This window comes from Zingiber officinale, chromosome 8A (genome assembly GCF_018446385.1).
Source record: "Zingiber officinale cultivar Zhangliang chromosome 8A, Zo_v1.1, whole genome shotgun sequence".
In the NCBI taxonomy this organism is placed as follows: domain Eukaryota; kingdom Viridiplantae; phylum Streptophyta; class Magnoliopsida; order Zingiberales; family Zingiberaceae; genus Zingiber; species Zingiber officinale.
In genome coordinates, this window is record NC_056000.1 from 51,884,272 (window position 1) to 51,956,360 (window position 72,089).

A 72,089-nucleotide genomic window follows, 5' to 3' on the forward strand; every position below is an offset into this window, starting at 1 on the left:
TCTGCCGTTCAACCGTCTGCCCGAGCTACTACACATGCTCGCGGCAAGGCGCCAAAAATCTAGGCTATTTCATCTGATCGGACGCCTTCGGAATGGGACGAGCCGGAGGCTCCTATTGAAGCTATTCGGTCAGCACCCTTCCGCCCGCTCGTCAACCGGTCAAGCGCTCAACCATTCATTCTCAGTTTTCGGCGCCGGCTTCTGATCCAATTCCGACCGCCGGTCGGACGACCCCTTGCCATGGCCGCACTGTACGAGTCTCTCTTCATCTCCCGACTGAAGAGCTGCTGCTAGAGGCCGATCGCCCAACTGTGCCCGAGCACACCATCACCTTGAAGGGGCCCCTAGCCGAGATGTGGGCTGACGCTCGGGCGCGCGTCGCGTTGATCCCCCTTCGAAATTTGGCCAATAGCCATATGCAGGAGGCCACGGGGGTAAGTTAAAACAGTGTTTGGTATGCCTTATCTCCGTTCGGCGACTAACAACTTATAATTCTCTCGCCAGAGATGGGTGGAAGAGATAGCTGTCTCCAATCGCCTGGCGATGGTGGACGAGGAATTAAGACAACTGAAGGCAGTTAGCGGCCCGTCCGGCTCTCACGGCCCCTCGTATGCCGAGCTGCAAAAGGAGCTGAAGAAAGCTCAAGATTTGTTGGCGACCGAGCAGAAAAAGACGGCCGATCAAGCCCATGCCTTGGCCGAGTCCGAGCGATAAGTCAAGTCGCTTGACACAAAAATAACCTTGGCCACCACTCGGAAAAACACGGCCATTTCCGATTTGGAGAAGAAGAACGTGGAGGCTCGAGGCCTGGAGCTGAAGGTAAGGAGCTGACGGAGCAGCTTGATAGAGAGAAGGCGGGCCGCTCGGCCGACGCGGAGAAACTTCAGAATCTGCAGGATTCCCTTACTGCCTCCCAGGCGGCCCTCAAAGAATATCAAGAGGCTGAGCCGAGTCGGGTCGCTTCCCTAAGACAGAGCTACATCCGCTCGCCTGAATTCTCTGAAAAAATCTACGAGCGGATGTACACAGCCTTCGACTTGGCTATGACTGCCACCACCACTTATCTGAAGTCTAAGGGTCTTCTTCCGGAGTCCACTACTATTCCGGCCGGCGATCAAGTGGCACTCCTGGACAACATCCCCAAAGACCTTTATGATTACATTGAGTAGACGTCTGTATACGTAGTTAGGCCGCTAGGCCAAAAAATGATCCTTTTTTGTACTTAGGCCGCTCGGCCTAAAGTTTTAATTTTAATGCAACATTTCCCTTTCGCGTACTTTGTCCTTTTGCTAGTTAATGTGTGTTGTCCGCTCGCCTATTATCACATCTCTGGTATTCGAAAAGACATTTGGTGTTGCCCTTCCGCTCGGCTAAATATGTAATATTTCCAATATGCAACATTCCGCTTCGATAGCAGAGATCGCTCGCTAGACACCAATGAAGTACCTTTGGGTACTGGGCCGAGCGGAACGTAGAGACGATCGAACGATATTGACGGCGAGTTTCTTGGACAATTGCATCCTTTTTATTGGCCTCATCCGCTCGGATGATTTATAGACGCCGTCTCGTCTCTCGATATTTATCGTCGGAGCTCGACGGTCTTCCGCTCGGATGATTTATAGACGTCGGCTCGTCTCTCGATATTTAACGTCGGAGCTCGACAGTCTTCCGCTCGGATGATTTATAGACGCCGGCTCGTCTCTCGATTTTTAACGTCGGAGCTCGACGGTCTTCCGCTCGGGAGTTTATAGACGCCGGCTCGTCTCTCGATATTTAACGTCGGAGCTTGATGGTCTTCCGCTCGGATGATTTATAGACGCCGGCTCATCTCTCAATATTTAACGTCGGAGCTCGACGGTCTTCCGCTCGGATGATTTATAGGCGTCGGCTGCGTCTCTCGATTTTAACGCTCGGAGCTCGGACGGTCTTCCGCTAGGGAGTTTATAGACGCCGGCTCGTCTCTCAATTGCATCCCATGGGCTCTTCCGCCGGATGATTTATAGACGCTCGCTCTCGATATTTAACGTCGGAGTTCGACGGTCTTCCGCCGGATGATTTATAGACGCCACTCGTCTCTCGATTTTAACGTCGGAGCTCGGCGGTCTTCCGCCCGGAGTTTATAGCCGGTCTCTCGATATTTAACGCCGGAGCTCGACGGTCTTCCGCTCGGATGATTTATAGACGCCAGCTCGTCTCTCGATATTTAACGTCGGAGCTCGACGGTCTTCCGCTCGGATGATTTATAGACGCCGGCTCGTCTCTCGATATTTAACGTCGGAGCTCGACGGTCTTCCGCTCGGATGATTTATAAACGTCGGCTCGTCTCTCGATATTTAACGTCGGAGCTCGACGGTCTTCCGCTCGGATGATTTATAGACGCCAGCTCGTCTCTCAATATTTAACGTCGGAGCTCGACGGTCTTCCGCTCGGATGATTTATAGACGCCGGCTCGTCTCTCGATTTTTAATGTCGAAGCTCGACGGCCTTACAGGCTAATCTTTAACACAGCCGCTCGGCGGACACACTAGCCATCCTTTAATTCATTTTTGCTTCCTGCATTACAAGGACATGGGCGACTAGAATATACACAAAAATGAGTTACACCAGTGCACCTTTCACCCAGCTCGATAAGGCTGGAGATGATTTGCGCTCCAAGGTCGGTCCAGCTGCCGCACGTCTTCATCCTCCAAATAGTAAGCGCCTGAGCGGAGCTTTTCGATGATTTTGAAGGGGCCCGCCCAAGGAGCTTCTAACTTGCCGACGTCGCCGACCGGCTTCACTTTCTTCCAGACAAGATCGCCGACCTGGAATGATCTGGGGATTACGTGCCGGTTGTAATTCTGCTTCATTCTTTACCGATACGCCATCAGCCGGACGGATGCCTTGGCTCTTTCTTCTTCAACCAAATCCAGCTCCATGTTCCTCCGCTTGGCGTTGTCCTCATCATAATTTTGGATCCGAGCGGACTCAACTCCAACTTCGACAGGAATAACCGCTTCGCCGCCATACACCCGATGGAAGGGCGTGACGCCAGTTCCTTCCTTCGGGGTCGTTCGGATGGCCCATAAGACGCCTGACACTTCATCCACCCAGCTTCCTCCCATATGGTCGAGCCGAGCCCGCAAGATGCGAAGAATCTCCCGATTGGCTACTTCGGCTTGACCATTACTTTGGGGATATGCCACGGACGTGAAGTGTTGTTCGATGTCGTAGCTTTTACACCAATCTTCGAGCAATCTTCCTGTGAATTGCCGCCCGTTGTCGGAAATAAGTCGACGGGGGATGCCGAACCGACAGATGATGTTCTGCCAAATAAATTTCTTGACCATCTGCTCGGTGATCTTGGCTAGCGGCTCGGCCTCCACCCACTTGGAAAAATAATCAACCGCCACCAATAAAAATTTTCGCTGTCCGATCGCCATAGGAAACGGGCCCACAATATCCATTCCCCATTGGTCGAACGGACACGACACAGTAGCGGCCTTCATTTCTTCCGCCGGCCGGTGAGAGAAATTATGATACCTTTGACAAGAAAGGCACGTTGTGACGATCCGAGCGGCGTCTGCTTGTAAAGTTGGCCAGAAGTATCCGGCCAGCAGTATCTTTTTAGCTAGTGATCGCCCGCCCGGATGTCCCCCGCACGATCCTTGATGCACTTCTTGGAGGATGTATGAAGCATCTTCTGAACTCACGCATTTCAGAAGCGGGCGGGAGAAAGCCTTCTTGTATAGTTGATCTCCAATGAGCGTGAACCGACCGGCTCTCCTCCTTAGTAGCTGGGCTTCATCCCGATCGGACGGTGTAGCACCCGAGCGGAGAAACTCCATGATGGGTGTCCTCCAGTCGCTCGGAAACGTGAGACCCTCCATACGGTCGACGTGCGCCACCAACAATACTTGTTCAATCGGCTGCTGAATGGCGATCGGCGTTATCGAGCTCGCGAGTTTGGCTAACTCATCGGCCGCTTGATTTTCCGCTCTGGGTATCTTCTGGACAATGACTTCTCTAAAATTGGCTTTAAGCTTCTCAAAGGCTTCAGCGTAGAGCTTGAGCCGAGCGCTGTTGATTTCAAAGGTGCCAGAGAGCTGCTGAGCGGCCAACTGAGAATCTGAATGTATAGTCACCCGTCCGGCTCCCAGATGCCGAGCTGCCTGCAAGCCGGCTATGAGGGCTTCATACTCAGTTTCATTGTTTGTAGCTTTATAATCCAGCCGGACGGATAAGTGCATCTTTTCTTCTTGAGGGGAGAGCGACAGTATTCCAATCCCGCTTCCAAGGCGAGTGGATGATCCGTCCACAAATATTTTCCACATAGCTTCCGGCTCTGAATTCTGCACCTCAGTCACAAAATCTGCCAAGGATTGCACTTTGATTGCCGAGCGGGGCTGGTATTGGATGTCAAATTCACTTAACTCCGTCGTCCATTTGATGAGCCGCCCAGACGCTTCTGGATTCAGTAATACACGCCCGAGCGGGCTATTGGTTTTGACAATGATGGTATGCGCCAGGAAGTATGGACGAAGGCGCCGAGCAGCGAGGACCAGAGCGAAAGCCAGCTTCTCGAGCCCAGTGTAGCGAGATTCAGCATCTTTTAAAATATGACTAAGAAAATACACAGGCTCTTCTCCGCTTGCCCTCACCAGTGCCGAGCTGATTGCTTGTTCGGTTGAAGACAAGTAGATACAAAGTGGCTCACCCGCAGCCGGCTTGGCTAATACCGGGAGAGAGTTCAGATATGCCTTCAAATCTTCGAACGCCCGATCGCATTCTTCGTCCCAGTGAAACTTAGTGGCCTTGCGCAAGATTTTGAAAAAAGGAAGGCTCCGGTCGGCGGTTTTGGATATGAATCTAGACAAAGCAGTTATCCGACTGGTCAAACGCTGCACTTCCCTCGTATTTCGCGGAGGCGGCATGTCTTGTAGAGCTTTCACCTTGCTGGGATTTGCTTCGATACCCCGCTCGGTCACTATGTAACCTAAGAAACGCCCTCCTTTTGCTCCGAACAGGCACTTCTGGGGATTTAGCTTGACTCCATATTTTCGCAGCGTTCAGAAGGTTTCCTCCATGTCTTTGAAGAGATCGGCCGCTCGGACGGACTTGATAAGAATGTCGTCCACATAAACTTCCAAATTCTGCCCGATCTGCTCCTTGAACACTTTGTTCATCAAGCGTTGATAAGTGGCTCCCGCGTTCTTCAATCCGAACGACATCACATTATAGCAGTAGGTGTCGTCGGCCGTCACGAAGCTAACTTTTTCTTGATCTTCCCGGGCGAGCGGCACTTGATGATATCCCTGATAGGCGTTGAGCATGCATATCAACTCACAGCCGGCCGTAGAATCCACCAGTTAAAAGTCCTTTGGGCACACCCTGTTAAGGTCCCAGAAATCGATGCACACTCTCCACTTGTTGCCGGGCTTGGAAACTAGCACCACATTCGCCAGCCAGCTCGGGAACTGGACCTCGCGTATATGGCCGGCCTCCAAGAGTTTCTCCACCTCCGCTCGGATGATGGCATTCTGCTCGGCGCTGAAGTCCCTTTTTCTTTGCTTTACTGGCCGAGCGTCCGGTCGGACGTGGAGCTCATGCTGCGCTATACTTGGTGAAATTCCGGGCAGCTCATGGGTCGCCCAGACGAAGACATCATGGTTTCTCCGGAGGCATAGGATCACCTCCTCTTTCTGATTCGCCTCCAGATCGGACGCGATGAATGTCGTGGCCTCCGATCAGGTTGAGTGTATCTGCACTTCCTCTTTTTCTTCATAAATTAAAGAGGGAGGCTTTTCAGTTATAGCATTCACCTCGATCCGTGGCGACTTCCGAGCGGAATTTGCTTCTGCTCGGACCATTTCCACGTAGCATCGCCGAGCTGCCATTTGATCTCCCCGTACTTCTCCCACTTTGTTTTCGACGGGGAACTTGATCTTCTGGTGGAAAGTAGAGACGGCCGCCCGGAACTCGCTGAGCGCCAGTCGTCCCAAAATGATGTTGTATGATGAGGGAGAGTCCACCACCACGAAGTTTGCTGTCCGCGTCCTCCTGAGCGGCTCTTCTCCCAGTGAGATAGCCAGTCGTATTTGTCCGACCGGCTGGACTTCATTGCCCGTGAACCCGTAGAGTGGGGTTGTCATGGGCAACAGCTCGGCTCGGTCAATTTGTAGTTGATCGAATGCTTTTTTGAATATGATGTTGACCGAGCTTCCTGTGTCAATAAAAACGCGGTGAATAGTGTAGTTGGCTATTACCGCTTTGATGAGCAGAGCGTCGTCGTGGGGCACTTCAACTCCTTCCAAGTCCCCGGGCCCGAAACTGATTTCGGGTCCACTCGCCCGTTCTCGACTGCAGCCAACTGCATGGATCTGGAGCTGCTGGACGCTCGCCTTTCTTGCTCGGTTAGAGTCTCCTCCGGTCGGCCCACCAGCTATGATGTTGATCTCGCCTCAGGAAGTATTGCTTCTATTTTCTTCTTCTCGAGCGGACAGTCGGGGACGTTCCCTGGACATCCGAAGATTCTCCCGCCTCGGAGAGCGATGCCGCTCGGGAGTCTGTTGTTGTCGTCTGTCGGCTACCGTCCGATCGGCTTCACTAGGCTTCTGTCGTCTGTCGGATGATGGCGACCGACGACCGCCACCTCTAGGAACGGGCTGGGCGATTAGTGGAAGACTACGGCAATCCCTGGTGTTATGTGTGTCCGTCCGGTGGAAGGAGCAGAACATCGGGGTCCATCTCTTCTTTGGCCTGGGCCGCGCGGCAGCTACCTCTTGCACGTGGGACCTAGAATGGGGGGAGCGGATTGCTTCGGCCCTTGGTCCTCTGGGTGGCTGATGACCAGCGTGCGACTTCCGTTCGGCATGAGGAGCCCGCTCGGCTGGAGTTTCTTTTTTCCGGGCCGCTTGCGCTTCTTCCACGTTGATATATTCGTTGGCCCGGTGTAGCATGTGGTCGTAGTCTCGGGCCGGCTTCCGAATGAGTGACCGGAAGAAATCCCCATCCACGAGGCCTTGTGTGAAGGCATTCATCATGGTCTCCGAGGTGGCCGTTGGAATGTCCATGGCCACTCTGTTGAACCGCTGGATGTAAGCTCGGAGCGATTCGCGGGCTTCCTGTTTGATGGCAAACAGACTAACGCTGGTTTTTTGATAGCGCCGACTGCTTGTAAAATGATGGAGGAAGGCCATTCGGAAGTCCTTGAAGCTTGTGATAGATCCGTCCGGCAGCCTCCGAAACCATCGTTGAGCCGATCCGAAAAGGGCGGTGAGGAAAACTCGACACTTCACCCCATCTGTGTATTGATGCAGAGTTGTAGTGTTATCAAATTTACCTAAATGATCATCCGGGTCGCTGGTTCCATTGTACTCGCCGATCGTCGGAGGCACATAGTGCTTGGGCAGAGGGTCTCTTAGAATAGCCTCTGAAAATTGGCGGTTGATCCGCTCGGGCGATGCGTCCGCTCGGGGGGCTTTTCCTTTTCTGCTATCTCGTCTTGGCATTTCATCCGAAGATGATCCCCGATCTCAATTAGTTGCTGCGGCTTCAGGGGTGCGGAATAGAGCTCGATGGAATGGAACCGTGGCCGGTGGTGCTTCCGCTCGGCCACCTGAGGCCGATGTGGCTTGCTGCTCAGGCCGCTTGGCTAGTGCCTTCTGTTTTTGTTCCACAAGCTTGGCGGCCCTCAACTCGATCAGAGCTTCAAGTTCTTCCGTGGAAAGCGTCACCGTGTGCTGTCGTCCAGCCTCGTCCATTGTTTCCGTTCGGATGCAGGAGCGTTCCCACAGACGACGCCAAATTGATCCTGTCCAAAAGCTGAATCAACGGACGCTGGGCACGTGGCGCTCTCCGAGTCGCTGGCGTGGATCTCAGGCCGGTCGGACGACGCTCCGGCGAACCTGCAAGGAAGTTGGGCCGGGAAGGGGTTCCCGGCGACGACCCTCCGACGCTCAAGTCAGGCAAAGATCAGCAAGAAAGTGGCTCCGAAAGTTGTAGAACGCGTACCTCCGGCGAAGGATGAGGGCCTTTATATAGGGCTGGGGAGAAGCGGATGCACACATACCGAGGTATACACGTGTCCTTAGCCCATACCCTAGTAAGGGCCTGTCAGTGAGCTCACCTGATCCCATACTGCTACAGTTCAAGCATGTCTTCGACGGGACAGCGGAATCCCCTGTCATAAGATTTAGAGTATGGCCTAAACGTGGAACATGGCCGCTGTCAGGAAAAGATGTCCCTTGTCCTTTTCCCCTTTGCTTCTGGTCGGTCGTCCGGCCGGCCGGCCTGCGCTCCGGGCGTCCGGCCGGCTTGCTGCCTTACGTCCGGCCGGGTGCATATAGTGGTCTACTTGGAAGATTCTCGGTGATGTGCTTTGTGGAGACTGTTAGCAGTATGTTTCCTCATTTTTCGACCGAGCGTGTCCTATGCTCGGCCCTACGATCCTGTAACATGAGCGTCGGGGCCCAGCTTCCTGCTGGGGCGCCCTTTGCCATCAGTTAGACCCCGGTCAGCCGGCCGGGCGTTCGACCCACCCATCTCCGGTCGGCCACCTGGCCCTTTGACTTCCATGTGGCGTTGACTCCCTAGAGCGGGGGTCCCCTGTTCTTACCGCCGGATCATTAATCATGAATTAAATTTATTAATTAATGTCTTGAATCATTAATTAATCATGGATTATTTAGTTATTTTGAATTTAGAAATATAATTTTAGATTGAGTTGTATTTAATTAAAGTCTAATATTATTTTCATATTGACTCATCTATTAATTTTAGAGTTATAGATTAGATGTTAATGTATTAAATTAAGACTAAGTTAATAGGTAAATTTATGATTAACTTATTAATTAGAATTAACTATAGTTTAATATAATTTAATCTTAATTTGAATTAATAAATAAGTTATAATTATTTTTGGATTAATAGTAAATATTGAATTGAAAGTAATTAAGTTGAATAATTTATAATAGTGATTAAGTTTGATTAATTGATCAAAATGATTAAAATTCATATTATTGAATGAATTATTAAATTAGGATTACCTAAATAAAATTTGAGTTAATTGATTATTAGTTAATAGATTTTGAATTAACTAAGATGGATAATTATTAAATTCCAAATACAATTTATGTTTAAATTTAAATTAAGATTTAAGTTTAAATTAAGTAAGAAAAAGTTTTAAAGATTTTTTTAATTATAAAAATAAGTTTTAAAGAATTTTTAAAAGAATTTTTTAAAAGAATTTTTAAATGATTTTTTAAAAAAAAAGATTTTTAAAAGAATTTTTTAAAAAGATTTTGAAAATAATTTTTAAATGATTCTTAAAAGAATTAACCTAAGTTTAATTTAATTTTGACTTTAGTGTTTAATTAATTTAATATTTGTTTTGATGTAATGAAATTTAATTTAATTTAATTTTTTTTTAATTTAATGTTATTTAATTTAATTTCAAAGTTAAAAGCTTAGTCATCTCATCCGATATATGTTTTTAATCAGGAAATTATATAATTTTATGAGATGAGTTAAATGAAATTTTTAGGGTTGGGCTTAACTCTGTGTTAGATTCAAGTTTAGCTTTGGGCTCAACAAATAGATATTTTTTGGATAAACTTCTGGGCTGTGGTGAGTCACCTGGACATCATTAGAGTAACTATGCCCTTAAGGATTTTCAAATAGTTCTAACCACTGAACTTAATACAAAACTTTGGTCTAACTTGTTATGATTTGTAAGAGGTAGTTTCAGTTAGTTCCACTAAGCCAAATGCACCAGGTCGAAGCTATATCTTCCTAGACATGCATAGACAAAGTTTTCCTAATTTGCTATCATTCAAAACTTCACCAGTACCGTAGTTCAAGTTAAACTTTTGTCCCTTTTTAGACTAGTCCTAATTATCCATCCAAGTAAACTAATATTTTGGAGGTGTCAACTAATTTAGAGTCTCCCCCTGAATTATTAAGTTTTTATATTTTAGATTTATGTCATTTATTTTTATAGTTATAATAAATTTGACGGTAATTATTTGATTTATTTGAGTTTAACTTGTTAGACTTTATTTTATTATTTGATTTTAGTTGATTCTTTAGTTTTGAGTTAATAGGTTTAGTTGGATTTGGTTTTAGATGGTGGATTTCATTTTTTGGCACATAAAATTGGTTGAGTCCTACTTGCGTGGTTAGACACGCTTTTGGAACCCAAGCTTTAATTTGATTTTTATTTTGGTTTACTAAGGATATAAATGTTTTGTTATTTGAGCTGGACTTGTATTCGAGTTTGGACTTGTTGTCAATTTCTCTAGTAATTGTTTTAGTTCAACTATTTCACTTTTTAATCTGAAATTGTCCTCCTCAAGTTTTGCAACTTGAGTTGGGATTTCAGGTTGAATCAGCTCAGTCGCTCAGTTTGATTTCAATTGTTCATTAAGTATTTTATTTTCTTTTGTTAATTCATTTATTTTATTTTTAGAGTTAGTTAATTTCCTATTTAAGCATGCAATGATCTTAAAAATCTTTCTTCTTAAATTAAAATGTACCTCATCGGAACATTCGAAAATGAGTGCAGACTCGTGGCTCGACTCGGGTTCGAACCCGTCCTCCTATTCGCTCTCCGATTATGGTCCGTAGGCTATTAACGTGAGATAGTTGGTGTGCTTTGGTTCTTCACAATCTAATTCCTCCGCGGATGATTCATCCCAAGTCGCCTTAAGGGCTTTCTTCTTCTTCAGACTCGGCAGTTGTTCTTGTAGTGCCCCTTCTTATTGTATCCAAAGCATGTCACATTCTTGTTGTTAGAGTTAGATGTGGAGTTGATCTTCTGCAAGTCCTTATTGGTAAAGTTCTTCTTTCTCCTGGTGAATATTTTTCTTACCAAGTTTACTAGGTATTCTTCATCATCTGAGTCTGGATCAAACTCGACTTCTGGTTCCAGCTTAGTTCTGGATGTTCCTTTTGACGTCCCTGCAACATGAGCAATACCTTTCTCGATTTTGGTGTTAGTCTACTCATGTAGTCTTAATTTACAGAAAAGTTCGTCCAATTTCAATTTAGATAAATTCCATGAAATTTTATAAGCATCCACGATGGATGCCCACAATGCATTTCGAGGAAAGTCATTTAAGGCATACATGATCAAGTCTCGATTTTCTATCTAATGGTCGATTGTGTGAAGCTTGTTGAGGATATCCTTTATTCTCGCATGTAGCTAACTGACAGTCTCACCTTATTGTATTTTAATATTAAATAATTTATTTAAAAACAAATCCCTCTTCGTTACCTTTGCGTCGTTAGTTCCCTCGTGTAGTTTTATGAGCTTGTCCCATAGTTCTTTTGCATTTTCGTGTGAGCCGACGATTCAGCTCCTCCTTCATTAGCTCGTACTAGATTGTGTTGAGGGCTTTGAAGTCGATCTGGGCCTTATTCTTCATTTTCGAATTCTAATTTTCTGGGTCTATTGGAATTCCGGAGTTGTCGAAGGGTGCCTTGTATCCTTTGGTGAAACTGAACCATTGGTCGAAATCGGTCTTCAAGTACACCTCCATACGCGTCTTCCAATATGGGAAGTCGTTCCCATTGAAGAGTAGGGATGAACAATGTTGTATACTTCATTTTGTGCCATTTTAGAGCTGTAAAATAAGATTAAAAAGAGGTACCAAGACTTGGTCTTGGATTAACAGATTTTAAAAAAAAATATTCCGAAGTACTTGATTGGTGTTGCACCAATTTCAAGTTAAAACAGAATGAGAAAATATTATCTGAGAAAAAAAACAAAAATTTGAAAAAATAACAAACCCCCTGGCTTGATTGGTGGTAGCACTAATTCAGAGCCGAACCGACTCTGATACTATTTGTTGGATCGGGTTGCACGTGAGAGGGGGTGAATCACGTGGTTTTCGAAAACTAGTTCTTTTTCATTTTAAAAACAAAGTATATGAAGTAGAAAATTAAAAAGAATAACACAAGAAAACTCCAGCAGTTTTACTTGGTTCGGAGCCTTTGGCGACTTCTACTCCAAGACCCAAGTCCCGCGGACCTATCGATGAGTACTCCACTAAAATACCTTTTCTGATACTTCTGAAAAAGGGGATCGAGTACATAAAAAGACGGAACAAGTGTAACACCCTGCACTTGTCCTATTGCAAATAGTTAAATACACAAATTATAGCTCGTTACCCAACACCTTTAAAGATTGTCAGCTTAGGTTCAGTGTCGGTCAGTTCCTTGATAGTAGTTAGGTGCAACAATATCGTAGTAGAGTCACAACAGTAGGCCAGAGTAGTCGGAACCTCAATTGGATGTGTAGAAGCTTCTATGTGAGTTGTTATTGAAACTTTGGGTGAGCAGGCTTATAAAAAGCATGGAAGGCGCCTTCCATAGGCATTGAAGGCGCCTTCCATAGGCATTGAAGGTGCCTCTAATGGGATAAAGTTTATCCCATAAACGTTGTGCCTTGTATGCTTCAATCGACAAACTTCATCCTTTGGAAGGTGTCTTCCATAGTTATGGAAGGCGCCTTTCATGAACAGTATGAAGACACCTTCATTTGCTTGAAGGCGCCTTCGGACACTGTTCATCTGAAGGCAAATTTGCTCCTTTGTCCAGCAAAATAATGTTAGTCCAATAAACCAAATAATGACCTGTAAGACAAGTGTTAGCACAATAATAAGTAGTAATAATTAGTTTTTATCCACCCAAGACTCGGAACTAGTCAAGGTCTCAGATTAGGGATCCGATATGGACTTACTAGATCGACGCCTACTGTCCCCTAAATCGGGATGTGTCCTCATTTAGTCACTCTCCTCCAGTGACTTACCTTTACTTACCAGTTTGCTAGATATCTGGTCAGCCCGTCGACCTATCTGGACTTCTTGTCAGATATCCAGTCAGTCGGTCGACCTATCTAGATTTCCTACCAGATATCCGATTGGCTCGTCGACCTATCTAGACTTTTTACTAGATATTCAGTCGGCCCGTCGACCTATCTGGACTTCCTGCCAAATATCTAGTCGATCCATCGACCTATCTGGACTTCTTGCCAGATATTCGATTGGCCCGTTGACCAATCTGGACTTCACACCAGATATCCGATCGACCCATTAACCTATCTGGTTAACTCCTGCACACTTGGTAAAGTAGTTAGATCACAATTATATCTAACTTAACTTATTTATCATTCATCAAAACTTGAGTTAGACCCTTAGTGCAAACTGTAACAACATATGCCACCAGTAAAACCTGCTCGATCGGCTTATCTATGACGATAGGAGATAAATAACTTACTAACTTGGCCAGCTCATCAGCATACTGGTTGTCTAACTGGGGGATCTTCTGTATAATTATTTCTTGGAAACTTACCTTTAATTTCTTGAAAGCTTCAGCATATAGCTTGAGTTGGATATTATTTATCTCGAATGTTCCCGATAATTGCTGAGCTATCAGTTGAGAATCTGAATGAATGAGGACTTTTGTGGCTCCCACATGTCGGGCTGCTTGCAAGCCAGCTATCAAGGCCTCAAATTATACTTCATTATTTAAAAGGGTAGACTGGTACATAAAGTTCCTGTCATGTGGGGTCCCGGAGAAGGATCCATTGTGCGCAATTTCACCCTAGTTTTTGCAAGAGACTATTTCTAGGATTTGAACCCACAACCTTTTGGTCATATAGCAACAACTTTATCGTTACGCCAAGGCTGTCCTTCTTTCTGCCTCATTATTTCTGGCGTGATAATCCAGCTACATAGACAACTGCATCCTATCCTTATGTGGCGATATTAATAGGATGCCTATTCTAGTGTCTTGCCGAGTGGATGAGCTGTCGACATATATCTTCCAAGTTGCGTTTGGGTCGACGTTTTGTACCTTGGTGACAAAATCATCCAAGGCTTGGGCCTTGATTGTTGTTTAAGGTTGATATTGTATGTCAAACTCACATAGCTCGGTGGCCCATTTGATCAGCCGTTTGAATGCCTCCGGGTTGAGGAGGACTCTTCCCAGCACGCTGTTAGTCAGCACCACAATGGGATGTGAGAGGAAGTATGAACGAAGCCTCCAAACTGTGAGTACTAGCTCGAACGCCAACTTTTCGAGACAAGTGTAGCGAGACTCTTTATCTTTCAATATATGGCTTAGGAAATACAGCAGATATTGTTTACAGCCGTTTTGCCACATTAACGCTAAGCTAACTACATTATCTGTGGATGACAAATATATCCAAAGCGGCTCACCGGCAATGGGCTTTGCCAATACAGGTAGGGAGATAAGGTATTTCTTAAGTTCTTCTAGTGCCTTGTCGCATTCCGTATCCCACTGGAATTTTGTCGTGCGATGCAGGATCTTGAAGAATGGCTGACTCTGATCGGATAATTTAGAGATGAATCTTAACAATGCGGTGATTAGTCCGATCAGCCGTTGGACCTCCTTTAAGTTGCAGGATGGGAGGGGGGGCATGTTGGACCCCGTGGTAGTTTTGATGTGATCAATCATGTTAAGTTAGGTCATGTTATGTTTGATCCTTATGTCTAAGTGTGCATGAGCTTAGAAATACAAGAAGTCGAGCGGAAGATGCAGCTAGTAAGAAGGATGGCACGGGAAGGGAGCCGACGGGCCCAGTGCATCCGAGGGATGAGGTGCTGTAGAAGAGTACACCGGTGGGCGAGAAGGACGTGCGCGACGTTTGAGGGACGAGAAACCAGAGTAGAAGCCTGTTCGAGGAAGAAGGCCGGAAATTGAGTTCGGGTGAACCCTATTTCGGTTGGTTGAAATCACCCAGACGATCGGAGCAGCGGAAGAGCTAAAATAGAGTTATGGAGCTGTTGGAGGCACCTTCAACAAGAGTGGAAGGCGCCTTTGTGACCTTCAGGCTGAAGGCTCCTTCAACCAACCATGGAAGGGACTTCCAACCCCATGAAAGGCGCCTTCGACTAGGAATTTAGCCATTGGCAGTGGATAAACGTTTATCCACTGCTGCCTCGCTGGAGGCGCCTTCCACCCTATTGAAGGAACCTTCCAGTCACGGATAACTTTTCCCAGGGGGTATAAAAAGACCCCTGGACCTAGGAAATAATCAATCAACTCTTGTTTTAATTTCCTAGTAACTTTCTAAGCTTTCAACGAGTGTAAGAGGCTTCTCCGCCTTCAACGAAGGAGATTTTCTTTAAGTTCTTTCATTAGTCTTGGATTAATAACCACTTATGTTGTAACTAAGTAAACTTGGTGCCTCTTCTTTCTAGTTGTTATTTTAATTTATTATTATAGTTGCTTTTAATTAGACTTGAAAGAACGGGAAAGATATTTCTTTTTCAGGCAATTACCTCCTCTTGCCGACCCTGCTGCGCCAACAGACATGTCCTGCAAAGCCTTCACTTTACTTGGATTTGCCTTGATTCCCCGCTCGATCATGATGTAATCAAGTAAGCAATCACTCTTTGCCCTAAACAGGAACTTACTCGGGTTCAGTTTAATTTTGTACGTCCTTATGGTTCGTCATGTTTTTTCGATATCTGCCCAAAGGTCAGTGGCTTGGAGTGATTTTATTAATATATCGTCGACATATACCTCCATATTCCGACCGATCTGCCGTCGGTACACCTTGTTCATCAATTTTTTGTAAGTGGTGCTAGCGTTCTTTAGTCCGAACGACATGACGTTGTAGCAATAGGTTCCGTCGGCCATAATGAAGCTAATATTCTCTTGATCTTCCTTAGTGAGAGGCACTTGATGGCAGCCCTAGTATGCATCACGCATGCAGATTAGCTCACAACCTGCCGTGGAGTACACCATCTAATCGATACATGGCAGGGGATAGAAATTCTTCAGGCAAGCCTTGTTCAAGTCGCGGAAGTTTCTGCAGATCCGCCACTTGTTGCCCGGCTTGGAGACCAGTACAACGCTGCCAGGCAGCTCGGAAATTGAACCTCGCAGATGTGACTGACCTCCATCCATTTTCTATTTCCGCTCGGATGATCTGATTTTGCTCCGAGATGAAATCCCTCTTCATCTGTTACACTGGTCGTGCATCTGGTCAGATGTGAAGCTTGTGCTATGCCACGCACGGCGAGATGCCCGGGAGTTCATGAGTTGACCAGGCAAATACATCATGGGGTTGCCTAAGGTAGGCGACCAACTCTGCCTTCCTCTTATCTGCTAGGTCGGTGGCGACAAATGTTGTGGCTTCCGATCGGTTAGGATGAATCTGAACCTCCTCTTTTTCATTATAAACTAGCGTAGGAGGTTTCTCCATGATTGTGTTCACCTCAAAACGCTGGGTTTTTCGAGCGACCTTTGTCTCAGATTTAACCATCTCGACATAGCATCGCTGAGCGGCCAGTTGGTCGCCTTTGACTTCACCCACTGAATTGTCCACTGGAAACTTGATCTTCTGGCAGAAGCTGGACACTACGATTCGGAACTCGTTCAGGGCCGGTCGACCCAATATTATATTGTAGGCTGACTGTGTATCTACCATGATGAAGTCCGTGGTCCTTATCCTCTTGAGAGGCTCCTCTCCAAGTGATATGGCTAGCCGAGTCTGGCCAGTCGACAATACTTCATTGCTCGTGAACCTATACTGTGGGGTCATCATGGGATGTAAATTGCTCCAGTCGATTTGTAGCTAGTCGAACGCCTTCTTGAAGATGGTGTAATTAGCTATTATCGCTTGGATGATCAAGCCATCGTCGTAAGGGATCTCCATTCCCTCTAAGTCTTGAAGGTCAAAACTGATCTCTGGTCCCTCGACCTTCTCCTTGCTGCATCCTATATCATGTATCTCTAATCATTGGGCATGCGGCGTCCTCGTTCTGTTGGAATCGCCATCGGTCGGTCCTCCGACTATCATTCCGATTTCTCCCCGAGCCACATTGCTTCAGTTTTCCTCCTCTCGAGCTGAAGGTTGAGCCCACTCAGCCAAAGCCAAGGCAGAACTTGCATTACCTCTTCGTTGAGGCTGGCGTTGACACTGCTCGGCTGCCGATCTTTCTTCTTCTCGTCACTCGTTTGATCGACGTCGATGATGCTGATCAGGAGAGGGTGAACAACTGTGATATCCTGGAGGAGTCAGTCGGCTTGAAACTGACCTCAAGCCGTAGCAGTCCTGGATATTATGTGTTACTAAACGATGGTAGGAGCAAAACAATGATGCCCATGGCTTACCTTTCACAGCCTTCGGCTGCTCTGCTTCCACATGCTGCACAGCATGGGCTCGGGGCTCTTGGTGTGGTTGCATTGCTCTCACTCGGGGGCCCTTTGGTGGTTGATGGCTACTGATAAACCATGGTTCAGGGGCGGTAGTATATTTAATGGGCACTTCCTTTCTTTGTGTCGTTTGGGTCTCGTCCACGTTGATATATTCGTTGGTACACCTGAGCAGGGAGTCGAAGTTTTTTGGCGACTTTCGGATGAGTGAGCGAAAAAATTCGCCTTCTGTAAGCCCTTGTGAGAAGACACTTATTAGTATCTTTGGGGTGACCAATGGGATATCCATGGTCACTTGGTTGAATCTCTTGATGTAGTCCCTTAATGTCTCCTTGGGCCTTTGCTTTACAACGAACAAGTTAACGTTCATTTTCTAGTAACGACGATTGCTGGAAAAATAATACAGAAATGCCACCCGGTAGTTCTTGAAGCTATGGATTGATCTGATCGATAGGCGTCTAAACCACTTCTATGCTGATCCAGAAAGGGTGGTGAGGAAAACTCAGAACTTCACTCTATCGGTGTATTGATGGAGCATGGCTGTGTTGTCAAACTTAATCAGATGGTCCTGGGTTAGTTGTCTCATTGTACTCCCCGATTGTTAATGACGTGTAATGTCGTGGTAGCGGGTTGTCTAGGATCCCTTGAGAGAATTGTCTGTTGATCCGTTCGGGGGAATGATCAATCCTTGGTGTCTTTCCCTTCGGTCCGTCCCGAATAGGCGCATCGTCTAAGGAAGATCCTTGCTCTCTATCCGCTCGACCTTGTTCCTTTGAAGGGGTGTGGAACAACGCTCGGTGAAAGGAGATACACGCATTTGGTGCATCCCTATATATGTCGGTAGGCTTCTTGTTTGGTCCCCGTGCAGATATATTTTCCGCTCAGTCTCTGTAGTTGGCCTATTGTCCCGCTACTAACGCTGAGGGTTCATTTGCTTGGCGCTCGATCATCGCCTGCTATTGCTGCTCCACCATCTTGGCCGCTCAGACTAGTATCAACATGTCCAACTCCTCCTTTGTCAGTGTCACGGTCGTGAGTCATCCAGTGTCCTCCATCTCCACATTTCGGATATAGATTAAATTTCCACAGACGATGCCAATAGGATCCTGTTTGAAAATGGTGAAGATAATTGGCTGAGGATGTGACTCAACAGTTGTCCTCGTGAAGACTCCGCTCTGCTATGCAAAATCAAGAGCGTCAGTGTCGGGCTAGGGAAGAGATCTCCGACATTGGCTCTCTGACGCTCAAGTCAGTCAATGGAATAGTAGAAAGACGGCAAAGAACTGTAGCAACGACAGGAGCTCAAGCACAAATAACGCATACCTCCGTCGGTGCATGGACCCCCCTTTATATAGTGCTCTAGTAGCAGACGTGCAAATTTCTCAAGATGCGTGCACATTTTTCCAACTGTCATATGAAAAGAAATGTCACGAAAGTGTCTTTGACACTATTCCTTAATAGAGCGTGCAAATCTCTGACATAATAGTAGAAGCTTCCATTGTACGATTTGCTTGTTGACCATACCTCCTGTCAGTGACACTGATTCTCAGAAGGATATGATGAGCTACGCAAGGGGTCTTATTGCTTGGCCGAGCAAGGGAGCCACTCTACCAGGATTTCCAACCCAATTGCTCAAGGTTGTTTTTCTCCATGGGCGCTCGGCTTAGTAGTTTGTTCCTCTCCCGGTCGGACAGGTCCGGTTGGACTAACTTTCATTTAGTCATAGTTGTGAGCATCTGATGCCCTCTTTATAGTCGCCCTGGCCGGACAAGCGATCTGTTCAGTTGAGCCTCGGGGTCGATAGGGCCCTTCATGCTCGCTCGGCTCGTTGCCATCCGTTGGGCCAACTTTGGTGAGCCGACGATTTTTTATCTTTGACCTCTATGTCGACTACTGTTCCTACTTTTGATTTATACTTGGTGGACTCCTTTTACCCCCACATTCATATTATAATAATAATAATAATAATAATAATAATAATAATTCATCAATTCAATAAAAATTGTCAAAATTTTATCCATTTTATTTTATTTTATTCAAATTCAATATCAATATTTATGCTGGAACCGTTTCATCCACTACTTCTACGATTCCATGAATGCGCTTCCCCATTAAGCATTCTTCTCCAGCTTGCTTTGCAGAAAGGGCGATCGATCGAGCGGACGAGGAAGAAGAAGGAAGAAAGACGAGGAACAAACAAATAAATTCCATTTTCTTCTTCTTCACGAATCTTTCCTACTTTTTAGGGTTCTTAAATTGCTAGATCTCTTTATTCGATCGATTTCGGTATTTTCTAGGGTCCGATCGCTCACTTTGCTTGCTGGACACGGTTCTAGGGTTTCTAGATTTGAATCGATGAACGATCCGACGCAGATGATGATGAATCGTGGCTTCGGGATCTGGCCCCCTCCGGCGCCGGAGGATCCGATGGGGTTTTCCAACCCCTCCCGGATCCCTCCGCCCTTCGCCGCCCCAGGAGGAGCCATGCCCGGTCGCATCATGAACTGGAAGGCTAAGACGGCGGCGGATCACCGCAAGAAGAAGGCGGCCGCCGCTGCGGGAGGCGTGCCACTAGGTGGCGGTGGCGTGGCTGGCGTATACAATCCGCCCGCGCTCCAAGAGCTCCAGTACGAGAATCGTGTAAAGGCGCGCCGGTTCTACCCCAAGAAGAAGTTCGTTCGTTCCGCCCCTTTCGCCCCCCGGAATACGACCTCCTTCCTCATCCGCGCCAAGAAGTCCGGAGGCATCGCCCCGCTGGTCTCGCCATGCCCCGTCACGCCGGCGGTCCTCCCGACTCCCAAGCTCTCCCCGACGCGCGAGGACCTCGCCGACATGGTCAAGGAGGAGTGGGGCGTCGACGGATACGGCTCCATGAAGGGCCTGATCCGTCTCCGGTCTCCGAGCGGCCACGAGATCCGGCCCGGCGAGGAGGAAGACGACAACGACGAGGAGACGTCGAACGAGAGCGACGTGGAGGAACACTTGGAGGTCGAGCGCCGGCTGGACCACGACGTGAGCCGGTTTGAGATGGTGTACCCCGGTGAGGAGCACGGGCCGGCCTCCGAGCTCCTGGAGAGCAGGGTGAACGGCCAGGATGTGCACATCGCGCAGCTCGAGGAGGAGAACATGACGCTAAAGGAGCGGCTTTTCCTGATGGAGAGAGAGGTCGCCGATCTGAAGAAGCGGGTGCTGCTGCTGGAATCCATCAACGGCGTCAGGGAAGAAGACGACGACGACAAGAACAATAACCACGACGGCAACGACGCCGCCGAGGAGGAGGACGGCGAGGAGTGCTCGGAAGGTAGCAGCATCGGGGCTGCCATGGCGGAGTGAGTCCACACCTCCTCAGTGGTTCCTTCTTCCATCTCTTCTTCTCCTTCTTCAGTAGATAATCCATGTGCCGGAATTCTTGCTTAGATATCAAATTGTATCTTTTGAATAGTAATCTTGTAGAAGATCTGCCTTCTTATGGTTTGCCTTCGTATCGTATGTTAATTCTGTGAATTTACTTCTTAAATTTGTGTAATCTTGAACAATTTGATTTCTATTTTCCTTTTGCACTGATTGAACTTGCAAGATCCTCTCGATGCAATTGATTTCTATTTTATCATTCTAATGCGTGTCTGTGTTCCTATGTGCTCTTCTATGCCTATATCAAGTTAGTGGGCAAGAGTGAGGAGCAAACAAGAAGGAAGAAGATGCAAGAACATGATTTTAGAATTTCAATCAAGCGTTGGGTTCCTACGAGCAAAATGGAGATCAAGTACAACAATCACTGACGGGTAAATTTATTTAGTTTTTTTTTTGGTAATTTTGGTGTTTGAGTTATGAGTCGTAGATTATACAATATAGTACTTAATAGTGTTAATAGAAATTTTTAGCTACTGTAAGATCGACTTTTATAATTGTTTAATCGTCTGTAATATACAGAGCATGTATGAAGTGTAGTATACAGTAAAAATAATTGTGGAACGGCCGCATTAACTTATCTCACGTGGTAAAAAAAAAAATACTTTCATTCCTGTGCTTCATAATTAATACAGAAAAGATAAATTATGATAAAATAAATCATATCCATAATCAATACAGATAAATTATAATGATTAAAAAAGTAAATGATAGATAGGATGAGTTTACATGAATTATAAGAATCTATGCTCTGCTAATTTCAAGATTCAATCTCAATCCATCACTTACCAACTCGGCTAAGCGTGTGAAAGCCCATTAACTGATCTCATGATCACCTAGAAGAGATAAATTAGGAATACATGTGGTGAGGTCTTAGGCAAAGGATGACTCATGAACCTTTGTTTATTATTGACAAAATATTACTGTGTTGGCTATCTGTACCATGAGTAGGGATCCTCTGGTCTACTATATTAATTGGAAGGATTTAATAGTCGTCATTTGTTAAATAGGTGGGGATCATTGAATCTCTCTAATCAATGTTCCTGATCTAGGAGCGGACTAGGACAGACGGGATCAGAAGATCCCGTTTGTTATATCACACTACGAGAAAAAAAATATTAGAGATGTCATAATAAATATAATCCTTTATTAGATACAATAACATCAAAAATAAAAATATTTTAATGTAATATCAAAAATAAAAATATTTTTAAAATAAAAATGGGTTAAGGTGGAATAGAATATTATTTTGATAATAAATAAAAAGGAAGGATTAATTTATCTGTGATATTACTTGTTTATATGTATATAATCCTCTAGATACACCAACATCAAAAATAAAAATATTTTTTCTAAACTTTTTGATTTCTCTCTCATAGTTTCTGCTGAAGTTTTGTTTTTTTTTCTTTCTTCCTGTTTTTACTGTTTTCCTCCTTTCCGGCGAAGCTTATTTTTCTTTTTCCTTATCTCACCGTCGAAGCTTTTTTCCCTACTAAAGCTTTTTTTCTCCTTCTTTCCGTCGAACATTTTTCTCCTCTCCGGGTTTCTTCTTTCTCCCCTATTCTCCTTCTTTTTTTTTTTCTCTATCCAGAGGCATAGCTAACTTGGATCGGGAGGGTGCGATCACCCCCCTTTCAAATCTGGAGAAAAAAAATTAATACAGATAAAAAAAATAAAAAAGATTTACTTATAAATCTAAAAGTATTTGGACTTTTATGAAAAAAAAATTTCATCTTATTTTTTCCTAATTTTATTTTTGTCTTCAAAATCCTCCGTCGCACATTGCTTCCATTGTCATCTATATTGTTGTCGGCTTGTTGTCGCACGTCGTTACCATTGCCGCTATCGTTTGCTTGGAGTCATTTATCTCGGTTTTGCCGGTCGAGATTCGAACCCCAGACTTCAAGATGACAATACTTCATGTGCTAGCCACCAGACTCATCTGAAAGAACTAGTCAAGTATGTTAAATGTTTATACATATTGAGGTGATCAAATACACTTGATGTTTGATTTGTTATAGGAAGATGATCAATTTATTGACGATCATTCAAAAATTTAATTAATCAATTGAATTATATCATTTATTACATGGATAGATTGATCGTATAATTTATACTAATATTTTATAATAACCATATGTATATAAAATGAATCATTTTATGATAAGAATTAAAATTGGATAGTTATATACTAGAATAGTATATTTTTATAATATAAATATTTGACTTTATATATCTATCAATATGTGTGAAAAATAAAGGATAATTAACTCTTAAATTAGTTTATCAATTTTTGTTTATTATTTGTTTTTTGAATATGAATTATTGAAAAAAATAATCATTAAATTAGATGATTATGTTTATAAAATATTATGTTGATGATAAATTAGGTGAAATAGTAATGTTGAGGTATTTTAAGAAAATATGAGATGAACCTATTTCAAACAAGTCATCTCCCTCTACACCACCTCCTTCTCCTCTGCCTCCTCCACTAGCTCCTCTTAATGCTAAATCAAATAAGTATCCTAGTAATCCTAGGCTAAGAAAGCACAAATTCTTAAGTATAATGTTAATAAAAGAGAGATTGTTCAATGTTACTATTTACAAAAAGGTCCTTTTTAGCCTAAGAACCATGAATTTCTTGGCGTTCTTGTCCAAAAGAGAAACGAAGATTTTAAGCTATATGATTTAGTCTTCATCCTAATTGACTAGAATACAACATTACAAAAGATGCAGCTTTCTATCTTTATTGTTATTTTATTCAAAGCGGATCATGGTAGTCAAAGTGGTGGTGATTCTTTTGTTACGGAGGGATTTAAAAATTAGAGAAAGAAAGAAAAATTTCTTGAATATGTTGGAATCAGAGCATCATTCACAATAGGTGTATGATGACAACTTATGACTTAATGAATCAAAAATAACATATTAAAACTTGTTTGTTCAATCAGTCTAGTCAGGTAGCTGCCAATTATCATGTTCGTTTGACAGTATCAATTGATTACATAAGATTTCTTGTGCATCAAAAATTGACATTTCATGGTCATGATTAATCAACAAATTCACTCAATCATGATAATTTTCTTAAACTATTAAGATTTATTGCTGACCATAATGAGGATATCAATAGAGTTGCACTAGACAATACTCTCTCAAATCTCAAATCTCAAATTGGCATCGTTTGATATTCAACAAGATATTATCAGATCCATTGTCTATTTAACCACTAATTCTATTCTTGGAGATCTTGGTGATGAATTATTTGCTATATTGGTTGATGAGGCTTGTGATATATCTGTTAAAGAACAAATGACAGTTGCTTTACAGTTTGTAGATGAAAGGGGAAATATTGTTGAACACTTTCTAGGCATTGTACATGTAAGCGACACTACTACCTTATCACTTAAAACTACTATTGATTCTTTGTTGTGCCAAATGGATTATCTATATCTAATTTGCGGTGTTAAGGATACGATGGAGCTAGCAATATGAGAGGAGAATTTAGTGGATTAAAAAGCTTAATTATGATGGAGAATAAGTCTGCTTATTATGTTCATTGTTTTGCTCATCAACTGTAACTTACACTTGTAGCTGTTGCTGAAAATCACATGAGAATTTCTATTTTTTTTTATATGTGGTTGCACAATCGAGCAATATTATTGGAGCGTCATGCAAGCGAAGAGACATACTTCATGAAAAATAATTTGAAAAAAGTTATTAAAGGAATTTGCAATAGTGATATCTTCACTGGACAAGGTATGAATCAAGAAAAGACATTCAAAAGAACCGGTAACACACATTGGGGTTCACATTACAATACATTGTTAAGTTTGATATGCTTGTATCATTCAGTTATTAATGTCCTTTTATTTGTTGAAGAGGAGGGAAAAGATCACATGCAAAGGGTGCAAGCAAATAATTTGTTGAAATTGATTGGAAAATATGAATTTATATTTCAGATGCACTTAATGAAAAATATCTTGGGAATCACGAATGATTTATCGCAAGCTTTATAAAGAAAAGATCAAGACATTATAAATGCCATGATTCTTATAAAATCAAGTAAACATAAACTGCAAACTATGAGAGCTGATGGTTGAGATTTGTTACTAATGAAGTTTCTTTATTTTGTATTAAATATGAGGTAGTCACCCTACACATGGAAGACTTGTTCGTCTTTCATGGGAGATCATGATGAAATATTGAAGGAAGGATAAAACTTTAATATTATCGCGTCGGAATATCTTATAAAGTGATAGATTTATAACTTCAAGAGTTGAACAGTCATTTTAATGAGATGAACACGGAGTTGTTGTTGTGTATGAGTTGTCGTAATCCATCAAATTCATTCTCTGCTTACGATAAGAGAAAATTACTTCAGTTTGCTCAGTTTTATCCATTTGATTTTTTTCCGATGGAGTTAATTCATCTTGAGCTCCAACTTGATAATTTTATTTTTGATATGTGGAATACCAATCAATTATCTAAGGTTATGGGGATTAGTCAGCTTGCTAAAAGGATGGTTCAATTGAAAAAACATTGTCTGTATCTTTTGGTATATTTACTTTTAAAGTTAGCATTGCTATTACCTGTTGCAACTACAATTATAGAGAGAGTGTTTTCAGTGATGAAATTAATGAAAACCTCACTTTGCAATCGATTGGGAGATGATATGATAAATAATTATTTGATACTATATATTAAAGGAGATGTATTTAATATCATTGATAATGAAGTTATTATTCAGTATTTTCAAAACATGAAATTATGAAGAATGATATTGTAAAAACATATGAAAGTAATATATGACTTTTATTATAATTTTCTATGTTGTATTATTTTTTTAAGTTATTAAATTCACCCCACAATTGAACATATGTATTTATTTATTTATTTATTTATTATTGAACAGAATTGGAATCCCTAGTCTGACATCTTACAGCAATATGGAAAAATCCTCAAACCGGGAGACGCCATAAACACTTTGTCAAATTTGGCCCTCAGAAATGGAAATAATAAATCTACCTTCTGCTGCATTCCTCCTCTTCGTCTACTCGGCCGCCGCTCCCTCGATCCCCTTTCTCCGGACCCGTCCCAGATCTCGGCGTCTGGATCCCGATGGACGAGCAGCCGGCAGCTCCTCGAGATCTGACGAGGGCGGAGACCGGCCCCAGGTTTCCTCCCCCGCGGAGCTCGTCGTTTAGCCACCGGACGCCAGACCAGAGGCCCTCGTCCGGGGACTATGGCCTCGATGCCGGTGATCGGAGGTTTGCCTTCTCGCGGCAGTCGTCCTTCCGCCAACCCGATCCCCGCTCGCCGTTTCCGCCGCAGAGGAGCCATTCGTTTCGGGCGCATCTCTCTCGGAGTGATTCTTTCATCAGTATACCTACCTCAGATAGCGAAGAGCGCAGCAAAGCACCTGGTGCGCCCACTTTTATGGTCCGCGGAGATGACCGAAAGCCCACGTTACTTCACTTGTTGATGGCGGTGGTTGAAGGCGTAAGCTCAGGGAATCGGTCGATGAAGCGGCTAGCTTTGCTTATATCACTCAATGTGACCTATTCTACGTCGGAATTGTTGATTGGAATATTCACCGGCCGCGTAGGTCAGAGAATTTCTTGGGTTGTCGTCGCACTTCTTCTTCTTCGATCGTTTCATTGATATGGTCATTAACTTTCAAGAGATTGGCAACTAATGAACTTAGTCTGACATCTTCTTTGTTTAATAACGTACTCTTTTATGCTGATATTGCAAGTTCACTTAGGTTCTCCATGGTTTGTGATTGTACTTTGGAACTTTGACAATTGACATAATGTTTTCTAAGGATGCCAATAAACCTGAAGAGGGAGACTTTAGCTTCACTAAAGATAGGGACATTATGCTCTTAATGTCACCCCACCCTCTGAGAGCATCACAAGAACTCTAACAAAATTTAAATTACAGTAATTAATAAATAGTACTTTCTTGCTGTGGTGACTTAGGCATGGAAAATGAATAAACATGTTCTTAATGTGTTATTCACATTTGAGAAATATACCAACTGAATGAGGTTTGTATTTGGAGTACATCAAACGTGTTGTGTTTGTAGGTTGATGTTTCATCCAAAAATTTCTTTCACACCCATAATGTCCTCTGTGTGATCTTATTATTTTGGTTGGATCAGGTTCTGCACTCCAATGAGTATTTTAAGACTTGTTTGGTTGATAAAATAATACTTCATCTTGTCACCTGGTTCTCCTCTGTCGTTTTCCTTAGGCGATAATTCAAAATTATGAGATTGTACGGACTTTCAGATTCACTCATTTTTATTGTTAATCATTGTTTGATATGATGCAAACCATATCATGGGATTTACCTGGTTAGAAATTGCAAATAATAATTAAAGGGCTGCAACATTTTGATCGAGTTTTATGTTGTATTTCCATGCTTGTTGAAGTGTACTATGAGACATGAAAATGATAAATAAAAGAATACAAAAACCTTGACTAATATACAAAATTTTCTCTTTGGTTTAGTTTATTTTGGAATTTTTCATGTTTCTGATAATTTTTGTGAGTGCCTGCAGCCAAAACTAGGCTGACTTATGATTAGTATGCTGAATTACTGGTGTAGTAGTCCTATTAGAGCTGTTGGAAATTAAGTATTTGCATTTATGCATGCATGTCACTATTAGTGTTTGCTATGATACAGATAGATATTTCTCTGTGTAGTTTTATTTTTGGTTGGTCGAGTCGCCATTCATTTTTTTTCTTGCTATGAGATGTTATTTTCTTCAGCCAAGGCGAGTTTATATTGTTAGAAGACTTGTTTGCTTGATTTAACACATTTCAATTCTGAAATTCTTGCCAAACACTGTCATGCTCTTCTGTTGTTGAATATGATTTTTTTGTATCTTTTTGATGATCTTGTTAGTAGTCAAATTACTGCAATGAGAAACTTAAATAGTAATCTACTAGACATTTGATTTCATTGGTAATAACAGCCATATTAAACATTAGAATATTGATGTATATTTGTTCAGCTAAATTCCTGGTGCCCTTTCTTTTAGGGTTGATATCAGATGCATTTCATCTTACCTTTGGATGTGGCCTTTTAACCTTTTCATTGTTTGCCATGGCTGCTTCCCGCAAGAAGCCTGATGAAATATACACCTATGGGTTAGTTTCTCTGTCCATAGTACCTCCAATTTTATCTTGTACTAAGAATTAGCTATAGTCATTTTCTCTTTCATATTGCTTTTTTTTTTTCTTTTTCCTCATTTGTGCATACTTTTATTTCTTTTCTCTAGTTTTCTAATGTAGACTGTCCACTATATTGTAGTACGTGTTGGACTAATTTTAGGAACAAGGATTTATCATTTTATACTTTCCTATATTATTTAGGTACAAAAGGCTGGAAGTGCTGGCTGCTTTTACGAATGCTGTAAGTTTCTTATCAGATCTTTATGAATAATGTACATCATTACAAAATTATAAATTTCCCCTTCACTTCACTAATATCCGTTTCACTTTTTATTTGATGGGTTAAACTATTCTCCATGCTTGCTAGTAGGCTATGCTACTCATACTCGAGTACAAGTATTTGACATGTGTGAATCAAAGTGATTGACATTGCTATTCCTAAAATATTTTATACGTGATCAACAGAAATTGAGTGTCTACTGGGAGTTTCTGTGTGTCAATATTCCACATGAGTGCGGACGGGGCTGATGTAGTGTTAAGAGTATCTGAAATAATACATAGTGACATGAGTTTGAATAACTCTCTAGCGGTATGAGTTTGAACAACTCTCTACTAGTAGTAGATATTGGTTTGGTCATGACCTAATAGTTGAAAGATCCTTTCTGAAGATGTATATACCCAATTGATGGGTTAAAATATAATTTCATACTAGCTACTAGGTAGTGGATAGGGCCCCAAATTACTTTTTGCAGGTGGTAAATACTGATTTAGCCATGACCTAATAGTCGAAGCATCGTTTCCGAAGATGTATATTGTCCAATTGATGGGTTAAAATATAGTTTCATACTAGCTACTAGGTACTGGTTAGGGGCCCACGTAACTTTTTACATGCGGTAAATACTGATTTTGCCATGGCCTGATAGTTGGAGTTTCCTTTGTCGAGTTATGCCAGATTGAGATACCAAGTGACACAAGGCCTATATTCTGTACTCCAAACCATCTACTACCATCCTGTATCACCTTATCCACACATCATTTTCTATGGATAAATTCTAACAATATATCCGTAGGTGCCAAAATTGATATCTATATCATGATAGGAAGGTTAGACCCAAAACTAGAAGCATGCCAAAATCTTTAGTGTTCCGTTTGGCACTTGAGCAAAGTAGAAGATGATTATGTGTATTTTTGTATGAACATTCCTTGTCAAAAAAACCATCAGACAAGAAAGGCGCAACAGCTCTTTTCCAGCATTAGCATCGACCAAAAATCAACTTGTACGAGCCAACATTCACAATATAGCCATTGGAGATCTCAACATTTAATTTGTGTAATATTGGTTGATGCTAACCAATTTTCATTTACATCAACCATTTTTGGTTGACACATGATACCTGAATAAAAAGTGTGTTCACTAAAAAACACTTTTGGCCGACATTGACCGGTTTTGCTCGACCCAAACTTGGGTCCAAGGGAAATTTAAGTTCTGCTTCATTTGTCGACTCTTTAATAGCTAATCATCTGAAGACAGCCTATTAAACACCTTCTAAGGCCTATGATAAAGCTCCTAAGAATATAAAAATTCAAACAACATTGAATCTTTGGGTCCATCTTCAAGCGTGATGACCATCACTGAGTTCGAAGCTACTCACAGCTCCACACTCTATAAAGTTCATCATCCAAGCTTGACTACTCAAATGTCTAATTCTCATGATAAGCCTTACACCCTCAAACAACTATTTGAATACAATGTCTTACTTAAATCGTGCCGCTAAATCATCAAAGCACCTTGGGTAAGCCTAACCACGGAGTGGAGCGTTTTTTGGACTAATGTTCTATAAGTTCTCTTCCATGTTGATCTTTATTGGCTTGAACACTTTGCTCATATTTCTTAGCAGTTATAATAAATTCTAAGTTGATGAATTGTGCTCGTTGAATAGACAACAATCCATAATATCAAAAGTATTCTATTTCAGTTAACTAATTAAGAAATCCATGAGGATCCACTCTTGGGTCAATAATAGGAGCTTTTTTCATAATATTTTTGGACCTATATTAATTATTATTTTTAGGAATGCAAAATTTTCCCTAGACATAGTATAATGTGATTCTTGGTCTACGTTTTTACAATCCATGGAGTTATATATATGAAGGGTAATGCTCCTTAAAGTTATTTGGATGATCCACCCTAGTTCTCATGATTCTAATCTCGTCTTGTATTTTGATTTTTGGACATTTGCTACTTGCATCTATATCTCTTATTTCTCTTGCAATAGTAATGTTGGTTTTATGTAAAATGTTGATCTAAGAATTTTAATAAGTAATGAGCTTAGAAAATAAAATTATAATGCACTAGGGTGAAACATTGTTTTTTCTTTTTCTTTTTTGAATGTTGGATGATAACTAAACTAAATATGATTACCTGGATTTTATAATTAGTATTTTTATGGAAGATGACGGATAAAGTAGGATAAGAGATAATGATGGTGTTTTTGTGTTTTGAATAATATATGATATTATACAAAAATTATTTTTAGAAATTAATTAAATGTAAGTAATGAAGGGGAGCCTTGGCGCAATGGTAAAGTTGTTACTTTGTGACCAAAAGGTCACGGGTTTGAATCCTAGAAACATCCTCTTGCAAAAAGCAGGATAAGACTACGTACAATGGATCCTTCCTCGAGACCCCGCATGGCGGGAGCTTCATGCACGGGTTGCCCTTTTTTTAATTAAATGTAAGTAATTTAAATTACAAACTAAATAAATAAGAGTAATTTTCAGAAAATGGAGGTAGAAATTTTTACTGAGATAATGTGAGTCAACTAGTCCAATCAAATAGTGAGATGGTAACTCTTTTCCTCTTGCATTTTCTAATTGCAACTAAACTTGGACCAGATCGTATCCCTCTCACAGATCTCAAAATAACTTGCATCTAATGTGAGTATTGTAATTTCATGAATTGAATCAAAAGTTGGATCAGGTCCTACTTGGTAAAAGTCAATACTGTAGCAAATTTTTTTTAAAAAAAATGGATTTAATCAAATCTAAGTTATTTTGGACCTAGAAGCTACAGGAGACCAGATCTTCGCTTCATTCTCACAGCTTTGATGAGAAGATGTAAGTGTTCAAGGGAGAGGCATTCGGTCGCTTTGATCCATGGTGCAACAGCAAGGGAGGTACCAACGCTTGTGAGAGGTAGTGGTGGGATGTTGCAAGGAGGTTGGTTGCACGAGAGTAGATTGCGGAGCAGCAGATCACCTCAAAGGGGTTAGGTTATGGTGGCAGCCGATGGTGGAGTTGACAGTCACCAGGTGAGAACCACAGTGGCAGTTTTCTTAAGGAAGGATTGACCTGGTATGTGGGAAGGATCCGCGTATTGCGTGGAAGAGGGCCTTAATCAACTGTAGCTGGATGATCGACCTGTGTGTAGCCTCACATTTATGGACCAGCAATGAGAGTAATTCTTTGTAAAACTATGACTTGTGACTATCTAAAGAACTCCCCAAACTTTTTTTAAAAATCTTAATAATCTCTAAAATTCTCTTTCTAAAAATATAACAAACTACAATATTTAAACCTGTTTAGATAACTTAATAATTTAAAATAGGATTTAACTTTAGTTCGTATCTTGGGTTTGTATGCATTGCTAAATTTATTTTGGATTCCTCTGTAAGGTTCATACTGCGCAGCTTCAAATATAGTATTGTATCATTCTTGTTTTTGACTTATTATTGCTTATAACCCCTTCCTCAAGAAATTGATGTTCGAGGTGCATCTAGGCACATAATTTTCTTCAATATGTCATGCTTACATCATGCAAACTCTCATGAACTTATTGGGAGGAGTGATTATGTTAACAATATTATTTATGAATTTGTGCTCTAAGGTCAAAACCATGATATGGAAAGATTCAGAAGGGTGACAATGAAAATCAGATTATTTTAGATTTGTAGCAATTTCCACCAATTATTACTTCTTGCTAAATTTGTAATTATAGTATATGGGCAGGAGCATCACACTACATCTGCCCCATATCTCATCAGCTAATGTAAAGATTGCATACTATTCTTTGTGCTAATATATTAGATTGTTTCTGTGGTGCCTGTGTAGACAGCTGTTTCTGTTGTTTTTGTCGTTCTCCTTAGCCGTGGAAGCGCTACATGCATTTATGCAAGATGAATCTGAGCACAAGTAAGCCACTACTTTTAAGGAAACTTGTTTCCAGTCTTTGCAGCTTGTATGAATATTGCCTATCTTGCAATGTTCTGGGGTTATGAATCATGCCACATTGTTAAATCTTTATGTATACAAATTAAGAGTATATAGCTATGAGCTCTATTCAATGCTATTCTTGGAATAATTGATCATTTAGATTGTTTAAGTATATCAAGCACAATTTTCTCTTGACTATCTATATCCCTCATATTTCTAACTCTAATTGATTCAATTTCTCCCTCATATTTCTGATTCTAATTGATTAAATCACTTAGTTATTAGTCACATTCGTTGTTCTTAACTTGTTTATTCACATTTTGTTTGTCAAGGCTACATCTAACTTATAGTAAATATTTGGTCATTTAAATTAACTATATTAAGCACCCCCTATATCCCTTACACTTCTAACTCTAATTGATCAATTGCTTAATTATTAGTCTCATACCACGTTCTTAACTTATTTATTCACATTTATCATTTATTAAGACTAAATCTAACTTCTTGTAATAGATACCCTTTTTTAAAAAAAAAAAAAATAGTGTACTAAACCCAAATGTTCTTCTCAATATTTGCATATCTTTTACATTATTATTTTTGTATACTATACCTTAACTTCCAGATACTAACCATTAAAGCATGGTTGTTGACATTTTTCTCTTGATTTAAAGGGCACATGGCATGCTATCTAAACTTTCAGGAGCACATCCTTATTCGATTGCAACTATGCAAATGTCCTGTTTCAGATGTAAATGTGAAAAAAAAAAATTGAAAATCAAAATTATATACATTTGGAAGAACACTCCAACCTGGTTTGGGTAGCATCAGTAGTCTCTTGACAGTTATACCTGGATTTATATTCGTATAACACTTTATTTGATCTCTGTTGCATTAAGTGAATTTCTCACATTCATATAAATTAGTGATCAATGCAAAACATATTGGCTTGAATAAGGATGTTGAGTGATCTGACCAACACAAAAGGGGATTTTATATCCTCGAGGAAAAGGGTTTCAATAAGCGAGTTTTGGTGAGCATCATGTTTGCAATCTTAATCAGGCATTTATTTAGGTTTCTTGATTAACCATGTCAATTCCTAGGTTGCAATGGAGCGAGCTTTTATTGGGATGTTCCTATTCCATTGTAGTAGTGAGCAATTTACTATGATTATATGCATTTTGTTTTATTTAATCATTTTTTTTATTTTTATGGTAATAACATGTTAAGCCAACTATTTGGGTTAGGCTGTGATCTTTTTATTTTTATTTTATTTTTAAATCTGGGCTTCTGTGTGTATCATATCTACAAGTCATTCCCTGACTATGATATCATTAAATTCAAATGCTTAACTCATTGAAAGTAATTCAAGCATTCGTTGTCTGCTCCAATCCCTTATAACCATCAAAGTCTTAATTTGGAAATCCTTTTATTTTGATTGATGATTATGATTCCTCTATCAATGTCCTTTATTGCTAGTGATGTTTCTGCTAGACTAAAATGAACTTTTAGTATGATATTGGAGATTTTTGTATAGGTTAGTACTGCAAATTCATTCTGAAAGATGGTGTTAAAATTTGCATAATCACATATTCAATTCCCAAACTTGCAACTAGCAAATTATTCATGGACTATGTTATAACTTTCTAGGTCTATTGGGACTTGGTGTTGTTACTTTTTTTTTGTTTCTTTTGTTGTAGGCATTACCTAATTGTTTCAGCAGTCACCAATCTTTTGGTGAACTTAATTGGAGTTTGGTTCTTTCGAAGCTATGCACGTGTCAATATAGGTATGCTGCATTCTCGCCGTGGTTTTCACGTCTGTCTTAATTCCAGTGTTGATCTAACTTTTAAAACTTTTTATTGTGATTCTGCAACTTCTATGTAGTTTACAGGAATGCTGAAGACATGAATTATCATTCAGTCTTCCTACATGTTCTTGCGGACTCTATTAGAAGGTATAGGTCTTGCTGAACAATGTTTCTGTTTTGAAGCTTCTGAGGATAAAAAGCCTCTCCATATATGTGTGCATGCATATTATAATCCCTATTCCTTCAAACGTGTTCTAATGTGGCTTCTTTTTTTTTACTTTCTGCAGTGCAGGTTTGATTTTGGCATCGTGGTTTCTTTCTTTGGGGTAATAATTGTGTATCAATCTATTTGGTTGCCATCATTGCTGATTTCTTGTTATCTATGGATACACTAATTTGCTCAAAATAAGAGGATAAGTCCATTGTTTCGGTTCCTATTTCCAGGGTTGAGAATGCAGAAGTTTTGTGTTTGGGCCTTGTTTCAATTGCAGTATTCATGGTTGTTATGCCACTTTTTAGAGCGGCAGGCAGTATTTTACTCCAGATGGCTCCTACAAGTGTACCTTCTTCTGCCCTTAACAAATGCCGGAGACAAGTACGTGGAAATTCCTCAATTCATCTTCTTATCCAGTTTTTTCATAATCCCCATGTATTTTCATGTTGAAATATTTGTTAGGTAACTTCTCTTGAGGATGTTTCTGAAGTCTCCGATGCTCGATTTTGGGAGCTTGTACCTGGGCATGCCATTGGCACTCTTTGTGTTCAGGTTTGAAATTCTACAAAAGAACTTGCAAACTTGATAAAATATACAATTAATTTGCATTCTTAACTAGAATGTAACTCTAGTTTCCATTGTTTAAAACCTCCAAGTTGGAAAATGAACTCTAAAAAGGAATGGGTGGCGTACTTCCCTTCCAATATTTAGTTGTAGAAAGGGCCTCACTATGGTGTATTCGTCTATGCCCAACACTACTGATAACTCTCATATAGAATATTAGAACTGAAAGTTCCATTATATAATGAACTCTTGCTTCTCTACAAGAGGTGGAATACAATAACCTGTTCCAAGAGTAATGATGATGTCTCTAATGCATTGTATATCTCATAATATTTCTCTCTTACCCTTTCCCAGAAGTCAACTATTTTATAGCTATTACCTTGAGGCAAAGAAGAGTTCAACCAAATGTTTTACTTCTATCAAAATTATGAATTGACATTGTAGTACATTGATTGTTACTATAATTATTGCATATTTGATACCATCTGAAAATCTATTTTCTTTATAAATCCAATGCCATAATATGTTACGTATAAACAATGAGATTCCATTGATAAGTTAGCACTTAGAATTTAGTTGGTACCATTCTACTGAATATGATTCAATTGTCTACTCATTCAATGGATAAAGAGCAAAATCTTCAAGTTAAGCTAATTCCTCCTTTTCCCCAAAAGAAATATGAAGTATAGGAATCACGAGTCTAATTTCTTGCCATTATTTATAGAAATGGAACCCGGACTTATTTATGATTCAAGATATATATATTTTTTCTCATCCACTATTGCTTTTTCCTTAGATATTTGATTTCCATCTGTCAAATATATTGAAGTCCGATTTTAGGAAACACAGTTTAATTCACCAAAATAATAGCTTTGGGTGGTGATGGGGTTATATGAGTTCATGCACTTCGTTAATAGCTTAAACTTATAGATACCTAAAGCTGCAGTATCCATCTTTGCCCATATGTTATTATGAAAAATTCTGTAATGTATCTTGGTATCTTATCCAGGTTAAGAGAGGAGCGGAGGTTCTTCCAATTCTGCACTATGTGCATGGATTGTACCATGAGCTGGGTATACAAGACTTAACTGTTCATATCGAGCATTCATGATTTAGCTCCCGATGGAATATTTATTCTTTCCTCGTTAACTGGGGATTCAAACCATAATGTTGGATGCGTTATAGTCGTGTTTTTGAATAGGTTTGCATCCTTACCACGCAAAGAGTTTTTGTGAATTGACACATCTATCGTACCCAATAAGTTATATATGAATCATTCAAGAGTAGGAATCCTCTTTTAAGCTGTTTAACTCGTGTCTTCTATTGCAAACAAGTGGACATCAATTAGAGTAAGTATGTTTTAGCCGCAACTTTTATGGTGTTTAATTGCTCCATACTCTAGACACAAACAACACGAGTACATACTCATTTAACCATTTCATTGCGTTTGTGCAATAAAAATCGAATTAGGGGAAGCAATTATTCACTCCCCCTCTGCAGACTCCCTCTAGTCAGGGTTAAACTAAGTCTCCATGTCTTAGTTTTATAATTGTAAAAATATCAAGACCAAATAGTAAGTGTCATCAAAGTATAAACACACATAATGTAGTTATTAATTTTTTTAGTTGATACCAAGTATTCATCGTACTTTGATTAATCTTGGGGATAATCGGTTCTATTTTATGGAAATTTCTTATCAATTATCAAAGTAATTAGGAAGTGTTTACGGCGGACGATTCATTAATTTAGTATTCTTAGATCAACCATCTATTAAGAAAAATATATTTACTAATTCGTTGAAATTAAAACTTGATTTTTAAATGTCTAAGAAATTAATTTCAACTTGATTTTTAAATGTCTAAGAAATTAAGATGTTTGCCTTGGCATTATTTAGCTGGGGGCAAATCTCAATGTTGTATTTATTGGTTATCGATTTTAGAACCAAATGACAATAATTTCATGAGACTGCTTATATACTTATTACATATAGGGACTTAACAAGTTTAATAATCACTTTTGTCATTATATGGATAAATATATCAATAAATTTTGTTGGCTATAATATGACTAATTAAAAATTTCTATCTTTCAATTATAATGTATGCATGTATATACATGTAATTAATATATCCATATGATATTTCTAAAATATCCATGTATATGCATGCATGTATTTTGGTTGGTCAAATTCTGAGCATTTAGCACTATTTTAAACATATTCATTAGAAAACAATTTTAAATTCTATTTGGTATTTTCTACTTACAAATGAATGTCAATACTATAGACACTTGAAGATTCCTACTGACTAGTAATCGAGCTTGGAGACTAAACTTGAATTTTTACAATAACACGAACAATCTAATCGATCATTGTTGTATGGTTTGGTGCCTATTTTGCATCCACTCATTTGCTAGCTTGTGATTAAGCAATAACAAGGGTCTTGACTCTTACATTCACAGCCCATTGTACCATTCTATCGAAATAGAGTCTTATTGAATTAGAAATAAATATCAGTTCCAATTCCATTTGATTCAATCAATTATACTTTGATATCCATACAGTATGTTCATGCGTTTCATCTTTTGATATGATGGCTATGCAAACTATCTTTCTATTAAAAAAATAAAATTTAATAATGTTAATAATTAAGAATAAAATTAATAATTACTTTAAGTATTTATCATCTTTTTTTTTTTTTCCATATTTAAATAGTTCTCTAATTGTAAAAGGAAATTAAATTAACTGGCCGTTCAAAGTGACAGAAGCCACTAACCGTTTCTTGCCTGTCCCTTTCTCCTAACAGCTTCAATGTTCAAACCTAGTCCCCTCCAAAAAGCTTGCATTCCACTATCGTTGCAGAGAATAAAATTGATGTGAAGAGATACCCTTTCTTTCTTTCTTTTTTTTTTTTTTTTCTTTTTTCTTTTTGTTTGGAGACCCCTTTTATAATTATAGATCGAGATCAATTTCATTCAGATTCAATATCTGTAGGAAGGTCCCTCACAGTGGTTTTATTCAGTTGCCAAAAACTCTGATGTGTGTCGAGACAATTTGGGATTTCTCATTTGCACATGAACACCTGAGAAATCCAGTGCTTGATGATTACTGAACCAATTATGAACTACTCCTGTGGATCAAGAGGAAGGACGAGGGTCTGAGAATGAGAGAATGGCCAGATCCGTTCGCAATAACAAGAAAATCCTTTGTTTCTGCAAGTGATCCGTGATCTGTGATCTTCCTTTTGCTGTATGTACAAGGGCGCCGCGCACATCTTTGCCGACGGATTTGTAAAAATTTCATCGAACGCAGATCTGATGCGCGGTTTTCGAGGTACTGGCGCCGCCGCTCTCGGTGGGCTTGGCGGAAGCTGCTGCTCCGGCGGATTCTCCGCCGCACTTCTGGCACCGCGGCGGCGGCGCGGGGACCACCAGGACCCGGCGGCAGGATGGGCACGAGGCGTTGGAACCCAGCCAGGTGTCGACGCACGCGGCGTGGAAGCCGTGCCCGCACTGCGGCAGGACGCGGACCCTGTCGCCGTCGGCGAACTCGGCGAGGCAGATCGCGCAGTCGACGAGCTCGACGCCGCCTGGAGCGGCGGCGGCGGCGTCGGAGGAGGAGACGAAGGAGACCGTGGGGAGGGCTCGGAGGGTCTTCTTCTTGATCCCCCTTCTGGGGATCCGCAGCAGGGGCAGGGGAAGGGGCCGATCGTAGGAGGAGTCGGAGGCGTTGAAGGAGCGGCGGAGCCAGGCGCAGCGGGCGACGAGGCCGAGGCCGAGGACGCAGATGAACGCGCAGAGGAGGACGGCGAGGGTGAGGATGACATCGGAGTGGAAAACCAAGGCAGCGTCCATCCGTTCCGCCTCCTGGGCCGGCTGGGAGGAGAGCAAAAACCTCGCCGGAGAGCGCATTGCTTCGATCCGTAAGCGGAAGAAAGATCGGAATTGGGGGAGGATCAGTGAGGCACCGGCAGCTGGGCTCTTATAGAGGGCGCGTTTTGCTTTAAGATGCGTGTTTCTCGTAATCGCACTGGAGAAACCGACAGCTGCACGATTACGCTCTGGCCACGCGTCACGCTTCCCTTGCTAGCTTTTACCATCTAGTCGGGTAGCCACGTGCTGAGCAACCGCAATTGTCCGCTTTGAGCTTGCCGGCCAGTACTTTCCTTAATTGCTCAGCCAATACTTTTCTGATTAGTGTGGCAATTATTACCGGTCACGTGCCAATAGAACCTCAAAGGGCAATAGATCGAATCAATCTCCTTGATTTTTGTCTCTGATATTCCCTTCCTCTCGTACTTATTTTTATTATTGAATTACGCATCAACAACTTTTTTTTTTCTTTCTAGAATTAAACTAGCGAATGAAAAAATAAAATAAAATAATTATTATGTGATCTTGAAATACTTTATAAAATATAAAGTGACACCGCGTACCATACAATCGAACTCATATCATGCAATCTTTTTCCAAACACCGCGTGTTTTTTGAGCCCGTGAATGATACTTTAACAAAAACAAAAAGTCATGAGACTTTCTAATGATTGTGCTCCATTGATACCATTGCGGTCGTGTCTCTACTCTATGAATTCAATCTCGACGCATGCTAACCGAATATAGTGGCGGTGGCGGTAGTGGTGGTGGTGTGGCCCAAAGCGAACTGCGAACCCTTATCTTCTCGTAGCGACACATGAATGGATGCAATGCACCTTTGCAAATACCACATTATACATTTCACATTTGCCATCTTCTTTTAACCCAACCCCCTAAAGCCGGAGAAAAGCACGGTGCTTGTTAGGAAATATTGAAGCATTCAATAATTGGGCATGCTTTATGCGTTTCCATGTGTCAGCCACATATATATTACAATTCCGGATGAGAATAGAAATCTGAGTCCTTGCAAATCCGGGTCAAACTGAATGCTAGTTAGTGGCATTAAGATGGTGCTGGCCAAGATATGAAAATGAAAAACATAGAGGGATTAAGAAGGGCAATTATGAAGCATTATAGAGAGTAAGATCTGCAGCTCACATGCGAAATGTTGGAGGATTTTTTTTTTTTAAAAAAAAACAGAGTGTGAGTAGGCTTTTGACTTTAGGAAGGAAAGTGAAAGAAGGGACAGAGTAAGTGGTGGTGCCAGTTTCTTTTAGATGAATGACATCTCTTTTTTATTACTCATCGAAATAGTACAGTCATGTTCGATCATCAATTCAACGTTGAATTTATATATAAAAATGATTCATTAAAATTTTAAATATTTAAATTTTAATCTATCAAATAGGAAATGAACCTTTATGGGCAGAGGCTTAAATAATTTCTATTTTAACGAGGGGCTAAAATTTAAAAAAATATCAGAAGGATAGTCCTAATACCCCGAAGCACAAGGTTTGTTGATTTGTTAAATGAGCTGATTTTGAATCATCACCTATTCTCTTTTATTCAAAAGAGTACCTAAGCGAACTTTAAGGGGGAAAAAATACGATTTAAGTTATCATGATTAATTATATGATTATCAGATTATAAGAAATAAAATATAATTAGTTGGTTTAATATTTGGAATACTCAGTTTTGGGATTTTTTTTTAAAAAAAAAATTAAAACTTTTTAAGTTAATTTCAAAATGATGAAAAACTTCACACTTTCAAAATAATCATATTTCGAATTATATCCCTCATCTATTGACATAACGAATATACTTCATTACTTGAGAATCATTGTATTTTCGGAGTGATGTGATGATTAAAACATAAGATATTACCATATGAGATTTTAAAATCAAAACTCAACGTGTCCGAACATACCTCTTCCCATGCCTTACCACCTGCATTAATGATTAATAACCACCCGTAATTTACTTCATCCATATTGACCTAAAGACGAATTGACGGAAACGTTGAGGACGAGCGAATCATCTTTTATCACATACTTGAGAATTATTCATTACTTAAATCAAATAAGATTAAATAACATAATCTTAGATAGATAAGTAAGATTATTAATAATAATCTTCAACAAAGCATGCTTAAGAAAATCGTGTTGATCCGAAAGATCAAACCACACAATTTCAAAAGGTAAAAGATATTATGTATTCAAATATATTTTGCACTTTACCATTCATTCGGTCTAAGGTTCATGTGTTATTTATAGCAAAAGGATAATTATGTTCTTGTTTTAACACACCATCCTATTATTGTTATTCAAGTCACTCCTCCATACTCAGACAGTTCGAATGTACACAAATTAAATCATCTGTATTTAACAAGTATGATACATAACTACTACGGCGTACTATGATACCATAGCTCTTGGAATTATGATAAATATTTAGATTATGATTCAGATATCATGATTTGATTTCCAATTATAACATATTTATAAATTCTTTTCTTCCAAATAGAACACACAACCAATATACTAAACTTCTGGGTATCAATTTTTTTTCTTGTTTTTTTTACCAAGGCATACTATCAACCAACATCTATTCGTATATATTATAACAATTATGCATCATATATACTAGAACATGATTTAAAAAGATACCATTCAAATAATAATAAATATATTATTTTGATAATTAATCTAAAAAAACTTTTGACAAATTAATAAAAAAGACGCTCATTTAATTTTTACCCATGATATAATGATATCTATCAATTTTCTGTTTTTATGGCCTATCCTTTTAAAATGGGAACAACCCATGCGCATAAAGGGTGCAGCCTCGATCATCTTTATGGTCAATTTTATCCAAGTTGGATTAGATGCTTTCACTACACAGGATAAGATTTCAAGGCTAAAAAGATTAATTAAGAACAGCGTGCATGCTAAGTGTGGGTGTGTGGTGTGGATATCTTAATTGGAGGGGATAAAACGTTAAAAAAAATTAGAATAAAAAATATTAGTTCATTACTTTTAGGCCACTGTATTCCTCTACAAACAGGATTTTAATGGTGTTTAGTAGACCTTTCCCTTTGCCCCAAATTGTGAGAAACAAAGTTTTCATCCTCACAAAAAAGGCACACTAGGAGGGGTCAGCTAGTCTGCGTATTGCTCATGGCAATCGTGAGCTGACAGCCTAGCTGAGAATTGCGGACGCGAGCTCATGGCCAGGCTATGAATTGCTTGCGGTCTGGCCGCAATTCACGGCCGCAAGCTCGTGCCATGGCTGCAAATTGCAGCCGCAGCTGCCACGAACTCCAACCTGGCCACAAATTGTGGTCTAGCCACAACGAGCTCACGGTCTGGCCATGAGTCGGCCGTTGGAGGTGGTGGTCCTTTCCTTTCTCCCTTTGCTTCTTCGCTCACACCTTTCTCTTACCTTTCCACTCCACTGAGAAAGTTTTTTCCCCACGGTCGACTCCTTTCCAACTGCATCCGTGGTAGCGGATAACCAGAACATTAGTGACGTCTGAGAACACTATCAGCCGTCATGCAACTGTAATGCAGCACCTCTTTTATGGTAAGGTCAGTGAAGTTAAATAAGCAGTTCATAACTGCCACAGCATAAAATACTTGTGCCAAAAAGGTGTCATGGTCAAAAGAGCTCAACATGCAATGGAATGGAATGGAATGGGCAAAAGATTATATGAAATCTCAGATGTAGCATGTGAAATTGTTAGTATTGTGAACGGAATCGCGACATCTGGTATAAGCTAACCGTCTCATCAACTAAACAAACAAAAAAAAAATGGTCACATCAATTCAATTGCTATGAATTTCGTCACAATATTGAGAATGAAAGGATGGTGCAAACCTGATTTCGCCATCAATGAAATGTGAGAGAAATGGCAGCAAAGTCAAATTGACTTCTGGAGATTGAAGCGATAGAAACACTCTATACTGACATTGAGGATAAAAGTAACCATACATCATCAAATAGTTATAAGTTCTATCAAATGGTCAGCCGAGGCAGATGGAGTAATCAGACTATGCAGATTAATCAAGTTGGGCAAACCGATTAGGCTAACTAATCGAGCTGAGCAGACCAATCGAGCCACCTAAGTGATAAAGTTAAGTTGCATGGATAAATTAAGCCAATCAAGTCAATCAAATTGATTAGATCAAACATATCAGGTAAATCAAATGAGAACATATTGAATGAACCGAGGGAGGCGAGCATATTGTGTGTAGATTACTGAAACCACCAACTATGAAATAGATTGATGAACCATGCATGTAAAATTGGTCAAAAGAATCAGACAAACAATAAAAGACATAAATTAAAACATTTCCCTGTTATACTACTCTATTATTATAACTTAACAAAGAAATAAAATATAGATCATTTTTTCTTTTCATTTCATTTCATTACTAGTCTTGTTTTAATTTCATTTTATTCCATCCATTCATACTAAAGGTATCCTAAATTCTCTGCCTGCCTTAATTATTTCCTTTCTCAATAAAGAGAGAGGGCATGAAGCTATATGACCATCTATATTTCAGCTACATTAATCCATTGCAGATTTTATAAGCACTATCATCATGATGTTTCACTTATTCGAACTTGATAAACAACAATAATCGAGATAGATCACTAACCCTCAAGTAACAACCATTTGCTCTTTGAACTTTGTAAGGACAGGCGAAAAACAAAAACCACTTTTGAAAGAACTAACCAAAAATAAATAATGATAACATAGCATCTGCTGGAACTTGTCTTCAACTTCGCCAGGCAGAAGACAGCTCCAAATCAATGTCCTCTTCCCACCAGGTTGCATTCTGCATAACAAAGCAAAATGTGAATCATAACGAACCTTGATCTAATTGATATATACCTTATATCATTCTTCATATTTCAAACATCTATGATCCGAACTGCTTGTATTAAACTAAAGATTTAGATATTTTGATAAAAAAATAGGTCACATTATATCCAAAACCTTGAAGCCCCTTCTCAGAAATTCCAATGAGCTCCCTTGTTCCTCTTGTAGACCAAGAACCCTCAGAAGTTCTTCCTTAGTCTAAACATGAAAACATAAACGGTGAGGAACCAAGAAAAATGACTCAGTCGGCTATAATAATATTTTTCACTAAAAACTAGAACCTCTCCCAAAGTGAAACGAGTAGCACTTTCTGCTACACAAGCATAGGAGCCTTCAGTTTGCTTGAGCATCACTTGCCAAGGTCCTGCATAAAACAAAACTAAATCTGTTTCTTGCAAAAGAGAATAATAATGTAATTTTCTTCTTTTTGTTTAGGTTGGAATAATGTAATTTGTTTTGTTAATGCAAAGAACATATTCAAGAAAGACTGAATCAATATCATGTGTTTAAGCCCTTTGATCATAAGCATTTTAACATCTTACCTGGATATTGACGGAATAGAGCTCCACTGTAATTCACTAGGAAAGGGGCAACTGGAACTGTCTTCAACGTAAAATATATACATACTAATATAGCTTCCAGAATTTGCGCAAAATTAACTAATAATCTGACACATACCTTTGAGTACTCTCTAGTTCGAATATAGAACACAGGAACAAACTGAGAAAGAAATCTATAATGAAGATCCTTGGTTGGGAAACCTAGAAGGCCTAAATCAGAACTGTAAAATTCAAATCAGTGAGATAGATGATCAAGTTAACGAGTAAGAAACATAGTAACATGTTAGGGTATCCTAAAGTTAGCTCACCGTAATGTATCAAGTTCGAGATTAAAAAGAAGAGCTGGAACAGTTGTAGCAAACTTTTCCTGCAAAAAGGTGAAAAGATGGAACAGTAGGATTCTAGAGGTGGAGAATGATTAAGGATAAAAAAGTAAAATTCAATACCCATTTAGTTGGAATACTGTGACATTTAAGGCAAGAAAATGTCTATTGTCGTAAAGATAATCTACAAGAACTAATTTCATCTAACTAGTTTTCTTCCACTTCATTAAGATATGAAAATGCTATGAATTCCATGGGACTAAGAAATGAACTGGCTTCATCTGTCAACGAAAACATTTTGACCTGACAAGGAATGATTGCTACCAACAATGATGAATCCTTCGAACATAACTGTGCATCAATCTAAATCAGTTGGGTTCAATGGTTTGTTTATAGTATTCATTTTGAGAAAAAGGGAAAGAATTTACAAGTTTCAGTTCCAAAATGGAAATGAATACAAGATGGCATAAGAAGGCGGGAAAAAGGGAAAAAGAATAACCAAACCTAGGCAATCCGTGCCTTACTAATCTATGGAGCAAAAATGGAGAGGGTTGATGTGGAGCCACATCTGGGAGGGTCTAATTGTCATCCTACATGCAATAGACCACCTCTATTTCATGGCACTAAATAAATTCAGAATTGCAGCTACAATGTAAAGTTGTTAGAGATACAACCAGCATTTTGTCTGAACTCTTCAACCAATCAAGTTTAAAAAGATACAACATACCAGTAGTTAGAACATACCACATATTTCTCTATAGCAGAAAGATCACGTGTACTACAGTTAATAAAAATATATAAAGATGGTGGTGCCTCGTTGTACTTCTGTTCACCTGCATTCATGAGCAATCAACCTTACATAATGCATATAAAAAATTTAAGCTACTGCTTGAAAAGAATTCAACTAAAATGCTCCTGCAAAACTTAACAATAATGACATAGGAAAATGCCATGACCCAACTACAGGATTATTTCTTTCACATAATTAAGGACCATCATAAAACAGGATATATCCTAGATTTAATTTTATTGTTCCAGCATTTGCAAGGGTTGTTGTCACTTGGATAGATAATGATCCAAATGTATACATATATGAAAATGACAAATGTCTATTCACATGACATCCAGTATCGGCAGGTAAGTTGAAACACTGACCTTCAATTTCATCACTAAACTCAAGATCCAATGTGTTCCTTAGGGATTTGAAGAAGCTTCTGACAGGTCCACTTGGTATGTCATCTAATGACCCAATGGTTACACCACCAATCTAATATAAAACGAGAATGACATTTGTTAAGGAGAGTGCTTCCAAAAGCAAATTACTAGTAACACAACACCATACTTTTTCTTCCCACAGGTGTAATTCCATGTAAGCTAAAAATTTAAGATAGTGATATTTCATTTATTCTGAGCATACTGTTTCAAGAGCTGCTCGAAATAACTTAGAAGCCCTGCGCTTTTCTGGTTGGTCAGGGAACACCTGAAATTCATCAACTAAAAGGTTAATAGTTGTAATACAAATAATAAACTGCCACATCAAAGCACTATTGGCATCTAAGAAACTGAAACCAATGTTGAGTAACATGGAAGAGACAACAGGCAAGCCATGTTTAAGCATGTGTCAATCATCAACAAATCAGCACATAGTTTTAATGATCACATATATGTTTCAGAATGTGCCTGAGCTGACATTGAGCTTGGTAAACAGAAGACTTGGTTTTACCAGGGAACTGCTCATGAAGAGGAAAGACAATTAAAGACTTTGAGATTGTTGGATGAAATGTTGCAATTACCATTCACACTGCTAGTAAGCAGAAGACAGGACAAAGTTCCTAGTCATGATACCAGATATGATGATGAATCATTTAGACTTATTAACCTTTGGACAAAGATAAATCAGTTGTATAACAATAATTTGGGCAGTACAATATGACTGTATGAGATTAAAATCTATCCATGACAAATGCAAGTTAAAATACCAAAGGTTTAAACTACATTCATAATGCAATACTCAAGCCAGGGGACAAACCTCTGTAATACAGGACACAATCAAAAGGCTAAATAATGAAAAATCCTACTTTGAAGATGAATAAAAGCTAAATGTCATCAACACTGTTACAGATAGTGTAGACAAATCACCTTGATGCCTTCACTGAAAAAGAAAACAAAAATACAGACACTGAATTTCACATGCTTATATTTTAGATCAAGACCTATGACTATGAGGGGACTCTTTCAATTGGGAGATTACAAAGTGTTACAAGCCACCATGCACATTCTCATCTCCTCTTCTTCCCTTTCTTATATTCTGTATATACTTTTAGAAACAATAGAAAGAAGGATTACAAACTCTTGGACACTCACTATCCACTAGTCATCAACATGTAGACTAATCACTAAAGAATTAACAGCACTCACATTTCGTATACTCACTAATCCTCCAAAGGACTCCTCAGTCATACCTTCTCAAGCATGAAGAAAAAAGATACACTAATTCCACTAATCTCATCTTGTATATATCCACTGCATCTTAGGTCATCCTCAAAATTTCATCTATGATATTAATGTCTGTCCCATGTCCTTATGCTCCTCATCCTTGGCTCTGTCAAGCCTTGTAATTCCTATATTATATAGGACTCAATTTCTCCTAATGGACTCACTAACTGAAGCATCCTCTTCTGCAATTTATTTTCTTCCCTTAAATAATTGACAAAGAAAGTAGTGGCGGCGCACTTGGAACTCTATCGCTGAGTATCTTATGTTGGACCTTTCTCTCTTTAAAACTACCTACAGCAACAATTGAAACATTCTATACAGCAAGGTATGATGATTGCCTAATGACACCTTGACACTCACTATGATCAAGTTTCCTCTGCAAACTTCAAGATCTCATTTCTCCCATAGGGAAGTCAACACATTCTTGGACTAGAATTCTTTGGTTATTTTAATGAGACCTACCCTTCTTTTTCAGTAGCATAACTTGGTGTGTCCTCTCCTTGTCTCCTTTGATTGAGAATTAATTAGTGAGTCCCTCGACCTTTGTTTGCCATCATACAATTAAGGTAATGCCAATAACTCATGATTTGCCAAGAACCTCATTATCCATTAAATCCTTGAGAAAGACGTTTCCGTCTAGGTACAAAATCTCATTATTATCACATACAACTAAGGAATTGCCAGCATCTCCTGATTTGGCAAGAACCCCATATCCATTAAAGCCTTGAGAAACATCATTATCACATACCAAAGCTGCTGAAATGCCTTGTAGGATGAGGAAAACTAATTTAGGAGAGCAATGGCCTTGTCCATCCCCTGAACTTGATCACTGAGTCCAACAAATATTGCAGGATTTCCTAATCATTATGAGTGTTCAAAGAAGTCCTATCTCAAATCTTATACAAGGAAAAAAAAGTACTCATATATCAAAATTCTTGTAAAAGCATCATGACAAGTTCAAATTCTTGAGCTTCTTCATAATCATCATCAACATGTGAATCCCCTCATATAACAGTTCTTCGAACAAGGTAAAGAGTATTGCTGTCAATGCCTTTACATCCTTCTGTTTTTTTTTGTTAATGTGTTTCAAAAGGTTCCTCGATACCCTAGATCGCTACCTTTAGATTACCTTGTGCAAGCATGCACTTTATCTGCACTCATGAAGTCCTTTTACCCTTTTATTCTCCATGCTGCCATATCAATTCTTCCACTAGTGTTGAACTTATCTTCATTACCAATTGGTGCTGAAGTTCTAATCCGTTGCATATTGAAAATATATTGACCTGTCATTTTGATTGGAAAATGAGAAATAAGAGCAAAGATCCCAAGATTTATGTAATCCAACCTTAATATCCATAAAGTGGAGACACCTTCAAGTGGGAGACCATGTAACATTAAAATATATAGAGCGCATACCATTGACTTCTTGTCATCCACATGTTGGACAAAGGCTAAAAATGGAAGAACAGTTACCCTTCCCCCTCAAAGACTTTAAATACACATTCCTTGGTGCACCTAGCTCTCTGTTCCTAGATCTATTTGTAGAGTGTAGGTATCACACTACTAGCCCATGTTGCACGCATCTTACCAACAGAGGTCAATTAGTGTGTCAACAGACTCAACACTACTAATCCATGTTGCCTACTTCTGAAGAATAAGTTAAATTAGGTAGTCGGTCAATACCACATTATTATGTTGCTAGCATCCTTCATAGCATTTGGTTGTTGGAACCATAATTAAAATCAATTGATTGTAATAATCAAGTCTGTCTAAGAAAGTAACATCATCTACATGTATGGCATTTCACAATAGAACACTGTTCTTCTGACCAAAGATAAAACCACTGCTCTCAACTATAAAAATAACTATTTTTGACATGCTTACTATGAAATGTTAAATCAATTGTATCACTCGTGAAAGAATGTTGAAAGAAACTCAAACTTACAATGCAAGATCTGATCTCTTTCATCTCCTGCAGGTTCCTAGCAATAGCAAGTGCAAGTTGGATGTTTGCATCAATAAATTCATCTGAATTACCCTATGTGATCAGAAGCTTGATAATGAATCATTTACACTAGGAAATATATCTTTAGAAATAAGCATTCCAACAAAGTTAAGGAACAGAGCAACATGTATTGAAAAAGAGAAAGAAAGAAAGAAACATACATCCATACCTTATAAGATGAAATGTCGCTTGGCAAGGGCCTGTTTACCCAGGTAAAACACAAAGAATGAGAAATTAACAGAGAAGAAAAACGCTTGAATTCTACACAATAATATCATATTCCAAAAGGAAATTTCTACATAAAACAACAAAAAGGAACCAAGTTAAAAAAAGTAATTCTAATACTGCTTCATTCGCCAGGATCCTACATACTGGTCAGGTAAAGGATAATGAACCACTTCCAGAAAGAAAAATATATCAAAAGTTTCAAATAGAGAAACAAGCAGAACCTCAATCCCCCATCTATGTATTAGTTTCTTGCAAAATGCTCCAAAACTTTAGAAAGTATCTTCTTTCCAGAAAAATTTTGAGATTCCTTTCAATAGGTCTCTTAATCAATATTTTGTAAAAATAAATTATACAGCTCTCTTCGCGTGAACATTTCGTGGTTGCCTAGTGGTATTGACTCTCGTTGACTAGATGAAATTTGTCTTTTAAGGGCAAATCGAAAAGCACTTCTATAAGCACGTAACCCTTGGTCCCGTCTCTATCATCTAAAATGTAAGAAGAATCACAAAGACGTACTCTTTTCTAATCAATCCGGCACAAATACAAATGGCAACGGAACATACGGGAAATCAATCTCCAGACGGGTCTTGCCATCATCCAGAGCAGACACGAGGGACCGGGAGGCGTCGGAGAGGAGAACCTTGTAAGATCTTGGCCTGTAGACAGCCACACCAGCTCTAGAATCTTCGGCTGCCGTCTCGCCGGGGGAGTTCCGGAGGTTGGCGTGCGGCCTCAGTGCGGCACTACGGAGAAGAGGACGCGAAGGAGCGGAGTGGGGGAGGAGAACGGAAGCAGACCGGGAGATCCGGCGGCAATAAGAGAAGGAGGAGGCGGGAGGGTGAGTAGGAGCAGAGAAGAGGGAAGAAGCGGCCATGGGAGGAGTAGCCCGACTGCAAAGGCAGGTGAGCCAGTAGGGGTCAGCCAGTAGCCACATATAGTGAGCTTTGAGGTCATGGCGTTCTGGTCCTCGCTCCGCCACGTGGACAAAAAAACTAGCTTGGACATCGTCCTGGGCCGGTCGAGCAGAGCCCAAAAGGTAATGTCGCCCATACCAGGCCCATCATATCTGCATAAATATAGAAAAAGTATTTTATTTGAAATAATAAATTAATTAAAATTTCTAAATTTGTATTCATATAATGAAAAAATTGATATTTATAAATTTCTATAATATGAATGTATGTTTGATATTGTTTGCATGGTTTTGTCGAGAGAGAGGATAAAGTTTAATATTATCCAAAATGCGGATAAGATATGCTCTCCATCATTTTCAAATATTTAAATTTAGACCTGGTTCATTTGGAAGAACGGAAATAAAAATTATAGAAATATTTTCATAGTAGAAAACTTTCTCATATTTATTTCGTGAAAAAAAAAACAAATGAATTCCTTTCTTTTCTTCTATTTACCTAATACACACTTCATCTGCAGATCATTTTGTTTTTATTCTCTATAAATGAAGGAGGGATGAAGTAAGCCTCTATAAAAGACAAGAATGTCTGTAGAACTCTCTTGAAGTCATCAAAATTCCGAGCTTATGTCTAACCTCCCTAAACACTAAGAGCATCTATAATGATTGAGAATATTCTTCTCAAATAGTTATGATCCCTAGTTTTATATCATTCTTCAAACATTTTACTATTCAAATATCTCAAATCTCATAATAAAATATTTCACCATCCAAATATTTATGGGTTCCACCCATCAAATATCTTACTTTCAAATATCCTCAACTTCACAATTAAATATTTCATCAATCAAATATTTATAGGTCCTATGACCATTTTATTAATTTACATATAATTTTATATTTAAATTAATTTTTGGACATTTATTTTTCTAACATTGTATTTGTTTTTCGTATTTTTAATTTTTTTTATTTAATTAAATTTAAAAATCTAAAAATAATGACAACCCACTATTTTGATGATCCATATGATTTAATTAAATAAAAAAAATAAAAAATCAAAAACAATGACAGCCCATCATTTTGATGGGTCCCACCAGATTCCCAATCATCCTTCAAATATCTCCATAATAGGGGATATTTGAGAGGGGAGGATATTTGAAGAAATATCCCCTCCAAATATCCCTGATTAGAGATGTTCTAAGGGTATGTTTAATTGAGGGTTATTCTTGATAATCTTGGTTATCCATCCAAGGTTATTAACAAAATTCTATTTAGTTTAGATAATCGATGATTCCTGAGTAATGTTCTATTCCTGATACGTCAACAAAAGTGGTATGCAACCTGAAATCGGAAAATCTTAAAAAATTAAGTTTTTTCTTGATTCGGGGTTAATGAATTTTTTTACTAAAAATATCTTTGGATCAGAGAAAAATGTAAAAAAAATAAAAATATAAAAAATAATAATAAACGTAAAAAAAAAATAAAAAATAGGGAAAAAATAAAAAATAAAAAAAATGGAAAAAGCGTAAAAAATATAAAAAAATAAAAAAAACGTAAAAACAAAAAAAAATGAAAAAACATAAAAAAAGGTAAGAAAATAGGGAAAAAATTTAAAAATAACGTAAAAAATAAAAATAATAGAAAAAGCATAAAAAATAGAAAATCGATAAAAAAATAAAAAAATAGGAAAAACTTTTTAAAATAAAAAAAATTAAAACATAAAAAATAATAAAAAAAATTTAAAAAACTTTAAAAAAAATAAAAAATGTAAAAAAAACTCCAAAAAAAAAAGCGTGAAAAAGAAAAAGTAAGAAAACATTAAAAAAAACATAGAGTTTAAATAATAATAATAATATCTATAGTTGATTTTGTAACTGAAGATAATACAATAAAATATTAAATAAGGTTAATCATTAAAATCTTCAAACAGATATATTTTTATTACATTATTTAGATCGAATTAAACAACATTTAGTTATGTTTTATTTCCCATAATCTTGGTTATGTGATTATCTAGTAATCACATAACTAAAATTATATATGATAACTTAAACCAAACACATCTTAAATACCATATATCTCTTAGTCAATTTAGACAGTGTTCTAATCAAAACATTCTCTCAACCTTAGATATCTCTTTGGTCGATCTATAGATAAACCGTCATTGTTAGAGATGTTTTAATAAATAATACAAGAAAAATAAGAATACCCTTCGATATCATTTAGAAGCAATCACTCTCCACCAAATGGTGCCAATGAGTGTACAAGAATTAAATAACTTCTATCTCACATATAGTCATAGATAAAAAAAAAAGGAACCCTAGGTAGGGGTGAGAAGAGATTATACCCAACTTTGATGTATGAATGAAACAAGCCTACCTACTACTATTACGGATACCGGCGAATAAAATCCAAGAGAACCTTCTAGTTTAGCTTTTCACTAAGCATTTTGCCAGTTCAAGTTTCAAATTACTCACAATCTTAAACCTTATTTATACAATTGACTACTCGTAATAAATCCAAAAAGTAATACTTAAGAGAGTCTTCAAGTAAGGCTCCAAGTTTAACTTTTCTTCCAGTAAACACGTAGTCCGAGCATAAATAGGTGGATCTCTCAGGCGACGTGTCATTTTATTTTGTCCTTATGACGTAGCACAACTCAGGGCGTATGATTTCGTGGTCAAGAGGTTCAGGGCTCGATTCTCGGAGTGTCATTATCTGAGTTTAGTATCCCGGTCATGCGCTTTTAGCTATGTACCTGTATTTACCTCCCTTCATATCCGTGAGACCGACTCTAGAAGGACTGCTGATATGACGATTCCACATAAATAGGTGGAATAACCACAAAAAAATATGTAATGGTAAGGTATTAAGATGGTCTCAGAGTACCACACATATCAATCCTCAACTCGGACATGCATGGGAATTTAGTTAGGAGGAAAATACTTCTATCGAGGGATCACGGGCCGGGATAAGTCGGTTGTCTGCGCATTACCCGACTTATAGTGATGAATGATCTATGGAAGTTGGTTGTCAGTGCACTATTCAATAGGGATGACAATAAAGTGGGATGGAGGCAGATTAACTATTCCCATCCCCATCCCCATCTCCAAATTTTATCCCCACCCCATCCCAGCTCTCATCTAAATTAGGAATCTCCATTCTCACTCCCTTCTAATTAAGGAATTTCATCCCCACCTTCATCTCTATTTTTTTCCCTGAGAACAAATATAAAAGGATATCAAGAATCCTCTTCCCGTCTTTTCCTATCCTTGTCCTTGTACTCCCTCATATCATATTGGAACAGATTCAGAGATGAAAATAGCATTCTTATATCCGCTCCAACTTGAATCCAAACCTAAAAAAAATCTCCGAATCCATTTAACCTTAGCAGCATCCTCACGCCCAGCGATGGTTCATCGAAGGGAAGAAGTAAAATCCGAACAAACCAACTCGACCAAGAGACTTTGAGTGGCCACCGACAAACAAATCCGATGTTCATCCTCCCGAACTCTATAAAATAAGGAAGAATCGTCCAATCCTAAATTTCCTTTTCCTTCCGCGTTAGGCGTTCCTCGTGATAAAGCGGAATTGATCTGTTTTAACATTATCTGATTTTACCATAGTTTTTTCGAGCAATAAAAAAATGGTAAAGATGACCCTTCTTATTAAAATAGGATGATTTTCTTAAAAATTTTATGATATAAATTTAGTTAAAGATAGAGAATAGATTCTATTATATATTAATTTTATATTTCAAAATTTAGTAAGCCATAACTTTATTATTATATTAAATTTAAACCTCTTTTAATTTTAATTTTTGGATCATCCCTAGCGATGCTACACATCATGGTTCCTACATTTTCACTACAAACGTATTCATCTTGTGTCATCATACATTTCCAATGTTAACATATTAGATATAATTATCAATAAATTTATTTTAATAATTTCATAAATAATTAAAAATATATTCAATAAAAATGTAAAATTAGGTGAAATATTGGAAACGATGAGATGGTAATGCACTCATGCTAAATGAACTCAACCTCTTTTGCAACATCTTTAACGAATTTAACCAATTCAAAATCAGCCCAGTCCACTTCTAATTTCTCATATATAATTAATTGATGACGCCAATTAAGCTCCTTAATTTAGCTGTCCTTTACAAAGAGTAAATCAGCTGGCCTTTTCCTCATTGAAGAAGGAGAGGAGAAAGGCTTGTTAGTTCGTTTGTTTTATTCTTCATAGACGCAGCAAAGTTCGCTGAGCTCGTGCATGGGTCTAATTCATGTGTGTTGGATAGTTGCTGATCGACCACAGAAACCAAAACAAAGAACATAAGAGACCAATAATTTAGCGCTACAAGGATTATGAGAAGATGATGCCATCTTCATCCAGTATTCCTCTCTTCAGAGTAGGGGAGGAAGATGAGTGCACAAAAGAAAAAGTAGAAGAAGAGAAACCTCCCCGAAAAACCAAGCAAGTGTCTAAGTTTTTCGATGTTGATGGATAACGAAATTGAGGTCGATTTGCTTGTCAATTTGATAAGGATGATCGAGTACACAAAGGTGATCACTTTGTTGTCGGAATCTCTGCTGGCGACTGCCATAAAGATTAGTCGACTAATGTTCATGAATTCACGAACAAAAGCAAGTCAAATTCAATTGGAGACTCGACTACTACGTACCAATCGACTGCAATTAAACACCAGTCGATTGATGAGTCTAGAACTTGGCACATATATGCAGTGTTGCCAGTCGATTGGCAAACATGGAGACTCAATTGTTGACAGTTTTAGTTGACTGATGTCTGATATAGTCAACTGATGATTATTTAACTCAGTTTTTTTGACAGTTTTTCTTGTATTCTTCTTCGCTCTTGCTACTTAGTTGAACCTATATTATCGCCAAAGTAAGAATTATTGGGGATGCTATGAATATTAATGTAAAGGGATGCATATCCACACTAAGGGTGATTGACCTAAAGGAAAAATCATTCTTATGTCGAATATATGTTTAAGGAATCTCACAAATTAAGTTAAACTTCTTGATCATGCGCATCATGCGCATAGTGTGTTGGCCCAAAGGAAGGGGCACTATGTGGCTGATTAGAAGTATTGTAAGTGATGCTAGAAAACATAAGCTAACTAAAGAAATTCATGAATAAAGAATCATGTGCATGATGTGTCAGTTCAAAGGAAGGTGCATTATGTGACAGATGAAGGTAGTTATGAGTTTGTTTGGAGAGTACCAATAATAAGTTACAATTTAGTTTAAAAACTTAATATAATGTGACACTAGGTATCTCAATTAATGTCCATAAAGTTGTATATTTTGTTGTTGCAAAACTATAAACATACATGCCTTGTTTAGTTAAATTGAATGGTGTTCTTTGCTTTTGTTTATATAGTGCTCTTAATGTTGGCTAACTTGAGCAACATTTTCGTGTTTACTAGCACAAACTTTGGTTAATGGAAAGAGTATATTACGATTTTGTTAGGTTGTATGGATTTAGACTTTGCATTTAGGCATGATCACCTTGCACCTTTGACTGGTGATTCTACTGCGGAATAAAAGGTGATATTTCACAAGTGGGAGCAATCTAATCACATGAGTCTTATGATCATGAAGATGCCTACTTCGGAATCACTTAGAGGTTCAATTATTGAGAATAAAGATGATAATACCTTCATTAGGGAGTTAGCAGACCGATTCACCTTAAATGAAAAGGTTGAGAATACTACACTTCTTACGAAGTTAGTGTTCATACGGTATAACAGGAAGGGCAACATTAGGGAATACATTATGAAGACGTCAAACTTAGTTACAAGACTTAAGATACTAAAACTAGACATGTCTGAATGTGTTCTTATAAACCTTATCCTAATTTTTTTGTCTATACAGTTCACTCCTTTTAAGATTAGTTATAATATTCAAAAGGAGAAATAGACATTAAATGAGCTCATAGCTCAATGTGTACATGAAAAAGAGAGATTGAGGGGTGACACATCTCATAGTGCTCACTATGCATCTTCATCTTAGTATTCGAACAAGAAGAAAAAGAGTAATAGTAAAGGTACGGGTAACTAACATGCAGTGACTGGGGCTTCATGGCGTAAGGTACAAAAGCAACAAGATCTAGGCCCAACTTGTTTCTTTTGTAAAAAGAAAAGTCATTTGAAGAAAGATTACCCCAGGTACGTCAATTGACATGCCAAGAAAGGTATAATTCTCAATTTTGTTAGTTCAAAAGTCAACCTAGCTATAATACCTAATAACATTGGTGGATAGATATTGGCGTGCAACTATTCACATAAGTGTAACTATGTAAGGTTGTCTTAGGAGCTGAATGTCAATTGATATTGAAAGATTCATTTATATGGGAACGGGCAAGAATGCAAAAGTAGAGGCGATAAGTGTCTTTAGAGTTTGTTTGGGAACAATATATTTTTAAATTTAGAAAATACATTTGTAGTGCCGTCTTTTAGGCACAACTTAATTTCTATTCTTTGTTTGGATAAATCTGGATACTCGTTCATTTGGAAATGAAAAGTTTACGATGTATTTGGTTTGTGCATTTTCCATTTTCTTTTTATAAAAAATGGTATTTAGTTTGCATTTTCCATGTTTATTTTTTAAAAAAATAGATAGTATTTTTTGAAAAAAATAGAGAATGTCTAAAAGTCATTTTCTATTTTCTAGAAAACACACATTTTCTAAAAAAAATGAAAATGAAAAATACATAAACAAATGCACCCTTAGTATTTTTCAAAATTCTATCTTGTGTAGTACGAATTCCTTGATTGACAACCTATACAGATTAGACACTAATACGGTGATAAAGGTGGAGCCCCCAAGAACAGGTCAAAGTATAGAAGATCGACGCACGTGGTGGTCAAAATCAACAGGAGGACAAAAGTACTAGCAACAGTAGGGGTAGGCCCGAGCTGATCGCATGGCCGGTCAGACATGAATGTCCGACTGCGCCTCTAGTTTAGTTGGATTTCGCGTCTCAACTTGGGGCCAGTAGCCCATCCTCATCGTTAAATAGTAAAAACTCCGATCCATGGCATGTGTCGATCGGGCTTTAGGTTCGATCGATAGACCAGGTTTAGTATTCCCTCACCCGACTTAAGGGACAGGCTGAGTGAGCGCTGAGTCCAATACAACACTTTGCCGAACAGGCGTTCTCCTGACTGGTCGGTGGCTAATTGGCTTACAGAAGAATTCGTACACCTTTCATGTCGTAGTTTTATGGAAGCTTGTGCCGCGAAGGACAGAGAACATCTCATAGGCAAATCATACTTAGAAGCTTCTAGCATGTCGGATCACAGAGATTTGCGTGCTTGCTTAAGGAAAAGTGTCAGAGACACTTTATGGCTTGTCTTTTCCTAGTAATTCGTTAGTACATTGTGTTAGTACTTTAAGAGACGTGCATAAAGAAATAGTGACACTACAAAAAAGCTCTCCATTTACAGACGAAGGTATGCGATGCTTCATATTTGAACATGCTCATTGCTATAGTCTTTGTACTGTTCTTCTTCTCCTAATACACGGATCATTGACTTGATCATCGGAGGGTCAATGCCAAGGACCCCTTCCCTGGCCCGACACTAACACTTCTAGTTTTATAGGACAGTGCAGAGTCTTTTTCCAGTCAATCGCAGAGCCATGTTCCTAGCCAACCGTCTTCTTAGCTTTCGGACAAGATCAGACACAATAACCTATATGGATAATATTGTGATCCATAGCATAGGTGTGAAGTGTGGTGTGGCAAATGAGAATTTGTCCATGTTGTGACAGAGGTATTTAGGGTATATCTCTAAACAATGTCTAAAAAGGTAAATGTCACTAGAAATTCATGATACTCTTGATATGCCAGATTTTGGAATCTAAATTGAGTGTATCAAGGGAAAAATAACTAACAAGCATAATAAGGATTTAAGCAGAGTAATAGTGTCTTAGAGCTTATACATATAGATATATGTGGATCATTCCCTAAGGCTTCTTGGAATAGGTAAACATACTTTATAAGCTTTATAGATGACTATTTTTGATATAGATACTTGTGTTAGAGTGTATACTAAAAGCCTAGTTTTTTGTATAAATATTTACTTAGAAATAAGAATCACATTGGTCAAATGATTACATTTATATGATAAGTGTAGTTGTTCAATTAATTTATATTATAGATAATATGGTGTGTGGTGTCACACACAGAAGATCATGTTATCGGTTCCTTATAAATTATAAACAATAGCTCATGATTGAGATGAAAAGGAACAAACCATTGGAATAGTCATAGTGTAATTAGGTATTAGTTTATCTTGACTGATAAATTACACTAGTACACTCTGAGTGTATTGAGTAGGAGCATTTAAGGTAAGCTCTTTTTATGCTGACTTAATAAAAGAACAAGACCTTAGTTATTATGGAAGTGTGTGCTCTTAATCCTAATATAATAACAATTACATATATTTAGTATTTATTTCTTTGACTTATTAGAGGGTGAGATTTAGCTCGATAAATCAATAGGCTCGATAAGTTGGGAAATGATATTACTTATAGTGTGTGTTGTTGATTATAGAAGGAAACTGTGTCCTAGTAATCTGGGTTGATAATGCCCCAAAAAGGAGCTCATAAAGATTGTCATGTTAAATCCTGCAGGTGGACTTAATCCGACATGACGATAATGTTGAGTGATACTACTCTTGGACTAAGACATTAATTAAAATGAGTTGTCAGTAACTCAATTAATTAGTGGGCATCTGACATCTTAAACACAGGGAGACTAACACACTCATGATAAGAAGAAGCCCAAAATATAATTTGGGATTGGTGCGGTAGTTCAATAATAATTCTTTAGTGGTATGAATTATTATTGGTGAAATTAAGTTGGGTGTTCGGGGCGAACACGGGAAGCTTAATTTCATCGGGAGACCAAAACCAATTCCTCCTCTCGGTCTCTATCGTAACATCTTATTTATAAAGTATTATACTCACTTATACCCACCTTTATACCCATCCTAAGGTGGCCGGCCAAGCTAGCTTGGAGCCGAAGCTAGGGCCGACCAAGACCAAAAGGTTGAGCCAAGTAGGTGGCCGGCTAAGCTAGCTTGGAGCCGAAGCTAGGGCCGGCTAAGACCAAAAGGTTGAGCCAAGTAGGTGGCCGGCTAATGCTTGGAGCCCAAGCATGGTGTGGTCGGCCCTAAGTAAATTAAAATGATTTTTATTTTAAAAAATTTTCTTATGTGGATTCCATGGTTTTAAAAGAGAGTTTAAAATTTAAATCTTTCATACAAAAGATTAAGAAAAGATTTGATATCTTTTCTTATTTGTAGATTGAAAGGAAGATTTTTATTTTTGAGAAAACTTTCCTTTTTTGTAACCATGTTCATGATTTAAAAGAGAGTTTTAAAATTATAAAATTTTCCTTTTATAAGTTTCTACAAAAGATTAAGAAAAGATTTGATATCTTTCCTTATTTGTAGATTGAGAGGAAGATTTTAATTTTAAAAGATAACTTTCCTTTTTGGAAATCATCCACATGTTTTAATAGAGAAATTTTAATTTATATAATTCCTTTTATAACCAACCATGAAGGGATAAATTATTAGATAAATTTTTATTTTAAAATTTTCGGAAACAAATTAGGAAGTTTTAATTTTGCGTTAAAACTTTCCTTGCTTGGAGCAATGAGGTGGTCGGCCATGTGGATTTAAAAAAAGGAAATTAGTTTTAATTAATTAAAATTTCCTTTTTATCGCAAAGTAATAAGGAAGTTTTTATTTAAATTTTCCTTATTTGCCAAGATCAAGGATTATAAAAGAGGGGGTAGGGGTGCCTTCATGGGTGATAACGCTATTCTATTCTCCTCCTCTCTTCCTTGGTGGTGTGGCCGACCCTTCTAGTTTTCCCTTCTCCTTTTTCTTTCTTCTCCTTGGCCGAAACTCTTCATCCTTTAGAGCTTGGAAGGTGGTCGGATATTGCTTGGAGAAGAAGGAGAGAAAGGAGACTTTGTTTCTTGCATCCCTTGGAGCTTGGTGGTGGTGGCCGAACCTCTACATCCTTGGAGGAGTTTTGGTGGCCGAAACTTGGTGAAGAAGAAAGAAGGGCTTGGGTGGTTCTCATCTCGGTAGTTCGTTGCCCACACAACATCTGATATAAGAAGAGGAATACGGTAGAAGATCAAGAGGTTGTTGCATACAAAGAAAGGTATAAATAGTAATTATTTTCCGCATCATGCTAGTTTTTCTTTGTATGAATTCCAAACACAAGAGGCATATGATTCTAGATTTTCGGATTAGATATTCGAAGTTGTGTTTATTTTATTTTATTTTTTCGATCTTGTGATTCGATTGTTCTTTTTTGTTAAACCTAATGTTATTTTAGGAAATTAAATATTGAATTTCGTTAAGAGACTTTGTCGAGGCAGTGGTGGATGTTCCCATACCCAAGAAGGTCATGTGCCTCGCCATGTTTGACCTGGGAGCCAATTTCCAAAATTGATATTTAATTGAATTTATAACCTTGGTGGATTTGGATCAATAATGTTAAGTTTCATTTGCGATCCAAGTCTAAACCATTAAGAACAGATAAGTTAAATTTGAAATTAATAATGTTAAGTTCTGTTTACGATTTCAAATTTAATTTCTAAAGAACACAATAGGTTATTAGGATAGGTTCGACACTTGTACAAAATTTTTGTAAAGTGGAACCGGTACGATCTTTCTAGAACTAACCAACAACTTGTAACTTATTCATGAGAAATCATAATCCATGGACATGTTCAAAACCTTCAAAGCCGAAGTTGAAAATTAACTTGGCAAGAAGATTAAGGCTATAAGATTAGATTGTAGTGGTGAATACTATGGTAGATTTGACAGATCAGGTGAATAATATCCTGGGCCATTTATGGATTACCTTACGGAGTGCGAAACTATGGCGCAATACACCTTGCCTGGTACCCCTCAGATGAATGGTATAGTAGAGCGACGAAATCGAACCCTTAAGAATATAGTGAGAAGTATGATTGCATTTTCTTCTTTGTCGGAGTCTTTATGGGATGGGACACTCAAGACTGCAGTTTTACTTACTCAACAGAGTTCCTAGTAAGATGGTAACAAAAATCTCATACGAGTTGTGAATAGGTAGAGCACCTAATCTGAGACATCTATACGTCTGGGGTTATCCAGATGAAATTAGGCCCTATAGGTCTAACGAAAGAAAATTAAACTAAAAAACCGTTAGCTGTCATTTTGTAGGATACTCTGAAAACTCAAGCCGTTTCAAGTTTTATAAACTTTGAGTAGATCTTTTTTTAGACGGGAAATGACAAATTTATTGAGGATGGTGAGAGCGATGAAGTTAGGAAAATATTATTTGAGAAAAACATTGATGATCCCAATATGGTAACTACTAATGTAGCTGATAGTAAAATGGTCACCATTCCATATACAATTGAAGGTACACAACTGGAAGGGGTAGTTGAATAAGATATTTCCATATTACCTCCAATTCAATTGGAAGGTACGTCATCTCATATAGAGGTATCCTCCCTATGATTGAAAATGACTCCCAACCACCTTAAGATCAAGTGCCACTAAGGATTATAGGATCGTTGCGCTAGGGGGGTGAATAACCCTTGTGACTTTCACGTTCGTTAAAACACGATTGAGTAAAACACAGCGGAATAAAGATAGAAAAGAAAAACAATCACTAACACTATTTGTTTTTACTTGGTTCGAAGTTTGTGACGACTCGTACTCTAAGGATCACACTTGTTAAGTGTTTACTTTAGACAATTCACTAACAATTTAGAGAATTATAAGTACAATAATTTAATTACTATAATTGAAAGTATACCAACAACTTAGAATTCGAAGAGTAACACTTTCGGTTGTCGTAGTTACATCGTAGAGTTTTAGGGTCTTCTTGGAAGTAGCACATAAGAGAAGGATCATGAGAATCAGGTGTAATGAAGCATCTGCTTGAAGACTTCTTTTATAGACTGCTGAAGACGCCTTCAACACCACGGAAGGTGCCTCTAGCTGTGATGTTTATCCCCACAGCTTCAGTCTCGATAACGTCTGCTTTCTTTGAAGTTCATCCATCTGAAGGCACCTTCAAGGCACTTGAAGGCACCTTTGCTCCCAGCTCCAAGGCGCTTCCAGCTGCTTGGAAGGCGCCTCCAAGCCTCTCCGTACGGTGCTTCAACCAAGGTAGTCAAGGTGCCTCCAACAACCCTGGAGGTGTCTTCAACACTGTTCATCCGAGCTTTTCTTTGTGCATTTTACTTCTTGCACGACATATTAGTCTAAATACAAAATATACCCTGTAAAACAAAGTTAGCATAATAAAATATAATTAATAAACTACTTGACAGTCTTTGAACTATCCAGTTTTAATTTTCAAATTTTCTGAAAATCATAGGTTGAATCAACGCCTACTGTTCTCTCAACGGGGAACACGTTCTCACCTACTCCTCTCAGGAGAGTTTACCTTTTGCCAAACCGGTCCTCCAGACTGTCTGGACTTTTGCTCAGCATCTGAGACATCAGAACTTGCTACTGGACGTCTGATTCCCGACCCGTCCAGTCTTTCGCCTAGTGTCCATGACCCCCAAGACTTTCACCTAGCGTCCTCTACCCTAGGATTTCACCCAACATCCTCGACCCTCCAAGACTTTGCCCAGTCCTCCAGAACAGAACTTCGTTGCCAACCACAACTAGGACTTTCAACCTGCCTAGCCTCAACTAGCACTTTCCTTTACCTAAGTTCACTTAGGACTTTCCTGCACACTCAGTTTAACTTGTTAGTGTTGGTTGCTACTTGGAATACCGTCCTAGTTCCCCTGTACAAAAATTTATACAAGCATAGAACTTTTCTAGCTACCCATGTGCTCTACTAAAGTTAAATTTGGATTGCAAACGATGCTTAACATTATTAAGCCAAATTTCCCTTTAGAAGTTAAACTTGGATTGAGAACGAAACTTAACATTCTTACTCCAAGTTCAACCGATGTGATCTTCCTGTTGGTTGCTATGTGGAATATCATACCGGTTCCCCTGTACAAAAATTTTGTACAAGTCCTGAACCTTTACTAACAACCTATTGTGTTCTTTAGAAATTAAATTAGGAATCGCAAACGGAACTTAACATTATTGATTCCAAATTTAACTTATTTGTTCTTAGTGGTTTATACTTGTATCGCAAACGATGTTTAATATTATTGATCCAAATCCACCCATGTTACAAATTCAATTAAATATTAATTTCTAAAATTGGCTTCCAGGACTGTATGGCGAGGTACTAGGCCTTCTTGGGTATGAGATCATCCACCACCGCCTAGACAAAATCTTTTAAAGAAATTTAATATTTAATTTCCTTATAGTAACCCTAGGTTTAACCAAAAGGAACAATCGAATCACAAATTTGAAAAACAAAAAAAAAAACACAAACTCGAATCACAAATTCAAAATCTAGAATCATATGCCTCTTGTGTTTGGTATTTCAAAATCCATACAAAGAAAACTAGTATGATGCGGAATAGAATTACTAGTTATACCTTTCTTTGTAAGCAACAACCTCTTGATCTTCTATCGTATTCCTCTTCTTATCTAGGACGTTGTGTGGGCAACAATCTACCGAGATGAGAACCACCAAGACAACTTCCTTCTTGCAAGTTTCAACCACCAACCTTCAAGCTCCAAGGAATGCAAGAGCAAAGCCTCCTTTCTCTCATTCTCCAAGCAAAATCCGGCCACCATAAGAACTCCTAGAGATGTTGTGGTTCGACCACAAGAAGAAGAGAGGAGAGGATGATTAGGGTCGGCCACACCAAGGAAGAAAAGAGAGAGGAATAATAAATGATAGGTTATGAGGTGAGACACCTCTACTCTCTCTTTTATATTCCTTGGTCTTGGCATATAAGGAAAGTTTTAATAAAAACTTCCTTATTCTCCTTGCCAACAAAAGGAAATTTAAACAACAATTTCCTTTTTAAATTTCAATGGCCGACCACACCAAGAGCTCCAAACAAGGAAAGTTTTAAACACAAAATTAAAACTTCTTAATTTGTTTTCAAAAATTTTTAAAATAAAATTTCTCTTTAAAAATTCCCTTCATGGTTGGTTATAAAAGGAAACTTTTATAAATTAAAATCTCTCTTATTAAAACATGTGGATGATTTCCAAAAAGAAAAGTTTTATTTAAAATTAAAATCTTCCTCTCAATCTACAAATAAGGAAAAATATCAAATCTTTTTTTAATCTTTTCTAGAAACTATAATAGGAAAGTTTTAATTTTTAAACTCTTTTTTAAATCATGAAGATAGTTACAAAAAAAGAAAGTTTTATTTAAAATTAAAATCTTCCTCTTAACTACAAATAAGGAAAGATATCAAACCTTTCACTTAATCTTTTATAGAAAGTTATAAAAGAAAAGATTTAAATTTTTAACTCTCTTTTAAAACCATGGTATCCACATAAGAAAAGATTTTAAAAATAAAATCCTTTTATTTTATATGGCAGGCCACACCAAGCTTGGGCTCCAAGCTATGGCCGGCCACCCTACTTGGCTCAAGCCTTTGGCTTGGCCAGCCCAAGCTTGGGTTCCAAGCTTGCTTGGCCAGGCCACCTAAGGGTGGGTAGGAAGTGGGTATTCGGTGGATATAATTCTCTCTATATAAGAGGCTACGATAGGGACCGAGAGGAGAAATTGGTTTTGGTCTCCCGATGAAATTAAGCTTCCCGTGTTCGCCCCGAACACCCAACTTAATTTCATCAATAATAATTCATACCACTAAAGAATTATTATTGAACTACCGTACCAATCCCAAATTACATTTTGGGCTCCTTATCATGAGTGTGTTAATCTCCCTGTGTTTAAGATGTCGAATGCCCACTAATTAAATGAGTTACTAACAACTCACTTTAATTAATATCTTAGTCCAAGAGTAGTACCACTCAACCTTATCGTCATGTCGGACTAAGTCCACCTATAGGGTTTACATGACAATCCTTATGAGCTCCTCTTGGGGACATTACCAACCTAGATTACTAGGACACAGTTTCCTTTTATAATCAACAACACACACTATAAATAATATCATTTATCAACTTATCGAGCCTCTTGATTTATCGAACTAAATCTCACCCATTGATAAGTCAAAGAAATAAATACTAGATATATGTGTTTGTTATTATATCAGAATTAAGAGCACACACTTCCATAATAACAAAGGTCTTGTTCTTTTATTCAGTCAGTATAAAAAGAACTTATTTTAAATGGTTCTGCTCAATACACTCAGAGTGTACTAGTGTAATTTTATAGTTAAGATAAACTAATACCAAATTACACTACGACTATTCCAATGGTTTGTTCCTTTCCATTTTAGTCGTGAGCTACTGTTTATAATTTATAAGGAATTGATAACATGATCTCCTGTGTGTGACACCACACACACCATGTTATCTACAATATAAATTAATTGAACAACTACGCTTAGCATATAAATGTAGATATTTGACCAATATGATTCTTTATTTCTAAATAAATATTTATACAAAAAACTAGGATTTTAGTATACACTCTAACAATCTCCCACTTATACTAAAAGACTATGCTGCCATATTCCCTGCCATACATCTAATTCCCAATCCTTCAACATGCCGATCGAAAGCTTTTGCCGGAAGACCCTTAGTGAAAGGATCTGTCAAGTTATCCGCTGATGCAATCTTGGCGACAACAACTTCTCCTCGCTTTACGATGTCTCGTATCAGGTGGTACTTGTGCTCTATATGTTTACTCGCCTTATGGGCTCGTGATTCCTTCGAGTTTGCTACTGCACTGCTATTATCACAATAAATTATGATGATTTTGGGCAACCTAGGAATCACATTTAAGTCCATTAGGAAGTTCCTGAGCCACACAGCTTCTTTGGCTGTCTCAGAGGCTGCCATATATTCAACTTCTATGGTTGAGTCAGAAACACATTTCTGCTTAACACTCCTCCATGCAATGGCTCCATCTCCTAAAGTAAACACATAGCCTGATGTAGACTTACTATTGCCCCTATCTGATTGGAAGTCAGAATCCGTGTAACCCACAGGGAGCAAATCATATGCTTGATAAACTAGCATATAATCTCTAGTCCTTCTAAGGTACTTTAATATATGCTTTACGGCAGTCCAGTGTCCCTGTTCTGGGTTACTTTGATATATGCTAACCATGCCCATGACAAAATAGATATCCAGTCTCGTGCATAACATAACATACATTAGGCTTCCGACAGCCGAAGCATAAGGAACTGCCTTCATATCCTCTATCTCCTTTGATGTCTTCGGAGACATCTCTTTAGATAAAGCTACTCCATGCCTAAAAAGTAGAAAACCTTTCTTGGAGTCTTGTATGCTAAAACGAGCAAGGATTGTATCGATATATGAAGCTTGGGACAAGCATAACATCCTTTTCTTTACTCTGATCCCAAGAATATGTGCGCATTCTTCTAAGTCCTTCATATCGAATTGCTTGGACAATCATAGCCTTACTTCCGACAATACTTTGATATTATTTCCAACTATCAAAAATGTCATCTACGTATAGTACAAGAAATACCACTACGTTTCCATCACACTTCTTGTATACACAAGATTTACCCGAACATTGAATAAATCCATAAGACTGGATTACAACCGGATGTTCCAAGACCTTGAAGCTTTGCTTCAGTCTATAGACCGATTGAGCTTACATATTAGATGCTCTTTGCCCTTTACAATGAACCCCTCTGGTTGCTTTATATGAATGCTTTCTTCAATACTTCCATTAAGGTAAGCTGTCTTGACATCCACTTGCCAAATCTCATAATCCATATGAGTAGAAAAAGATAAAAAATTCGGATAGACTTAAGCATGGCTATCGGTGAAAGAGTTTCCTTATAATTGATACTCTTTTCAACAAGTCTTGCTTTGAAAGTTTCCATCTTCCCGTCTGTCCTTCTTTTTCTATTGTAGACCTATTTAAAGTCAATGACTTTTACACCATTTGGTGGTTCTACAAGCTCCCAGACTTTATTAGAATACATAGATTCTATTTCTGAATTCATTGCTCTTTGCTAAGATTCTGCATCTATATCTTGGAGTGTCTCGTCATATGTTCGGGGATCAGGTTCATGTTTACCTGAAACCAAGTCCGACGACTCTCCCCAAAACATGAATATCTCAGGTTGCCTTACAACCCTTCCACTATGACGAGACACTATCTGTGGTCATGTATCATTTGTGATACGTGTTGAAGTTTCTTGTGATATTTTATTTTGCACTGTTGGTACTAAAGTAGGCGTGTCCTCTCGCATTTCTTCTAGAACAATTTTACTCATGGGTTTATGATTTATTACATAATCTTTCTCTAAAAATCGAGCATTGGTGCTAACAACGATCTTCTGATTTTTAGGATTATCAAACAAATCACCTTTCATTCCCTCAGGATATCCTACAAACAGATAAACTTCTGTACGTGATTCTAACTTGTCAATATCTCCCTTCAGCACATATGCTGGACTACCCCATATCCGAATATGACTCAGACTAGGCTTATGCTCATTCCATAATTCTATGGGAGTAGAGGGTACTGACTTAAAATGTACCATATTCAAAATCTACACTGCTGTTTCCAGAGCATATCTCCAAAATGAATTTGGTAATTCTGAATAACTCATCATTTATCTAACTATTTCCATAAGAGTCATATACCTTCGTTCTGTCACACCATTATGTTGGGGTGTATCAGGTGCAGTCAGTTGGGATTGAATCCCGACTTCTGATAAGTGACTCCTAAACTCTCCTGAGGTATTCGCTACTACGATCTCACCGTAGAGTCTTGATACTTTTACCTTGATATTTTTCCACATCAGTCTTGTACTCTTTGAACTTATCAAAGCACTTAGACTTGTGGCGCATCAAGTAAATGTACCTATATTTCGAATAGTCATCTATAAAAGAGACAAAATATTCGAAACCACTTCTTGCCTGGATAGACATAGGACCATATAAATCAGAATGAACTAGTTCCAATACATCTTTGGCTCCATACCCCTTCGACTTAAAAAGCTTCTTGGTTATTTTTCCTTCCAAGTAAGACTCGTAGGTTGGAAAGTTTTCCACTACCAATGAACCCAAAAGTTCATCAACTATTATCCTTTGAATCCTACTCAAGTTAATATAAGCTAGTCAAAGATATGATTGGTTCATTTCCGAAGGTTACTTTCTCTTAATAGAGTTAGATAATGTGTTATTAATTTCCATTTGTTGCATCGTGGGAGTTATTGGATTATAAATTGTCAACCAACGTACCAGAACAGATAACTTTACTATTTATCTTGATAACACCTTTGTTATCATAAATAGATAGAAGCACAAGGAAGCGAGGAACCGGAGAGAGCAGAGAGCGATAAGAAAGAAAGCAGTCAAAAAAGTTCCATGAAGCAGCGGAGGTGACCTATATATAGTCGATATCCATGAGGGCAGAACGATTAAACCATCATCCAACGGCTCATGATAAAAGCAATTTAGAATATTCGCGCAAAAAGGAGTCGCACGATCATCACAGAAAATGAAGCGGGAAAAGAGGGGCGAGAAACAGTAAATGACGCGAAGTACGAGGGTCATCATGAGTTACTTCGGGAAAGAACGGTACTGTATCCCGAAGCGTTGGGGTTTTCATACATTGTGTTTCACCTTTGCTAAATTTAAGGGGTGAATCCCGTTCGGGAGCCAGCTCGGGACACTGAGCGAGCAGAGTTTCAGGGCAAGGGCACTAGTCAGCACGTCATCGAAATCAAAACAAATTTCAGGTCGGGGATCAAACAGATCGCAGGTCGGGGAGCAAATAGATATCAGGTCGGGGAATAATCAGGCCCGAGGTCGGGGAATAAGAAACAGTTCTCAAGATAGAGATAATAGCCGAGATATTCCTTATGTCTAAGTAATTACGGATAACAGCAGACCGAGAATTCTCTAAAGTTAAGTGACTTCAAACAAAAGTAGATTCCAAATGTCTATACATTAAAATGTTACATTATGGCGGGGGATCTGTTGGAGGTACATCGCTTGGGGGAGGTACAGGGAGAGCTAGGAAGTCATCGTCGGCCAGGAAAGAAGGGAAGGCTTCGTCTGGAATTTCTTGCAGTAGACGGTCTCTGTCCAAGAAATCTGCTAAAGGGGCGGAGCGGAGAAGACCGTGTTCAAACAACTAACACACTACACCCACGCCTCCGTAGCAGAGCATCCGGTCGGCGAAATCACCTATCTTCTTCTGGAAGAGCGGAGACTTGATATAAGAAGTTCGATAGGCTCTGAGGCGATCATTTTCGCCTGATCGGTACTTCCCCAGCTCTACCCTTACTTTATCCGTAGCTGTCAGAGCCAGTGCATTCCCCTGCTTTAGGGTGGAAGCCTCTGCCTGAGCTTTGAGAAGATCCGCCTGCAGAGACTTGATGGTAGCTTGATCCAGATCTCGCTGTGCCTTGAAAGCTTTTTCCCGATCAGCACTGGAAACCAGGTCCGCTTGGGTAACCTCCAAGTCTTTCTGTATAACTTTATGGGGCTCCTGAAGTGCCTTCAGATCTGCAGAAAGAGCGGCCAGCTTTGCCTCCTCTTCCAGATCAATGCCAGCTGGCAACAACGATGCCCTTCCGAGTTCAGCTTGGAGTCGTCGGTCTTCAGGGCCGCTTGGAGTTCTTTTATCTTATCAGCAGACTCCTGAGCCATGCCCCGGGCAGACTGAGTGGACTCCCCGATCGCGTGCAGATAAGAATCCAGAGGGTCAAGCGGGTCTCGAGGAGTGAGTGGCAACTCCAGTTCTTGCAGACGAGCCTTCAGTGACTCGTTTTCTCGCACCAGGACAACGACAAACTGGGTCAAGCTTAAGCCACTGAAGCAGGTCTGCCCAGTAGAAGGAAGAGGGTCAGGAATGAGGTCAGAGTTAGACCAGGAAAAGGAAAACTTGCCAATATAATGTGTTGGGAAACCAAATCCAGGCTTTCCCACTGAAAGCCTCCCCAGAACTGCTCGTTGGTTGATCGCCAAAAGGTGGCCAGGGCCCCATGCAGCTGAATTTTGCCGCGGACAGGAATGTCACTAGCCTCGGTCGAAGTACCCAGTGGATCTGAGTCGACCACGGAGGGCATGCGCCAGGAAGCTGTGAAATCCTGCTCGCTCCTTTGGGGTCAGGCTCTGGTGCGAGCAGCTGACGGGGAGGGGGCGATAGGAAGAGTGGAAGGGGTCGTAGAGCTCCCGGGCTGGTCTCGAGTAGGACCTGCCTGCTCGGGAGCTAAGACCCGTACAGGAGTAGGGGCCGGGACTTCCGCTACCTGGGGAGACTCCGAAGCAGGAACTCTAGCTGTTCTTGCCTGGATTTTGGGGGCCTTGGAAGAAGTCTTTCCAGGGGGAGGAAGTGGGAGAGAAGATTAGACTGAAGGAGCGACTCTCTTACGTTTGCGCTGGAGGCGCAGACGTTTGTCTGGAGGAGGAGAAGGAGCTTGCTCGTCCTCGATGAGTTCCAGAGTTGTAGGGCCAATCTCAGAGGGGGTTGCTGACAAAAGCAGTGGAGTGGAGGACTCTGAGGGCTCCTCCACAGTTGCGTGAGAGGAAGTGGCTGAAGGAGCGGCCAGACCCTTCGCTACCTCCTCACCCACAGTCTTCAAAATATGGCTGGGCATTCAGGCTGAGCCCTTTAAGTAGGCCCGGAACATAGCAGCTTCTGCAAAGCAAGAAGAAGATACCTCAGTTAGCGAAGACTAGCAGAAGGAAAAGCAAAGTCTTACCGAATGGAGCTCCTATATCTGCAGGGATCGGGCTGAGTCCGAAAAAGTGCAAAAAGCTCTCTCGCAATATTATAGACAAGAGAAGGCTGACTTCCTTTATTTTCTCTGAAGCTGTGTGGCAATCTGGTTGATGTCGGTGCTCTGGTAGTTCAAAAGGGGTAGGAAGATTGGAGCGCCATTGGGTTGGCCAAGTCACCGACCCAGGCAGTCTGACAAATAAGAAGCGAGACTTCCAACCTTTGTTGGAGGAAGGCATATCGGCGAAGAATTTGCAACTGACCCTAGATTGCACCATGAATACGCCAGGCTCAGATCGTTTCAAAGAATAGAAGTGGTGGAAGAGTCGTGCAGTTAAAGGAATCTGGTACGCCCTACAGAGGATGACCATGCCGCAGATAGCATGAATAGCGTTCGGAGCAAACTGTGAAAGCGGGATGCTGAAGTACTGACTCAAAGAGGAGAAAATTGGATGAAGATGAAAGCGAAGACCCCCCAAGAGTTGACCCTTGGGAAGGAGAAGAAGGATGCTCATCCGGTTGGGGAGCTCGCAGTTGATAATCTTCGATGAGGTGCAAGTTATTACGGATCTGGAATAAGTCACTATCATCCAAGTCAGAAATATAATAAGTATACCAGAGTGCTTCATTACCTTCAGCCATGAGGAAACAGAGGAAGAGGAAGAGAAGAAGCGTTCGCGAGAAACAAACACAGAAGGAAGACTAAGTAGGAAGAGCAAAAAGAAACGGAAGAGTCAAAAGCAGAGCGGGTGAGGTGAAGAAGACGACGGACAACCTTTAGGGTTTATAAAGACAAAACCCTAGGAAGTATCGAAAGAAGGGAGAGAAGGAATGATGCTGTGAGACGTCAGATCTAGGGTCGCATGCTAAAAGGCGCTGATCAGCTACAAGAGTGGTATAGGTTCGTGGGACACGTGGCAGACCCCTATGAAAGGTATTAATGATGGATGTGACAAGAAAATCATGGTGGGAGATTTTTGTATGGCAGTATCCCAACGCGGGAAGACTATACGTCAGGAGGAAAGGCGGTCATGCGGTTACCTCGGGAAAAGCAAAGTCATATGAAGCCACCTCGGGAAAGAGGAGGGAAAAAGAAGAGACGCCCGAATTTGAATTTGGCGCTCCTTAAGATTGAAAATAAACAAATAGCTGATCTAATCAAAATTTGTTTGAGACATTTGCAGGAAATATCACAAGTAGCACGCAGCTGGCTAGACATCTACAGTTTCACACCCCGGCGGGAATTTTAGGAGCAATCTCCAGGCCAGTATGCAACTAGTAATCCGATTCCTGGACTAGCCCATAAGAATTTCTTAACGGCTGCTAGGTCGATGTCCCAGACTTTCGCCTCAGTGCGAGTTATAAGTGAGCATGCTCTCACGCCCAACGACTGTCCAGGTCGGTGTCCCAGACTCTCACCC

General features: G+C 39.3%; 4 protein-coding genes across 6 annotated transcripts; 2 read left to right on the plus strand and 2 right to left on the minus strand.

Annotated features, from left to right (window-relative positions):
- The first annotated feature begins 19,229 nt into the window (after positions 1-19,229).
- On the plus strand, positions 19,230-21,092 carry LOC122009055. 2 transcript variants are annotated; one of them, XM_042565047.1, is made up of 3 exons: positions 19,230-19,359; positions 19,467-20,498; positions 20,829-21,092. In XM_042565047.1, the coding sequence occupies exons 1-3, from the start codon at positions 19,268-19,270 to the stop codon at positions 20,830-20,832; spliced, it is 1,128 nt and encodes a 375-aa protein (XP_042420981.1). In that variant the 5' UTR covers positions 19,230-19,267; the 3' UTR covers positions 20,833-21,092. The 2 variants fall into 2 exon arrangements, with proteins under 2 accessions (XP_042420981.1, XP_042420980.1); XM_042565046.1 differs by having other exon boundaries at positions 20,833-21,092.
- Positions 21,093-25,559: 4,467 nt separating this feature from the next.
- Positions 25,560-35,866, plus strand: LOC122009056 (metal tolerance protein C2-like). Its single transcript, XM_042565048.1, has 10 exons — positions 25,560-26,179; positions 27,623-27,731; positions 27,957-27,996; positions 31,870-31,946; positions 33,665-33,753; positions 33,852-33,921; positions 34,062-34,100; positions 34,219-34,369; positions 34,451-34,540; positions 35,562-35,866. The coding sequence occupies exons 1-10, from the start codon at positions 25,693-25,695 to the stop codon at positions 35,661-35,663; spliced, it is 1,254 nt and encodes a 417-aa protein (XP_042420982.1). The 5' UTR covers positions 25,560-25,692; the 3' UTR covers positions 35,664-35,866.
- Positions 35,867-37,539: 1,673 nt separating this feature from the next.
- LOC122011514 (RING-H2 finger protein ATL8-like) lies at positions 37,540-38,520 on the minus strand. Its single transcript, XM_042567908.1, has one exon. It carries the CDS (start codon positions 38,459-38,461, stop codon positions 37,850-37,852), a length of 612 nt encoding a protein of 203 aa, XP_042423842.1. The 5' UTR covers positions 38,462-38,520; the 3' UTR covers positions 37,540-37,849.
- A 4,467-nt stretch (positions 38,521-42,987) lies between these two features.
- Positions 42,988-49,823, minus strand: LOC122009057 (protein LPA3-like). 2 transcript variants are annotated; one of them, XM_042565050.1, is made up of 12 exons: positions 49,482-49,823; positions 48,860-48,890; positions 48,631-48,723; positions 45,607-45,669; positions 45,345-45,456; positions 44,934-45,022; positions 44,175-44,233; positions 43,985-44,087; positions 43,849-43,909; positions 43,588-43,670; positions 43,424-43,504; positions 42,988-43,262 (listed from the first exon to the last, which is right to left on the minus strand). In XM_042565050.1, exons 1-12 carry the CDS (start codon positions 49,790-49,792, stop codon positions 43,203-43,205), a joined length of 1,146 nt encoding a protein of 381 aa, XP_042420984.1. In that variant the 5' UTR covers positions 49,793-49,823; the 3' UTR covers positions 42,988-43,202. The 2 variants fall into 2 exon arrangements, with proteins under 2 accessions (XP_042420984.1, XP_042420983.1); XM_042565049.1 differs by having other exon boundaries at positions 43,849-44,087.
- Between the last annotated feature and the right edge of the window lie 22,266 nt (positions 49,824-72,089).

Coding starts and splice junctions, on each gene's coding strand:
- LOC122009057 (XM_042565049.1), bottom strand. CDS start 49,792: ATGGCCGCTTCTTCCCTCTTCTCTGCTCCTACTCACCCTCCCGCCTCC. Junction 43,505..43,587: donor CTCGTTTCACTTTGGGAGAG/GTTCTAGTTTTT, acceptor TTTCATGTTTAG/ACTAAGGAAGAACTTCTGAG. Junction 43,263..43,423: donor TTCTGAGAAGGGGCTTCAAG/GTTTTGGATATA, acceptor TTTGTTATGCAG/AATGCAACCTGGTGGGAAGA.
- LOC122009056 (XM_042565048.1), top strand. CDS start 25,693: ATGGACGAGCAGCCGGCAGCTCCTCGAGATCTGACGAGGGCGGAGACC. Junction 26,180..27,622: donor AATATTCACCGGCCGCGTAG/GTCAGAGAATTT, acceptor CCTTTCTTTTAG/GGTTGATATCAGATGCATTT. Junction 33,922..34,061: donor CTTGCGGACTCTATTAGAAG/GTATAGGTCTTG, acceptor TACTTTCTGCAG/TGCAGGTTTGATTTTGGCAT.
- LOC122011514 (XM_042567908.1), bottom strand. CDS start 38,461: ATGCGCTCTCCGGCGAGGTTTTTGCTCTCCTCCCAGCCGGCCCAGGAG.
- LOC122009055 (XM_042565046.1), top strand. CDS start 19,268: ATGCGCTTCCCCATTAAGCATTCTTCTCCAGCTTGCTTTGCAGAAAGG. Junction 19,360..19,466: donor GAAGAAGGAAGAAAGACGAG/GAACAAACAAAT, acceptor GGTATTTTCTAG/GGTCCGATCGCTCACTTTGC.